Raw genomic sequence first — 72,089 nt, forward strand, 5'->3', positions numbered from 1 at the left:
AGGTAAATTGAAGGCCAGGTCAAGGGTCAATGTCAAAAATGAGAAAAAAGATCAGTGTTAAAACCTAAGAGAAAAATATTGGGAGAGAGCCAAGGTGTAAGTCAAGAGATTTTTGATAAACATCTGAATTGTAATCGTTGGGTGCTATGCCGGCAGCTTCGAGTAAACTCTTACCACTTGTTAGCTAGCTGACCTTGAGTTTATTCCTTAATTTTTCTGATTCTGATCTCAACCTTGTTAGGTTAAAGATTAGAAATAATGCACATTTAGAACCTGGTATATGGTAGAAGATCTATACCTAGAGTTGTCATCTTTCGTTAAAGACGAATTATATATGCCAACTTCTCTGACTTATCTGTACTCCAGTACATTTAATAAGCAATAAATAAACTAAAGACAAACATGACTCCACTGCCCCAAGAAATTAATTTCTCCTGGATATGATGGTTTAATGCAAGCTAAGCTCCCACACCAACATCATTCCTGCGAGGCATGGGGTTTGATGTTTAGCCAGTTATATTCATAATCATAGCTGTATTTGCTACATAATAAGATCCCTCAACAGGACATGTCAACACCAATAAAGTATAACTCAAAAGAATATGAGGCATCTCAGAACTTGTCCTGTCAGTGCCTAGGAGCACACATATGGGTTTATCCAGCCAACAAGTATTGTCTGTTAAAGATGTTGGAGTAAAATGAAAGACTTGCTCTCTTGCACAATGTATACGTAACAATATTTTAAGTGAGGTTATCTACACATTTTCACAGATGAAAAATAATTGCCTGAAGAAATATATATTTGCTCAAGTCCTGCTGACTATGTCCGAGTTTTATTGTCAGCTCCTTTCCCTCTGATTTTCAAGCTTATCTATTCCACTCCACCAGCTCACGGAGAAAACTCCCTGGCTACCTTAAGCCTTAGTTGACATGGCTGGCTCAGTGTATATTCAAGTTCCCTCCACCTCTGGCTTGGAGATCTCAGAACCTCCTGGTCTCTGGATGTCCTACCTGTCCAGTCTACCTCCACTAGGGTGGTGGATGGTACCGAAAAGATCATTTCTACACACTCACTAATCTTCCACTGCTTGGAAACTTCATACTTCAGACATGAAATTTCATACCTCAGGTATGATAGAAGTAATTTATCTTTACTGAGAGAAATTTGGGGTCATTCACATTAATAGGCTAATTTGTACCTTCTTTGTTACCGTGTGTAGTTTTCACATAGCACTTTACTTAGCTGAGGAAAGGACAAGGGTGAATGAAGGAAAAATGATAAGAGGGGAATAGAAGCAGGAGAGGGGAGGGGAAATGAAAAGAAACTGAAGGGTGAAGAGGATCGAAGCACACTGTGTGTGTGTGTGTGTGTGTGTGTGTGTGTGTGTGTGTGTGTGTGAAGGTAGCATAATAAAACTCACCAAACACTGTTTTAAAAAGGAGAGAGGAGAGGGTGTGGTGTGGTAATACAAAGGAAGGAGTGAACTTGTTCCAAGCACATTGTAAACATGTGTGGAATTATCACAATGAAAGCCCTCCATATTACAAATATGTGCTAATTCAAAAACAATATAAAATTTTTAAGAAGGACTTGAAATCATTCCCTATTACAAATCTCAATCCATCTCTTCCTTTGTACTTTGGGAAGATGAAAAAAGAATGAAAAGAATTTTCAAAAGCAAAGAGGAGGTAGGAAGTAGGAACATTTTAGTCTAATATGCAAATCTATTTACTTCAATTTATCAAGTTTTAGTGAGTGATTACTACGACCCTGTTAATCATTCTGAAATGGAGAATGAGTGAACTTCACAGGTTCCCTTCTTTGCATCTTCCTTCCTCTACTGGCCCTTCTATTCATACTCATATCCTTCTTACAATGCTTCTACTACAGAGCCAGTAATTCCATCTGAAAACCAGTAATACCTACTACAAACAAGGACTCAAGAAAGAAAATATCTGTCATTACGTCTTCCTAGATAGCAATTCCCACATCTAGGCCACAGTTATATCTGGAATTCATCTACTTATTCCTGACTTATTTATATTTGAGCTTAAAATATACTCTTCTGAAAGAAAATTATGCTGATCTTAAAATGTCTGAACACTGGACATTTTACCAAGCACTTCAGCGATCTAGTAAATAAACAAACATGAATGATCCAACCAGTTCTTTTTCCACTTTAGAACACAGAAACCACTTCCTGGAGATTAATCATTGTTTCCAGTTTAGTAGGTTGAGGGAAACTACATAAGTAGACTATATTATCTTCAGATTCAATTTTTGTGAATATGCTTGTCGTCATCCAGATTAGAAAAAAACACCTACATGAATCATGCTGGTTGTCTCCCTATAAAAGGGTGGCCAGTAGAAGGTAGGGGCAGAAACTGGTAGGTAGAAAAGGGGTTTTCTTAAAAGGCAGAGAGAATGAAGCACCTAGCCATTGTCCTGCTACTGTGTCTACCACTCTGCTCAGCTTACCCTGTGCATGGGGCAGTGAAGGAAGAGGACCAGACCATGGACCTTGCCCAGGTAATTAGTGATGACATCCATTATAACCCCTGGATAGTCTGCGTGGAAGAACAAGTGTGCCTACTTGGTCTTCCAACAGGAAAATAACTTGGTTAGAGGTTATTGTGTGGGAATAGTTTTGTATCAGAGAATATCAAAGGGCTACAGGTGAAAAGTCTCTTTGTTTTAACAGAGAAGGAAAGAAAGTCACAGGATGCAGAAATAATTATTCAAGGTTGGGATCTAATACTGACAGTAGCTTTGGGGATAAGTAAAAAGAACAAATGAAAAATAGATGAAAACTCTCTAGCTTTAGAACCACTTTAGTTAAACTAATTGAAGATAGAAATCATACTAGCCTTGATCTTCAAAAACAGAAGGAAAAAATATTTATTATTTGTCATGTGTAGACAAAATAATTTATCTCACTTCAGTGTTGATCCAGGTCTATATTAGCAATGGAAAGTAAGATATGACCATCCAAAGAATTTACACAATTATATCAATTTCCTTGCTTGGCAAATTAAATTACAATGAAATGATAAAATAAGGTATCTTAATGAAAAATCAAATTAAGTGTGATACCTACTTTTAGATAATTGGGTAATAATTAAAGTAGATTCTTAAATTTGGGCAAATGATTAAAAATAACTTAAAAAGCATATTTATGATTCCATCAGCAATACCTACAAAACTACTACAATTTTATAGAAGATGTAAAACAAGTTTTTAGAAGAAAGGACAGTAGCCCTGTTGCTAAAAAAATCCAAGAAATGCAGAAGTTCTTTGGGTTGGAGGTGACGGGGAAGCTGGACTCCAACACTTTGGAGGTGATGCAGAAGCCCAGGTGTGGTGTTCCTGACGTTGGTCACTTCAGTACCTTTCCTGGTACACCAAAGTGGACGAAAACTCACCTGACTTACAGGTAATGGATCCAAAGAATTTTTTTTACATGATATTGAAATTTTATAAGCTGTACCACTGTAGAAAGTGTTACCTTCCTCAATTTTTTTCTCATGCAGGATTGTGAATTACACACTGGATTTGCCAAGAGATGTGGTTGATTCTGTCATGGAGAAAGCGCTGAGAGTCTGGGCGGAGGTGACACCACTCACATTCTCCAGGCTGCATGAAGGAGAGGCTGACATCATGATCTCCTTTGCAGTTAGAGGTAATGAAATAAAATATCCGCTTATCTGGTGCTTTCGTCAGTTCAGGCTACTAAAACAAAATTCCTTAGACTGGATAATTTATATACAACAGAAATTTATTGCGCAGAGTTCTACAGGCTGGGAAGTCAAGATGGAGATGCCTGCAGATTTAGTGTTTGGCAAGTCTGTTCTTTAGAAAAGGCACCTCTATGTCCTCACATGGCAAAAACAATCAAGAGGTCACTAATCCCATTCATGAAGCCCTCAGAACCTAATCACCTCCTAAAGGCCCCAGCTTTTAATACTCTCACATTGGAGATTACATTTCAACATGGATTTGGGGAGATACCACCATTGAGACCATAGCACCTCGTGGTGTCTTACTGGAAAGGCATAAGAAGAAATTCTGAATATTCACATTTCCATTCATTTTTTCCATCAGCTCATGGAGACTTTTACCCTTTTGATGGACCAGGAAACAGTTTGGCTCATGCCTATCCACCTGGGCCTGGATTTTATGGAGATGTTCACTTTGATGATGATGAAAAATGGACAGAGGATGCATCAGGTGGGCCTCAGCATGATTTCAGAATGTCTAATTATCCAAGAATAATTTGTTTACCTAGAATAAGCAGTAAATGAAATATCCTAATAGCTAAAATTTCTGATTACTTGTATGGTAAACAGAAGTACTCTTCATTTAATCATTATTGAAAAATCTTATAAAATGTCTGCATTTCTTTCTCCCCCCTCCCAAGTTCAATACAGTGAGATCATTCAATCTGATTTCCACAACTCAAGATCTGTGGAGGTTGAATTTTTATTATAATTAATAGTGATGGTCATTATTTATGAATGATTAGTTCAGAATGAATTCCTTTGAATCAGTTCACACCCTAAAATGTGTCCTTGGGTTTTCTCCTTTGCCCCTTTTTTCTCTTTAAAGTAAAGATCAGGAGAAAACACCAAGCACTAAAAGAAATTGCTAGTTCATCTGTTTAAGCACATTAACATTGCTAGCTTAGGAGTTTTTTTGGTTTTGGTTTTGGTTTTTTCTAAATTAGTTCTGAAAGACTTTACTGAATCAAAACACAATGACTAAAACTTACTGCATGCTATCCTTCTTTTTTCATATGGCTTCTAAACTTTGGAAACAGCCTGCTAAAACAGTCCCAGTTCCTGCCATTGGCTAGGATCTTAACTGAAAATGGGAGGAACATCTTAGAGAGTACGCAGATCTGAAGTTTTGCTGCATGAAATGATCTAGTTTAATTTGAACAACTATTTTCTTCTCAGAATTGTTCGGAGCCTTCATGCAACCCAATGAACCCATGAATAAGGGAAATATGACGTGTGATTTCAAGAATGACCTGTATAGCTGTATAAGTATTTGTAGAATAAATAGCTGTGAGACTCTGAACGTTTATGGGTTTTCAATAGGGACCAATTTGTTCCTGGTTGCTGCTCATGAACTTGGCCACTCCCTGGGTCTCTTTCACTCGGCCAACACTGAAGCTTTGATGTACCCAGTCTATAAATCCTTCAGGGACCTGGCCAGATTCCGCCTTTCTCAAGATGATGTGGATGGCATTCAGTCTCTCTACGGTGAGTGATGATGAAAAGAATGCCTATTGTTTACCAGTGTTCTTTGGAAAAGTACAGTGATGTCTTCAGGAAAGTTTTGAAATAGTACATAAAGTTTCATCTCAAAACATCTCAAGAATATTTGGAAAGTGTAAAAGTTGGCATTTCTCCTAACATTTGCTTCCCCTAATCTGTTCCCTTTAGGACCTCCTCCTTCCTCTGTTGATGACTCTATGGTGCCCAACACATCTCTCTCTCCAGGACCAGGGACACCAGCCAAATGTGATCCTGCTTTGTCTTTCGATGCAGTCAGCACACTGAGGGGAGAACTCTTGTTCTTTAAAGGCAGGTCAGACAAGAAGATTTTATTTTCCTACTTTTCTTTTTGATGTACAATTCTGAAAAGGAAAATAAACAGAAATGATGGAAAATTTGAAATGAAATATTTTCTACATGTTTTGAAATCATTTAGATCTGGTTCTTTTCACATTTTAACACTTACTTAGATTTGTCCAAATTATTTCTTCACCAACTTACAGAGGTTAATTCTTGGTTATTAGAATATAAGCTCCAAAAAGGCAGGGAGTTATATGCTTGGTTGACTTTTTAAATATCCTAAATCACGGAAATTCTTCAAAAACTATTGGTACTTGCCTCCAAGCTTTGGAATTTAACAAAATAATTAAGGGTTACTAAGTGATATGGCCATGTGTCTAGATAAGGGTTCAGGCTGGAATTCCCCCAGCTCAGAAAGTATAAATATACCTGGTACAAGGGCCACCACTTTGAGCCTCTTTGCTCCCACCTCCTGTATGTCAGGTAGGAGATGCTTCTCTTTCTCTTCCTCTTTCTCCCTGCTTTGCTCTGCTTTGATAAATAACTCTTTGCAGATTTTCACAAAAAAAGTACTGGTGAATCTCTAGAAGCCGAGCAGCATCTTAAAATTCTACTATTTTAATTAAAAAATTCTAGAAAAAGTGATACATAAATAGTACAAATACTACCAAAAGATATAGAACTAGAAGAAAAATCCCTCCCACCTCTGACCTATCATTCCCGTTCCTTCTTTTATGTGCAACCACTACTAATAATTTCTTTTTCCTCTTTACCACGACAGTCTGTTCATATACAAGCATTAAGAGGCACATGCTATTTAAAAAATATTAATGAGTGCATAATATACATGATGTTTTACAGACTATTAGGATGGATTTAAGCTGAATGATGGCATTATAACTGGTCAATATTTCCACCAATATCATGTCATTACCTGGAATCACATGCAGGACAGTCAATCCAACGCAGACCTGCAAGCGTCACTGAATGAATTGATTGACAAAGATTATGTTCCTTTTCTTATATATCTGCATCTATATGTTTGTTATTTAAAGGAGAAAGACAATAGTGTAAGTTTTTATGTATTACAGACACTTTTGGCGCAGATCCCAGTGGACTCCCCAGCCTGAATATAATTTGATTTCTGCCTTTTGGCCTTCTCTTCCACCAGACTTGGATGCTGCATATGAAGATAGTAGCAAGGATACTGTTTTTATTTTTAAAGGTAAGTTCTATATGAGAATTTCTAACATGTTGAAATAAATCCTAATGCAAGATTTTCATGAGTTTTCTCCATTGTATTAAATTTTAGGTGACCTATTGCTGCAACACCTACTGTTTCATTTTGTTCAATTGGCAAAATGCCATTTGAGTTACTTCTTTCTCTCTCTTTTTGTTGTTACTTCTTGAGTCAGTTTTTTAATGCATTTTTGTAGGAATTAATCAGTTTTGTCCTTTTTAAAATCAATTGGTATCCAGTTTTCAGAGTGTTATTTTTGTTGTAATTAATTACTACTGAAGTTTTCTTCCCCTTTTCATTCCTCACAGTGAATCTTTTTACTTGTCTTTTTCTTCATCATTCTCAGAAGTTATTTAATAATTTTACTGGTCTTCTTAGAGAGCTAACTTTTGGCTTTGTTGATCCTCTATTATGTTTTTGGTTGTGGTGCTGGGGACCAAACCCAGGGCCTCTCACATGCTAGGCAAGCTCTCTACCCATAAGCTTCATCCCCAACCCTTCTCCGTTGTACTTTGATTTTATTCAATTAGTTTCTGTCTATATACTTATTACTACTTTCATTTTTTGTTTACTTTGAATAATTTATCCTGTTTTTTAACTTCTTAGACACTTATCTTAAACTTGCAACCTTTTTTTCTTTTCTGACATAAGCATTTATGCTTATCAATATCCTCCCTTCTCTTCATCAGAGAAATTTTGATTAAAGTATATTCGTTTTTGTGCACTTTTTTTTTATTTCCAGTTTTTCCCTTTGATTTACAAGTTATTTGAGAATATTTTTAAATGTCATACTGTATGGAGATTTTAAATATATATTTACTTCGGACAATCTCATTTTGGGAAGGCTTAAATGAAATAATGAGAAATTGCCTTAGAAATTGTACAGGATTATTCAATTTTAAAGTATTACTCTCAGTTCGTGGCTGAGGTTCTAGAGCACCTGTCTAGCTAGCACAAGGACCTGAGTTCCAACCCCAGAACCACAAAAAATATTAATCTTATCTATGATTTTACCTAACATTAGGTTGTTACTTGCAATATGTCAGGCACTGTGCCTAATAGTGGAGAAGTAAGGGGCTCACATTCCAGATGGGCGGCAGAGCTAAGGCTGCCAGTGCATAGTGTGACAAGGGCTGGGATTAAGGAAGGGAGGGCAGCCACGAGGAGCACCTGACCCACACCCAGGGTTCCACAAAGATCCCTGAGACAGTGTTACAATGAGACTTAAAGAACTTTGCTGTGTAGAGTTGCGCTGAGTGTGTAGAGGATGGAAAGGTCTTTAATACATACCAAAGTAGGAGCATATGCGGAACTGCTCAAACAAGTACAAGCCACCCCACTCAGATGAATACAAAGGATCAGCATTTTAGGTTTCTTGATTTGGCAGCGGTGTGAAGAAGGGATCTGGGCTTGGGATGGGGGATGGTGTAAGAAATTAAAGGCAGAGAGACTGGAAGGATTCCACTGTTCTAATTCACTTGAATTTGAGTGGATTCCTATAGTATTCAGAAGAAGCACAGACTGGACTTGGTGATTGTGAAACACCTATGAGCCAGTTTCAAAAAACAAAAAGAAACTGACCTCCCAGTGTGGAGCTTGGAAGGGAGGTCTAGGTTAAAAATGTAGATTAACAGGTCATGCCAGCAATTGTAAGAAATACCTAGAACTGGTTAACATAATTTATAAATAAATGCAAAATGCAGAAAAGGACAGTGAGACTCAGTTATCTACTCACGTATTTGTTCATTTATTGTTCATTTTTTCACTCATTCAGGAAATACTTATTAAATACAAGCTAGACTTTGGAGTAGTGGTTGGAGTTAAAACTAAGATTTCTTTTAACACAGCAATGCACATACCAGTTCTAAAACCAGTGGCTTCACTCAAAATTTCTTGGGTTTACTTTTTCAATAGGAAATAAATTCTGGGCAGTCAGAGGAAATGAAATACAAGCAGGTTATCCAAAAGACATCCGCACTCTGGGATTTCCTCCAACCATAAAGAAAATTGATGCAGCTGCTTCTGACAAGGAAAAGAAAAAAACATACTTCTTTGTAAATAGCAAGTACTGGAGGTAAGCTGCAGTAGGCATGGCTTTGTTGGAGCTTAATTAGGGAAATTGTTTTCTTTCTTTAAGAAGACCTGCTACCCCAGTCTCTTCAAACTTTCTAACTATGGGAAGTTGTTCAACTTCCCAGATACAAAGGACTTTCAGAATATGGACCACTGGGCTAGATGTCCAGACTCCAAGAGAGGCCAAATGAGGTGCAAAGGCAGATTTATTTCTCAAACCATTGCTCATTAGTCACCTTTGGCTGCCATGGGAAATACAGGTATAGTGACACGGTCTCAGTGTGATAGGGAACCAGAACTTTCTACTGAGCCAAATGATTTAGCTCATTTTCCATCTCATGTATTTTCATTTTACATCCTCATGTATTTGTGGTGAGTTGGACTTGGCTTCTATATGTCCAGGCTTAGAAAATTGACTTCAGATATAAATACAGAACTGTTTAGAATATAGTATGGTATTCCTGTTTTGGAGAAAATATTGTTTTATGTGAAAAGCTTGTAAGTCCTGAAAAGTCACATATTACTGTAGCATTAAAGATATTCGATGCTTTGTACAACTTGAAAATTTTATCAAAGATTCCACGCTGGAATGTTAACGTCACATTATACTGTTGCATCTGAAGAGACTTCTCTGTAGTATTGAGTTGAATTCCTTTCACTTGCTGCAGGTTTGATGAAAAGAGTCAATCCATGGAGAAAGGCTTCCCCAGACTGATAGCTAATGACTTTCCAGGAGTTCAACCAAAGGTTGATGCTGTGTTACAGGCATTTGGTAAGATTATCTTTAAGTCATAGGCAATGGGGTCCGTTAGAGTGTTTTATGGTATCAAAATTGTGTGAAGGGTATTTTAGGCTGTTTCAGTTCTTTGCCTATTGTAGAAAATGCTGATAAAAACTTTGTGTATAAATCTTTGTAAAACATTCACTAAAATCTATTAAACTGTACACTTAAAATTGGTAGATTTTATGCTATGCAAATAGTACCTCTGTAAAGTTGCTAAAATATCAAGTTATCCAGTCTTATATGCATTTTAATCCAAACTCTTGAAAATTTTAACTTTCCAGTTCATGCAAATTGGGTTCATGTTTTGTTTTTCTTGAGTATCTTCCAAGTCTTTGTTTCGTACCTGCACTCCAAATCAAAGATACATCCTCACAGAAAAGTCATTACCTTTCTGGTCACTATGTTGCTATAAAAATCCAAGTAAGTGTGAGCCAGGTTTACCGATGGCTAGTTTTCATTCACCTCTCATCCTGTTCTGTTGTCCCTTCTCTCCTATCCCATCCAAAGGGCCTTGTGGGGGCTTTTATAGTCTGCAATTTTTAACATTAGCTATTTGTAAGTAAATAGTGGCCTTCCCACATGCTCAAAATAGATAAAGTTTGATTCTTGGTAATGCGTAGGTGGGAAGGCAAAACTTAGGCTTACTTCCTCTAAAGGGATTTTAAACTTGCCCATCCTAATGCTGGTGAGACTGATGACTTACTATGACAACCACCATAAGTATGAAAAACAGGAAATGAATCTCATGTGCTTCTCTTGGACCCAACTGCCTCCCAAACTGTGCATTAGGATGTAGTAGGGGGAAGAGATGCAGGAAGGAAAAAGAGGGGGACCCTAAAGTATTAAAATGCCATACAACTCCACCTGTTTGGTATAATCTAATGTTTTAGATCACTGGCTTTGTAGTCGGACAGTTGAGATGGAATCTTCCCTCCATCTTTCAGTGGAGATGTTACCTTGGGAAAATCATTAAGCCTTCCTAATTTTCAGTTTTGTCCTCACTAATAACACCTCACTTTTTGTTGCAAGGTTCAATGAGCTAAAACAGGTAAAGCTTTCAGCAAGTGCCTAGCACAGAGCACTGCTTAATAAACATCATGCATTATGAGTTCACTCTTGTTCCAAGTTATGCATGTCACAAGATTGATTTATTTTGAGAATAACTCATCATTTTCTTCATCTGCATTTACAGGGTTTTTCTATTTCTTCTGTGGATCTTCACAGTTTGAGTTTGATCTGAATGCCAGGATGGTGACAAATATATTGAAGAGTAACAGCTGGTTACTGTGTTAATTGAAATAAGGAGATGACAGACATGGGTGTTTTAAATTAATCTAATAATTATTCGACTAATTTATTGTGAGTCAGGATGATTAATTATTCCTGCACATGCATTGGACAAAGCTGAGCCTTTCAGACATATTTATGTGTCATGGAGACTTGTCTGAACTCCTTCACTTGCTTTTGAATTACATTGCACAGAAATGAGAAATATTCATTTATAGTTTGTGAGAGGATTATCTCTATGCCTGTCTTATTTATTATTTAATAAAGATATTTTATTTTATTTTTGGCCTGTTCCTTGCTTCCTAGAGCAATTCATGACCACACTGACCACACTAAGTACCAAGCATTTGACAGATGCTCCGCCAGTAGGTGTAAAAGGATCATATGTTCCAGGGATAGGACACACAACTGTCACATATACACTCTTTTTCTGTGCCCCAACAAGATCTTTATTTGCAACTCAAATATTGTAAGTGCTCAATACATATCTAAAGAAGAAGGAGGAAGGTCACCAGTTGTCCTTGGAACTGGGTCTAGGCAAACATGGGAAATAGCATTCTAGAATGTTGAAGCCTGCAAACCTAGCATATTATCTAGTCCACGTCATAATTTTACAGACGGGGAAACAAAACTGGTTTGGAGTCCAGCCCTCTCTTGTTCTAACACAAATATTTCTTCAGTGATATTCCCTATCTACCCTAGAGACCAAATTTCTTGAAACGACTTCACCCTTTCATTAAAGCATTCTTTTATTACCACTTTGTATCTGGAAGGTCCTGGGTGGGAAGAGTTCATGGGTCTATGACAATTGTACAACAGACTTGTGACCACTAAGTTGTATACCTTATATCACACTGAGTACAATATGAAAACTTGTTCATTCTTTTATTGATTCACTTAAATGTCAGACATTGTCGTAGACGTAAGGTACAGAACAATGAAGAAAACACCCAACCTGATTGATTTTTGTCTAGTGGAAAAAATAAATTAAACAAACACAAATCAATATGTAATTATAAGAGATAAATGAGCAATTAAAGAAATGACAGAGTAGTGAGGGAGAACAACATTGGAAGAGGGGTTACTTGCTAAAGTTTGATTGGTTAGAAAAGGTTTCTCTGGAACAACATATTTTTTAAAGCATCTAAATCTAAATATCCAGGTAGATGACTAGGAAGAAACAGAACATTCTAAGAAAAGAAAGCACAAAATTAGCATTGAAGTTCAGTGGTGAAACACTTCTTGGCATGTTCAAGATGAGCAATGAATACCTCCTTAAAGTGTGGGAGGAAAAATGTGGAATAAGATATTACAGGTAGGCAGAATCAAGTCCCATAAGGTCTTTCAGATGTACTCTAGAGCTGTATTTTACTTTTAGTGCATTGTGGATTCACTGAAGGGATCTTAAAGAACGAGTGACACAGTCCTTCATAGATGTGAATGATTACTCTAGCTGGAGGAAATTGGAAGGAAGCAATGATGAAAGCTGGAATGCTGACAGATGACAAAAGAAGGTAGCAAGGACAAAAGTCTCAGGAAAGATCCAGAGAGATGACGGGATTTGACCAAATTTTTATATCATACTTATTTAGTGATGAACTAGATAAAGCATTCGGAGGGAAAGGAAGATATGAAAAGTGATTTCTAGATTTCTGGTTTGAATAACTTCTTGAATGGGAGTAGCTTCAATGATTTGAGGAAGACTGGATGAGAAGCAATTTTATGTGAGAAGATGAAGAGACAGGAGTAATCATCACATTTTTTAGATTTGGAGACTCCTGCGAGATAACCAAGTAAAGGTTATTAACGAATAGGTCACTTGATAAGGTTATCTGGAGCTCAGAGAAGTAGATAAAACTGAGAGGTGGGTGACATCAGTCAAATCGTGAGAATAGATGAAGTTTTATGGGAACACTGCAACGACAAAAGGCTTAGGATTAAACCTTGTAAAATGCAGTGACTCTAGGCCAGATTATGCTATGATAATATACCACCCTCAAATTTCAGGGACTTAACACTAAAATTGCATCATAGTATTCTACTGGGCTCTCTACTCCAAGCAGTCCTCATATCAAGACTCAGCTGTTCGAAGAGCCACCAGTTTTGAGCACTGCCCTTCACCATGGTAGAAGGAAAGCATTTTTGGCAAGTGTCACACTGACTCCTGTGGATATAACAAACATTATTTTGTCCACATTTCATTGTCCCAAGAAAGCTGCATTACCTCATCTAGTGCCAATGATGGGAAAGTCATAGCCTATCATGTGCCTGGGAGAAGAAATTGGAATTTTTAGTAGATAGCACTAGTCATAATCACAAGGAACTTTTTATTGCAAAAAAAAGACAAAAGAAAAAACAAATAACATTTCTGCATGTTAAGTATTTTACACTAGTTTTTTCAAACTAGTATAATCGAAAAGTAAGGAAATATTTATGTAGTAAGGAATTTTCTCCCTTTCAGCCATCTCAGCTGCCCAGTTTTCTTTTCTGGATGTAAGGAGTTACTTATTCCTTGTGAATTCTTCCATCTTCTCGATGCATTAATGAGCATGTACATTAAGTCTTGTTTTTTTTCTACCCAAGGAATAGCATCCTTGATGTCTTATTCCATACTTCATTTTTTCTCATTTCATATGTCTCAGAGACAGAGCTATATCAGTAAGAGAGCTGTCTCATTGGATTAAATATCTAGATATTAACCCAGTATATAAATCCATAATTTATTTAAATGTCTTTTATTAGTAAGCATTTTAGGCTTGTTTTCAATATTTTTCTTTCTCAAAAAATACTATATTTAGCTAGCAGAGTGGCTCAAGTGGTAGAGCGCCTGCCTAGCAAGCATGAGGCCCTGAGCTCAAATCCCAGTACTGCCAAAAAAACCTCACTACAATTAGTATCTTTTTACATATGTCATTTCACAGTTGTGAATGTGTCTGGTTTCCTGGGGTTTTTGTTGTTGTATTTTTTGAGTGTGTCTGTTTAACAGCTCTATCACTTAAGGGCTAGATAAAGGAAGAACTGAAGAGTAATTCATTGATTTGTTAATGTGAATGTCACAGAAAAGCCACAACCACAGCAGCATAAATGCGGAGATGGGGAGGGGAAGAAATCTGATCAAAGTATCCCTTAGGATGATTTTGGTACAGATTAACTTAATAAAGGGAATTCACTGAATTCATTGGCTAACCAATTAACAAGAAAACCCTCAGAGTAGTTTTTAGTTGTAGTTTGATGAGTTTCTTCTGCTGCTCTTTTGGCTCTGCCCTGAGTGAAGGCTTCATCCTTTTGGTAGATTTACTTGTACTGGTCAGATAAGCACAGGCATTACCTTTCCAATCCATTACCTCTATCCTCCAAACAAGCTTCTCCACTTTCCTCCAATTGGGCTATCTCTGGTCCTGAAGCCACACTGAGTAGTCATTACAGAAACAAAAGCAGGACGGCCATGACTGCTGTAGATTCCTGGGGGGTGGGAGTGTGTACTCAGTCACACCCTATCATGAGGCCCCAAGAGAATGGGCAAGGAAAGAATTGATGCTGAGGCAGCAACATCCGTGTTGTCCACCAAGAACAACTGAAAGATGAGAAAGAAGCAACAGTGGACAAAGACAATCTTGGGAAGACATTGGCAAAGAAAGCACTTATAGAATAGGTGTTCTCTTATGTTTCAGGTTTGGTTAGTGGTTCTAATAAGTGCCCTTCTTTGGTTGAAGGTGAGGGGTTAAGAACAAGCTCTGTTCTTTACACATATGATTCATTTAGCCCTCATAATAACCATGGTGAATAGCAATGTTTTTGTATTGTAGAATCTTATCCTCAGAAGGATGAATTTCCAATAATTAGCAACCAGTGAAGAGTAGCATAACTCTTGCTTTGAAGATCTTGGTTTTACTTGAGGTTTGATCAGCAGAACATAAATCAACCTGATCCTTCTTAATTTTGTTGCCATTTTTCTCTAGTTAACACCCTGGCTTTATGGGCACAAAAGTGTGATGATACTCTGAAATAGCAGAGCATTTCCACACTGGCATTTAAGAGTCTACAGCCCTTAATGTGTGAATATGTCTGCGGAGAGTTAACAACAAGACAACATGGATCTGACTCAGAATCCTGCTGACTCAGGATTTGTCTCAAAACTACTGGAGAACTTCTGTGTCCATAGCATTTTCTTGTGTTCAACAGTGTTACACAGAATTCTTCAGTTATTTGAAGTCGGAGACATCTGACTCTATGGTTTACCATTCCTTCCCCAGACTTGTTCCATCTTCAGTGTTCAATGGTTCCCATAACGGTATCATCTTCTTTTTATATCCTCCTCTTGGAAACTCAGTCATCTTTGACTTCTTTATTTTGTTCAAGGCTACGTTCTCTCAATTGCCATAGCCTGTGCATTCATCCTGTGCCACCTCTAGAGAGGGAAGGGATAGCTCACAAGATTAGCAGAGTGGACAAGAGGAGACACACATGAGAGGTGTTACTCAGTCTTTGCAATTGTCTAAGAATAAGTCTGTGCTCAGATCATCTCCACTCTCACCAACTTTCTCCTTTTTTATCTTTGGAAGACCAACCATCCCTCACACTCTGGATCATTTTCTATCTTGTCCATGATACACACATAAAATTACCTTCTGACCCAGACTGAGCAAGCCTGAATCAATTTTGGCATGACCAGTTTCTGAGAGCTGAAAATGTGAAACTAATTTCTGTTCAGAACAGGGATGGATGAAGAACTGGAGTCAAGGCATAGTTCCAGATTCAAGTGTTGACAACAATTGTAGCCCAGTGGGCTAAACCCACATTTCAAAGGGGGAAAGGGCCAGGTGTGGTGTTGCTTGCCTGAAATCCAGCAGGAGGATCCCAAGTTTGAGGACAGCATAAGCTACATAGCAAGACCCTGTCTTTAAAAAAAAAAAAGGTGGGGGAATTAGGGGCAAAGTCAGAGTCCAGTCATAATTAAGTTAAGCAGATGAGGTATGAAGATGAGTCAGTGGAAGTAGAGCCCAGGAAGTGGGAGGAACACTGAGAACAATCTGAGGTGAGCAAGACTGGGAAACCCAGGGAGGACACTTAGGAGGCTGGATGCCACTGATTAGCAGGGTCCCCACTGCTAAAGCATGGAGAAATAGAGTACAAATCCATGATTTATGTGTGACAGGTATAAAAATTTCTGAACAGGTGCTAAAGCAGAAGATAAGTAAGCAAACCTGCTACCTCATACTTCAGGAGTCACCTAAGAACTTTTGAACAGACTTGGAACATATATGAGCAAAGCTCTATCCTCACACAATGCTTCATATAGGGCCACATATAGGACCACCTCCCAACTATTTCTCCAACTATCCCAACACCAACTGGTGTCCTACAATTCAGTTATGACTCTAACTACCACAGGTTAAGGGCTCAGTCCCAAAAGACTGATCCCTTTCTTCAGCCATCATGAGCATGACTGTGCCTCTTGAGATTCTGACAGAGCAGCTATAAATCAGAAGTTCCTACAACCTTCTCCACACAGTTGACAAATTGCTAGGACAAGGCTCAGGGAAGCATTTATTTGTGTTTACTAGTTTATTGTAAAGGATATCACAAAGGATACCTATAAAGAGGCAAATAGTGAAAGGTGTATGGGAAGGAGTGAAGAACTTCCATATCTTCTCTGGGCATGTCACCCTCCCACTACCTCAACATGGTTTTTTCATCAACCAGGAAGCTATCCAAATCCCAGGCTTGAGGAATTTTTGTGGAGCCTCCCTCATAGGCACAATAGATTCTTACATAATATCTAGCCCCTCTCTCCTTCTCAGAAGATGGGGGTTAGATTGAAAGTGCCAAGCTTCTGATCATGGCTTGTTCTTTCTGGTGACCAGCCCCATTTAGGAGCCCACAAAAAGTCACCTTGTTAGAACAAAACACATTCATATCACCCAGGAAATTCCAAGGAATTGGGAACTCTGTCGGGAACCAGGGTCAAAGACCAAACATTGGAACAAAAATTCACTTAGCACCTGTATCTACAAGGGCATTAGGAGCTCTGCGTCAGGAAGCAGGGCAGAGAGCAAACATTAGGGCAAATGATTCTCCTAATACCTCTATCACTCAGGAAATTCCAAGAGATTAGTAGCTCTGTGTCAGGAAATAGGGGCAGAGCCAATGTGTATATTTCTAATTATTTCACAGAAGCTGCATCAGGACAAGCCCAGCATTCTGGCAAATTAATGAGGATTCCCAAAAAGCTGTCAAGTGGATATTTTAAGGCTTTCTACTTCTGCTTAGGTTGGGTTCAGAAAATCAGGAGGAAATGAATGGCTCAAGCTTTGGAGCAGAAAGGGATATTGAGAACAGACTGGAATTTAACCAATAAATAGCCACAGATGATGAATAATGAAACAGAACAGAAAGTAAATAAATACAACCTGAGTGAACTTAGAAGAGGATTTTTTTTTCCCCCAGTGAAACTTCCAAAGAAGAATGAAATCTAGCAGATACCTTGAGATCCTATGCAGTGGTCCCAGCTAAGCTATGCCCAACCCACAACTTGCAGAAAGTGAAATAATAAACGTGTGTCATTGTAATCTGCTGAGTTTCTGGTCATCTCTGCTAGCAATGGATATCCAATGTGACGAGTGGTCTGATGTGGAATAACAGCCACATGACAATTATCCTTATAATCTAAGCCCAAATCCAGTTCTGCTTAACAAAGTCTGGATGCAGCGCATAATCTCACAGTCAAACCCTTGGCATAGATATGACTGTGACTAGGTTAGGCTGTACAACAAAATTTTGAGTGGGAAAAATTGGCCATCGGCACCCTCACTTGCTTTGGAGTATTTTTCTCTTTATCTTTCTGTATTTTACTCACCTGCTTTTCCAGGCACCAAGCAACACCAGAACACAATATTTGCAGTTATGAATAAAATTATGAATGATAATAAGTCAGGGTTTGCTAAAAATGTCCCTTTCCTGCTGTTGATAAGCAAACATGTTAAGTATGCACATAAAGACAAAGAAATAGAATTAGAACAAAACTCTCTCTCTCTCTCTCTCTCTCTCTCTCTGACACACACATGATAGAAAGAAAGACAAAGTCAGAGAGAGAGAGAGAGAGGGGAAAAGGCAGTATAGTGATAAGGATGAGTGTGTGTTAGAACATGTAACCACATTTGAAATGCAGGAAGATGATCCAAGTATGAGCAGGCCTAAGAAGGGGAAGTCTGAATTGGTGGATGGATAGGGGGGAGGCAAAGTGAGTGAGGAAAGAAAGGGTTACTATGATATAACACAGGACTGCATTAGGAAGTTTATACTGGTCCAGGACACCTAGGAAGCAGCCTGGAGATCAGGGAGGAAATTGTAGCTTAGAGAGTGATTCCATCCTAAACCATAGATGAGTCAGAAGATCTGTCTAGGGGATCTTCCATGTTTCATGGACCAGGAGCAGAGAGAGCTCACGCTGTCCCACCTAAGAATCAAACCCTGACTGTTCTCTAAGTGGACAAAGGAGGGCTGACATGAAGCAGCTCTTGGAGGTTTGATGGCAGATCTACTTCCTCCCTTCCACCATTCATTGGCTAATTCACTTATTTGACAGATCTGAGTGTCTACTGCATAGCAGGGACCATGCTAGAGATACAAAATTCTGCAGACGTGGCCCCACTCTTTCAGAGTTTCTGTATTCAGAGGGAGATGGAGAACTCAGCAGTGTGGTACCAAGTGCTACAGCCCTAATGGAGGACGCACACAGACATGTGGGATCACCCAGGAGGGGCTTCATCCTTAATACTGAGAAACTGAGGAGACTTCCAGAGTAGTAGGAATCTACACAGAGAACCAAAGAGCAATAACTCAGGATGCAAGGGGGATGGAGGCGGCGGCAATGCAACATCAGAGGGTATTGAGACCTTATGCCCATCAGTGTTTCCCAACCATCTGCAGTGAAGGGCTAAGTTCCTTAAATTTCCAATAAGCCACAGACCAATGCATTTTAATTACGAAAAAGAAGAATTAGTAAGAAAAAAAGACTGAAAAGACAAATGCCTTTTCTTGCTTATAAATTATTCAATTCAGTAGACATAAATCACTCTGTCAGGGTACTACATGAGCTAAATACTTATTCTCCATTTTTGTACCAATCTCATTATAGAATAATAATGAACCATTCATAGGCCAGCAAAGACCACACTTGGAATAGCATTGGTACATGGTAAAGCTAGGCACTCCACAGAGTGAAAAATCAGGGAACCCTGCTTCCAGAAGCTCTTTCTGCATGTAGCTGGCAGTCAGGATGCTGAAAGCCGATCTAGTTACAGCCGGCTAAGTGTAACAGCAGAGCCCTCATTATCCCTAACTGTTAACACAAAGGTTATTATTCTAATACAGATAGAAGGATCCCAGCAACTGGAATGGGGAGAGGTGCGAGGCCAGAGAGAAGTAGGGAAAAACTGAACCTCCTTCATAGTACTTTATTATTGCAAATCATCTAATGATAATAAACCTCTTTAGTTTCTTGCTTGCTGGCTGGCTTGGTCTTGGATGAAAAGACTCAGCTCAGGAGCTACCTTCTCTGAGATGCCCTCTTTCTCCTCCTGGCTCTGTTAGATATCCTGCCCCAGAGCTCCCAAAATACTTCTCACACTGTATTATAGTATTGCCTTAAAGTTATCTCTCATCAAAACGTAACTTCCTTGAGTAGAAGGAATTTGCCACTCTCAATCAAAGACACAATACTTAGCATCAAGTGTGTGCTCGATGGTTGTTGAGTGAGTGAACAAATTATCCCTACACCAAGGAGGAAGTAATAGTTAACATTAGAAGGAAGAATGAGTAGGAGTTATCAGGCTCAGACTGAAGATAAAGAACATTACAAGTAACTCCATGAGCAATGGTCCAATGATGTGCTGTGTTTGGGAAATTGTGAGGTGGTCAAGGAAAGGGTGAGTGCATTTGATATATATTTCGAGAGAAAATCATGAAACATTCAATTCACTAATGTAATTAGAAGCACGAATTTTTATTCAGCAAGTGAAAGTAATTGAGTGAAATGGCTCCATAAAGTTCATGCCTGACTTTAAGTGTTTAATGGCTGACTTACTATTTCCATTCATTCGTTCATCCATTCTCTAATCATTTCATCACGGCATCAAATCTGATTGTGAAACAGGCAGGATGTGAATTAAAAGTAAATATGTACTCAGTCCATTAACAAATGCACCAAAGACCCCTCTCCTATGTCCCTGCTGCATTTCCTCAGAAAGTCAGCAGACAAACATCATTATACTAAGTGTAGAGGGGAAGGAGTGCCCTGGTCATTCAAAGAATTAAGGGAGATTTTCTGGTTATTTATTACTACATAACAATAATGACAGAAAATAAAACATGTCAAAATTTATTGCCTTAAAACAAGAAGCTATGAGGGCTATGGCATTCAGCAGTGAGCTTCTTGCCCGTTCTCTCTCCTGTGGTTGCAGTTGATGATTAGGGGATGGAGCAATTCCAGGCTTCCTCGCTTGCGTGTCTGGCACCTGGCTGGAACAGCTGCCAGACTCATAAGGTACTACCTCACTTTTGCTTATTCTCATGGTTAAAGTCCTCACAGAATCCACCCAGATTTAAGCAGAAAAGACAGAGAACTAATGCCTCAAGTGAGGGGACATAGAATGCCAGAAATTTGAGACCATTTTAATCTGTCACAGAGATATTTATGGATTCATGCAAACTCTATCCCTGCAAAGTCAATAGGAGCAAAGCTCTTTGGGGGAGATTCTTTCTTTGACCTTGAATGTCAAGTGATAAACCACTGGATAGCTAGAGTCTGATTTACAGCAAGATTAATGGGGTGATTTAACATTATCATAAGCTGAACCGCAAGTTGGGCTACACATGCTATGTGACCTTATATGGCAGTATTTGTCTTGGAAACATGCCATTTCAGCAGTTGTTCTCACAGTAACATTTAGCTCAAGGCAATGATGATCAAGAATACCTGATCACATGGCTGCCTCTTGTACAAGACTCCCACATTCGTGTAGAAGATGATGTAATGTGTGGTTTGTAATGCAGATTCAGCTAAAAATATTTCTCTTTAAATTTATCTCATTACACAGACACTATTTCCTCAGGAAATTTACTTTAAAAAGTTGAAATCCACTTCAAATGATCTTACCCAGTCCCTTGAGTCATTTCTTAGTTTTTTTAAAGAAATAAAACAGCTTAGCATTTTTAGATCTCAGTTTTCCCATCTGTTCTATAAGAGGGTTTAATCGACTTTTAAACATGTGTTCCAACTGCAAGGAGAATCAGTGCTCATAGGGCAATAGTTTTCAATGTGACAAGCACTGAAGTGGATATTCATTATACCCTATTTCATTAACTCTTCCAAAACCGTCTTTTCGAAGAAACAGTTACTATCCCCTATTTTCCAAGCAAGGGAACCAAAACCATAAGAAGGTTAATGGATCCAAGTCTACAAGCCAGATAGAAAGGAAGTCAGGATTTACATTCGTCTCTGCCTCTCACCATGATCTTATTCTTTATTCATTTTAAAGTGCTGCTTTCTGTTCAACATTCCACAAGCTCACGATTATCAAGTTATTCAGTAATTGCAATAGATTGCATAGAATGCCAGTGTCTTGGGGGTGGTGCCATGCTTGTCCTATATTTTTTACTACTTTCCTTCATATCCTTTCTTTTTATGCCAGAAAGACAGTTTGCAAGCTAGGCTTCTTCTTCATATGCCTAATCACATGAAAAATCTTTAATGTCAGAAAAATAATAAGTACAATAAATTTAATATAATTTACAAAGGAGTCATCAATATAATTATGCTTTTAATAACTTGGTAGATGAAGCATTCTCATTTTCTTTTTACAACAGAGCATAATATAAGTTAAAAATGTGTCCATGTTCACAGAATTTGTAAGTGCTGAAACTGGAACTCAGGCAATGACCATCAGATTTGTGATGGTCAGAAGCTGTGAGGCATGATGGGTTTGGGGTTAATGGAATAAGGAACAAGTGGGCTATATCACCCACTGCCACACGGGAAAGGAAGGCCACAGATGAAGGGGTACAGCTGGGTTAGAAACAATATATGTCAAACCTGAAAAATGGATATGCAGGCAACACCCATATTAAACACATTTGTGACACTCTATAATCAGACAACATCTTTGGTTTTATTTTTTTCAGTTAAGCCTCAAAAGAGTGCTCAATGCATGTCTATTTTGCCAGGCTCTGTGATTGGTAATATGACGTTAACAAGCCCACGATACATGCCCCCAGAATGTGGTATTCATAGGATAGAGAATGAATTTACGGGAATTTGTGCTACAAAGGTGGAACATGGCATTGCTGTTACTACACTCAAGAGAAAATTGTCTGGAAAGCACATACTTGTTTTATTCAGTCAGGATCCAAACAGAAAACAGAAACCTTAAATCAAATTGAACGGGAAAAGTATAACATAAAGAATTATTACCCATAAAAGAGGATTTAAGTCATGAAGAATTGGCTAGTAAGAAGTAAAGAGGACTCTAAAGAACACAGAAATAGCAGAAGAGTCTACCTCTAGGCCCGACACCTCCAGAGGACTTTCCCCACAAGACTTAGCTACACATCTCACTCTAGAGGTCAGCTTAGCGGATGGTGGAGACATTGCTGAAGTGATACACCAGGAGCTTTCCAGGGACTTTCTGGAAAGTTGCCCAAGGAGATGCCATGGGAAGCTATTTATAGGGAGGTGCCTCAGGACCACTGGGTGCTGCTGGCTGTCACACGCTGCAGGAGTTGTATGTAGAGAGTCCACACAATACAGAAGCTAGATGATGGAGAACCTGGTGAGAAAAGCACATTGGAACCAGGACAAGAAAGCTATTCTACTTTTAGCATCACCACAGAGCACAGTGCCAGCCAGTTTCAAAGCACACTGTCTCGCAAAAGAGAACTACTTACAGCTCCATCACCATTATTGTACAGCAAGCAATGATAGGTGGAAATGTGTGTAGTAGGCAATGAATCAAGAGCTGACTCAGTTCACCCCATTGGCTAGTCAGGTCCTATATTCATCCATCTACTCTCATATGACACTGGAGCAACTTTGTACTTGCAAGTGAAGAGGTACTTACCCTACTACCACAAATACGATGTACACTCCTGATAGTAACTCTCCCAAAGTCTATCACAGAATATATCTTCTATAAACATTAAATTATAAAGTTGGCTTCCAGGAGCTTAAATATAAATGCAAATGGAAAGGAGAAATAAGAAGATAGTGGTTTGTACATAAAAAACACATATATAGGATAAGCAAAGAGAAAATAAATGAAGCTACTATAGTCATTGTTTTTGTAACTGATCATGAGGTCAATATTATATCTATAGCTTCTTTCTTATACTATTCATTCCACATTAATACCTCCCTTAACAAGTACCCCTGTTAGTCAGTGTTCTTTACCTGGTAGAGTGACTTTTATTCCCAAAGGGCCTGAGTCTCAATTGTCTCCTATTTCTTTGGTTGCCTTAGTTTTTTTTTTTACCAGCCTATTCTATTACACATGAAAGTATTAAGAAGTTCCTCAGGGAATCCCCTGGATCCTAGGCATAGTCCTCCTCTCTATACTATATCCAAAATCCAATTTTGTCTTGTGTAGTCAGGACCAATATTCCATCCCCTAGAGTAATGGACAATGTTTAGAGATTTAACAAACTATAGAAATGATCCCTGAAAGTATAGTCTTTGTATAGTAGTTTAGATATTAGTTGTCAAGTGCTATTTTGAGTAATCTTGAAGTTTCTTATTGTATGAGTCTTTATTAAGATGAGTTCATCTGTGATTTCTTGCTCAATTCCACTGGTCACAACAGTGGTTTCCTCAGTTTTCCAGAAGTCCCCTTTCCTGTGACTGATGAGTGATTTGGTGACCTGTAGCAAGAATAGCAGAAATGGGGAGGTGAGGGGCACCTATTCAGGACTCCCTGGTGGTCAAGGGAGTTCTTGCTTCACCTTGGCTGAGAAAACATGGCCTGTATTCCATATGTCTTAGAAAACAGCTCCTTCCGTGACTTCCCTTGCCTGTGCAGGCATCAGTAAGAGAGGAAATTCGTTCACTTCTCCATTTTTTACTGATACTCATGTAATAGCCCATTTCTGTAGGGAAAGCTGTGGATAAATGTTAAATTTGCAAGAGAGATGTTTTGAGATTGTAAGATAGGTTTTCCAGAACAAGTACAATTACAAAGACCTGTGCCAAGGTCTTCTGTTGATAAGAAAATAGAACTTGCGCACCCTTGGTTTTCTTCCAATTCTAAAACCTTGGTTCCATTTCCATGATTTTCCAGGTGTGTTGGCTATCACATTAGTGATTCAGTGAGCCAGAGAAATCTGTAGGAGAGATCTTTGAAGGTTGGTAAACTGTGCTGAAATATTCAAACCAAATAGTAGAAGAATGTTAACATCTTAAAGTCCCAGCCACATCTTGTGAAAAATAAGGTATAAGACTATTTTGAGAGATGCTGAATAGCATATTTACTTATAATTTGTTCTGTATTCTTGCTGTCTTTTATTTTGCTAGAACTATGATGCCATAGCTTAATTAACAAAAATTTAAAATCCTGGGGCCCAAACTATTGACAATCTTTCCAGACAAACTGAGTTTCAAGTGGATGGCAGTGGTGCTCTGGTTTGTAAACTACTTCTTACCACCCAGGTTATAGTGCAAATGAGTGAATATTTAAGGGGATGATGGCCTGGAAGGTAAAACCTTTGTATAGCATCATAATAATAAAATAATTTATCAAGTAAAAAATAAATAAATGAATTTTCAGGGGAGAACATGTTCTTACCTGTTACACATAGAAAGTCCATTCAGCATCCCTATCATACACAAGATAATATCAAAATCATAGGATGAAAAACAAGACTTTATAAGACCTATGAAATTCTGCTTAATAAAATTGACTTGGTAAGGAAGGGGAGAGAGTGGAAGAACCCAATATGAATGCTCCATCTGTGCTGTTATTAGGTCACACTCTCAAGGAAAGAGATTCATGCAACAGAAAGATCCATGAGGTTAGGGAAGTTTTTTTTCCCAAAGGATGAAACACAAGCCAACCGTGACACAGAGGATAACTCTAGGCCATTCTTCCTTTTAATATTTTCATATTCAAATTCATGTGATCTGAAAACAATGCCCATATTTGTCTGATGTTATTGTTTGAGATGAGACTACCTTTTAAAAGCAAATGTATTCAGAGACAAATATGTAAAGATTTGGGGGTGACATGAGGGGATCATAGACTTGACAAACATCAGGAAAGAGTCACCAAGGTTAATAAAGGTCAGGAAACACAGGGTCAGAATAATTCCACTTTGTCTTCTTGCCCACATCCTTCAGGAAAATTAATGCCTCTGACTTCTGTGTAAGTTCAGCACTTTGTGCAAATCTCTTATAGCACAAACTAAAGGCACCATGAATAATTTATTGGCCCACCTCTCCTCTCCCACTCAAAGAGATGGGGACACCAAAAATACTAAGTAGATTTCCATTAAATGGAGGTGTACATATGTGAATGGAGAAATAAATATTTTCTAGCCTCATGGATCAAATTGTTAAAAGGAATAACAGAAAAACATGGTTGCCTGTAGGAGAGGAGAAAGCTCTGAGTCTTCATGGACACATGTGTGGGTGAGGCTGGAGGCCTGCTGTCCTTGGTGAGCCCAGCCTTCCAGTCTTCTCCAAGGGACCAGAACCATGATGGAGCAGGAGCCTCTTGGACGTTCCAGCCCCAGACACCATCTGACCACTGCCATAGGAGAGACACTAATCAAGACACGCCAAATTGTTCAGCTAAGGTTCCATCAGCCATAGAATCATGACAGATAATAAATCGTTAAGTTTCGCAGGGTTTTGTTGTATAGCAATAAAAGCTAAAACACTCACCCCCAAGAAGCTAAATATTAGGCTGGTGGAGTGGCTCATGTAGTATGGTGCCTGCCTCACAAGTATGAGGCCCTGAGTTTGAACTCCAGTACTGCCAAAAAAAAAAAAAAACCCACAAAGAAGCTAAATATTTATAGGGAAGGCAGTCAAGAAGACAAACAAATAAATATCCCACAAGGACAGCAAAGAAGGATCTACACCACTCCTAGAATCTGTGCCCAGTGTCTTTTCCCCACTTCCAGGAAAATCAAACTCATACCTAAGAGATTCACAGTAGACCCACTGATTATGGTTGAGGTCACCTCAGAAATAGTCTCAAGTTGAACTTTCACAGTCATTACCTCTCATTGAAAAATGATTCAGCAGATGACTGCTTCCTTTCAGTTAGCTTTGCAACACACATTGGCAAAAGCCAAGATTTTCTTGATAAAGAAAAAATGTATTCAGTGTACCTAATCAGTGGGTGGAAGAAACAGCAACCTATGGGAGGGACAGTCCAGATGCTTCCAACCGTGGGCAGCCTCAGGGAAGCACGTTCTACTCCTTCCCCTCTCTCTCACCCTGCAACTGGCCTTTGACTATATGGAGTCTTGAAGGCAGTAGTCATAGCAAGAGACAAGGAGCCAGAATGAAGGCAATAACCATATCACTCAAAGCAAAATCTGAGACCCTACAGCGACTTACCAGCTCTCTCTCATCTTCCTCAATCTTCACAACTACCCACGCCATCCTCTACTACTTGACCCTCTGCTCACCTTGCTCCAGAATATTGACCTCTGCACTCTTTCTTGAACATCTGAGTCATTTTCCCAGTGTTACACCAGCTCCTTCCGCTCCCCAGATATTGTGGATGGCTGACTCAATCACTCAATCAGGCTCTGGAGCTCTGCTCAACTGTGAAGGGTAGGGAATGTTTTCTTGTTGGTGTTCTGTTTGATTATCATAAGATCACAAAGGCAAAAGGTTAATTGCAAGTGAGGAGGATCTTACTAGATGTGAATCAGAAAACCTTTAGTTTTCTGAGAGCACAAGTACCCTACACAAAGAAAGACTCTGCAGCATCAAGCGACAGGAAGCATTGGTTGTCTTAGCCTGAGAAGGAAGGACAAAGGCCAGTATACCCAGCTTTCTTCTGCTGCTGCTGCTGCTCTGGAACATGAGGTGTCATGGCTTCCTCACAATTCCAGAAAGACCAGAACAAGATGCAGACATGGTCCAGGTAATGCTGAGTTACACATGCCAGGAATGCAAGAGCACTATTTCCCATTTTCAAAGGTCAAGCCACAGGGGTTCAAGAAAGTTCGGCATTTATTCTGAAAACAAATATTTTGTCAGAAATGGGTCCCCCTTATAACAAAAACAAAAGTCTATGTATCCATTCATTGACTTTCCCTAGAAGGTAGAGCTAACAGGAGTATGCAGATTGGCTCACTAATTAGAATTCTGACTTTAAAGTAAAACCAGACTCAACCGTGTGGGTTTTTATATTGCCGTGACATTTCTATACCAAGCAAGTTCAACAAAGGCTATGAAATCATTACAAAAGCAGACAGCCTCTTTTCTTCTTTTCACTCAATCATTAAGGGAAAAGGGCTATGCTGTTACCACAATGAAATGCTACGGTTTTTCAGAAAAATGAGAAATACTTCACATCCAATGTGTCAACATTTTTTCTTTATCAGAAATACCTGTAAAACTACTGCAAATTGAGGAGTGAAATGAACCACTCTGGAAGACAGAGAAAGTGGTTCAGTGACTGAAAAGCTGAAACAAATGCAGAAATTCTGAAACACTGAAAATGATGAGGCAGCCCAGATATGAGGTGCCTGATGTGACCCCACTCCTCCAGACTCAGAAGACCTATAGGTGGGGGAGCACAAACCTGACCTAAAGGTAACTGGACTGGGCACCAACATAAGGGTGCCACTTCCTATCTGATAGAGCATTAAGAAATAAGATCCAATGTGTTGCTATTTAACTTCATTCTAAGAACTGAAAATTATCAAAGAGCACATGTGAAACATGCCTTTGAGAAAGCCTTGGAACTCTGGAGTCCAGGTAGACCCGAACTTCACCACCGTCTTTGAGGGTGAAGCAGACAGTGTTACCTTTATCTGAGGAAATACTCTCCTCTCTCTCAAAACCATTGTGAACTTTTGCTTCCTGCTGCCTCGATTTTTCAAGCAGGCATCCTTTTAAGAGGATGATTTCATGGGCTGATAGAGGAAGCTTCACAGATGAAGAATGCCCTTGGGCTGCTTGTCATTGCTGTCTTGTCTCTCCTGAGTAAGGCTGAGTAAACTAGGATATATTTTGTTACGTATATGTGTATATTTTGTTAAGTTCTTTTTCCTACAAATCACCATGTCAGTTCTCCCTTTAATAGGTCTCTAGTAATCAGTTCTAGAAATCATGCATTTCCACCTAGACCAAATATTGGAGGAGATGTCCATTTCCCTGATGGTAAAACATGGACCAAGGATTTCAGAAGTGAGTCAGATAATTCTCCTTCTCCCTCTTTTATTTTCTTTTTTGTAGTTTATTGTGATATTTCTGTTTTATTTAAAAATACATTCAGTCAAAAGAACTAATATTGTAATCATGCTTAAATACTCTTGAATACATGAATTTTAATACTATAGGTTGCTTAAAAATATAATGGGAACTATTTTGTCTCACAGTGAAAATATAAGAGAATAGTATTTCTTTAAGTGTAGTTTATTTATAGGAATATTTCTTTAAGATGTAGCTTTACACACAAAAATGTTACCCTAAAATGTTTTGCTATGGCACTTTAGTATCATGTCATTACATCTACAGTTATATACCAAAACTGAAAAAGTGTAACTTTTGGCAAAGTGATTTTGGAGACATTTTCTGGTCGTTATCCTATAATATCCAAATTTTCAGCAGTGACTGCATGTGATTTATGTGCAGAAAAATATAATAAATATAATAGATAGCTCTTATTCCTATAAAATAGAATGTTTTATGTCTTGTTTAATATTTGTTAATCGCTCCTGGGATTTTTCTTTGCCAGCCTTTTTTAAAATAAGATACTAGCCCAAGCTCAGAAGTTCAGATTTTAATCAGCCTCTCTTGGATTAATGAAGACGTTTCTTTCTTTACACATGCACACACACATAAACCATCACACATACTCACCAAATTCCCACAAAGTCAGTAAGAAAGGTTGCACAGTTGGGAGTCTTCTATTTTCTTTTTTAGTTCCTCAAAAATACAGCATTCCCACTGTGGCAAATGTGATCTGTTGCCCTTTTTAGGTTACAACTTGTATCACATTGGGTCATTCCCTTGGACTACCTCATATTAATGTCATTGGTGTCCCGATGTTCCCCAGCTATATCTACTATGGTGACATCTTGCTGTATCAGAAAGACATCAATGCCATTCAGCCATCTATGGTGATGCAAAGAAGAGCACCCAAGTGAATACTGGTCTGTATATGTGTTTCAAATAAACAACTCTTCTGTCCTTTAAGAAAGCGTCTTCAAGGGGCTGGTGATATGGTCCAACTGACAGAGCACCTGCCTAGCAAGTGCAAGGTCCTGAGTTCAAACCACTGTACCGCTGAAAAATAAGAGCTTTCATTTGAGTATATTTTGTTTGCCATATCAACTATGCTAACCTAACCTAACTTCAGAACCTTTATTTTTTAAGAAACTTTAAAAAAAAAATCTCATCCAGCTGCAAGTCTGACAAATGCCACAAGCCTGTCATATAAGTTAACATTTACACTGTAAGCAAAATTCATAGAGAAATTTTCTTCTTTAGGGACAGGTAAGGAAAAAAAGTCAGCATTACCACTGACTTGTGTTTTTAAGTTGTCTGACACTTCACTACGTGTTCAATTGGTTACTTTTGAACTTGTAGCTTCAACAATAATGCATTTGCATGAAATTATTCTTCAAAGAATTTTATTGCAGGTAGATCATCTGCTCTTTATTAAAATTTTCATGAAGTGAAAGATCTTGTAAGGCTCACTCCAAACGTGACCACACATACAAACATGTAGCTAGGCAGAGAGAATGGATGGGACTTGTTAAGGACGACAGACACGTCAATGGCAGAGTGAGAAATGATACCTGACTTTCTATGGTGGTAAATGGGTTAGAGGGTTATTAGAGCAAACAGGTTCTTCTAAGTACATTGCTTGCTTACATTAGATAGTGACACTGTGCTTAAGGAAACACAGCCTGGAACCCAGATGGAATGAACATTCTTTCTCTCCCCTTCCATCATGGAAAATTGACCCTCCAAAGCCTGTGTTCTTCACCGGTCTCTGCTGTGACTCAAGGCTGAGAGAAGGGAAGGGCCATTTCAGAAATTTCAAGGGTTCCTGAGAAGCCTCCTCTGCTGGTGAGAACAGCCACAACATCACAACTCCCTACTCACAGAAGGGGATCCTGCCCCTTGTGTGTGGACTCAGAAAGGCTGGATATCCCTCCCACACCAGGAACTAGCCTACTTCCCACCAAATTTATTCTATAAAGGATGAAGAAAGTAAATGCTAGCTGTGGTCGCCAAAAAGATGGAAACTGCTGGGAGCTTGGAAGAAGCTGATGTTTTATACTCTTTGTGTGTGTTAATATCTGCATGAGAGAAAAATGCAAGGCAACGATGGATATTGTTACAAACACCTTTATATGTATTAGCTACTGTCTTATAGATATTATATCTCCACAAATAACTACTTGTGGAGGTGTTAAATTTGTTTTTTCTCTCCTTTCTTCCTTCCTCCCTCCCTCCATCCCTTCCTTCATTCCTTCTCTCTTTCTTTCCTTTCTTCTTTCCATCTTCCCTCCCATTTTTCTTTCTTCTCCCCTCCCCCTTCTTTTCTCTCCTCCTCCTCCTGTTTGGTGTCTGTAGCCTTGGAAATTCTCTTGTAAGTACACCTGGAAGCCTGTGCTGTCCTGTTATCTCAATCACTGGGGACTTAAGGTGAACACAGGAAAACTCACAACTGAGAGGTCAGGAAAGGGAAGAGCTTGGTCTGAGCAGCCTTTGACTTTTATCATCAACACCTCCTGTAACTTCTCAGACCTCAATTTCCCATCTACTTCTATATGTGGCTCTCATGAGATAAGTTGTATGTAAGTAAAAGGCCTGGTGTGTTGGAAATAATTACGTTTTGGATGTTAGACTTGTTCTCTGGTGATAAGGAAAGCTAGAAATCAAAGTCAATTCCAGAATGAAGCCGACACTGCTGGCTGTTAGAATCCTTTGCTTTCCTTTGAATCAGATTCTTCATTCATGTAAATGGCCACCAAAAAGTTAATATCTATCTCATTGGTGATTTCTGATCATTTCTGTCAAGTAGAGTTGAAGCTGCTTACAAAGTTGCCAAAAGAGAAATCTTATTTTTTAAAGGTAATGTTTCTTTTTGTCAATTTTTAAAGTATTTTCATATTTAAAAGTAAATTGATTTTAATATATGTTGACTTGATATATAATTATATATATATATATAAATTTTGACTGGAATCTGTATTTGTATATATAATATATGAACAAATAAATTATATATATTAATGTTATTTATAAATGTAAACTTGTTCTAGATCAATGAATGGGTTTGTTATATACAATGTAATATATGTGTGTATATATATGATACGATGTATTTATGTGTATGTATATCTTGACTTCAGCCAGATATACATGTTTATGATAAATGAAACACAAATATTTGTTCTTTGGCTTTCTGAGAGAGAGAGACTGTAAACGTGCATTACCCTATCAAGAAAGCAGGTCCTCCCACTCCTGCTTCTACCCTACTCTCTGGAGAGATAAGCTACTGTGGATCAAAGGGAAAAATGCTTGGGTTTTTTCATCTCCAATCATATTCTAGTAACAAATCTGGCTTCATGCCATTATATCAAACATTCAGCACTTCGATAATATTTTGGCATTTGAATGTACAAAATATAAAAGACCTTGACCCTACCACAGAAGGAACACTAATAATTTAAATTTGTTTAAGCTATGAATCTTGAAACAGACCTGAAAAATGTGTGCATCTTGAAAATAAGGAGAATTCGTGAACATATAAAGTTTTAAACTGACCTTTTATGAGTAGAAACAAGCATATTTGTGCAGTTATACTCTGGCTTCATGATGTTAAAATGAATTAACTTCTGGAGTAACCGAATAAACAAATGCAGAATCCTTTGTCTGCATCCAACCTAGTTGAGAGCTCAGAGATGTCATCCAGTCAGATGACATGATGATACTGCAGGGTCGCCTGCCCCTTCAGTGACCCAATTACAGGAAGGAGGAATGGTGGACTAGGACATACTTTGCTTTGAAATCAAGCTCTCCATCCAGTTGTTAATTGAAACCCTGCCCAGGTGAACATTTCCTCACTGATGTTTGGTGGCAGGCAGGAGGTAACAGGGTCATTAAGGCAGGTGTGCTGCTGTCTGGATGGAACATTTACACCTCCTTTGGCCTCCCTGAGACAGGGAAGAAAGTCAATACTGCCCTTTACAAGGAGCATTCTGGCAAGATGTTAATTTTTTTTTTTTTTTTTGCCAATGAGTATTGGAGGTAAAGACTGAACCTCGGCTCTTGAAGTATCAGATCACTCGGTTGGAAGGAGAGTTGCTTTCTAAAACTATTCCCAAATTGTGAGGGAATTTTGCCTCCTTCTATGAGTGGATGCAGCCAGACCAGACTTGGTTGCTTATCTGTGGTCATTCACTGCGTGTTCTTGAAAGCGAGGGATTTGCAGGATGGAGTTTTTAAAGGAAATAAAAAGGAGAGGCATCCAAAAGGAGCTGGACGCCTCCAGAAAGGAGAAATTGAAGTGTTTCTCCTGGATTGGGCAGAGCATGGATCCCAAGAGAGAATTTAAATCAGATTTTTGTGACTGACATCTTTTTGTCTGATTTTCCCCACTGTCCCGTAACCCCTCTGAACCAATGCCCTTTCCAATTAAAAACTATTTTCATGGCAATGACACCCACGATAATTGTTTTAAGCAGCCATTAAGTTTAAGGAAAATGGAGGTGTAGACAGTATCTACTCTCAGACTTCTTGTGAGGATTAAATGAGTCAGTATACACCAAGCACATAGCAGAGCGATAGCCCAAGGGAAGTTCTACGTGAATGTTAAGTGCTAATTATTGTTATTATGTATCAGTCGCACAGTGTGTTATTTTGATTACTAGGCATGATGACAATATCCAGTCCATGGATACAGGTTATTCCAAACACATAATTCATGACTTCCCTGATGCCCTTTTCCAAAATGCAGATAAAGATGATAGTTTCATCTTGCTGTTATAAAAATTGCAACACAGTGAAAGCAAATTGTGGTCACAAAAAATTTGTAAAAATGTTTGGAAAATTTATGCAGAAAACCATTATATATTTGTCTATTACCATCATTCTCTTTTGTTTTATTCCTAGGTTTTTTCTATTTCTTTCATGGAAAAAGGCAGTGTTAAGTCTTATCCTATTACAAAGCAGATCTTGGCTCTCCTGGAAACTAAAAGCTAGTCTAACTGTTATTAGAAATAACTGATGGAAAATTCTCAGAAAGGTGAAAGAAAACAAATATGTGGAATGGGCTCAAGGAAGAGTTTTTCTGGGGAATCAGACATTTCAGTATTTTTATTTTAGTCTCTTGGCAACATAAGGCAGAGGTGTATAAAGACAATCTTATTTAACCTCAATCTAAATGTAGCCTATTATAACTAGAGCACATTGCTTCATGAATTTATACAACTTAGCTTTAAGCAAGCTCTAGAATCATAGTTTATTCTTAAGTTTTCATAAAGAAAAATCTCTTTACCAGAGTCTGGGACTCTAACTTTAATCTGGACAGATGTCACATATGGGATACCTGTCTTTTTTTTCTTTTGCGGTACCCAGACCTGAGGTTCAAGGTACCTCAAACTCAGGACCTACACCTTGAGCCACTCCACCATCCCTTTTGTGTTAGGTATTTTCGAGATAGGGTGTCACAAACTATTTGTCCAGGCTGGCTCCAAACTTCGATTCTCCTGATCTCTTCCTCCTGAGTAGCTAGGATTACAGGCATGAGCCACCAGCGAACTTCTGCAATACATGTCTTCACTCACCCAAGAATACAAGAGTCCTTGGGCTCACCAAAGGAAAAACAATACAAAAGCATTGTGTTGTCCTAATATGTGTATGACAGCATGTTCATATATCAAAGAAAATACTTTAACTTAATATAAGAAATAGGGTAACTTGTATTAGCATATCATATACATATGGAAAAAGCACATGACTCTTTATAACCCAGCTATGTAGTCAGCCACCATCACCATCATCAGGATAAAAAGAAAACAAGAAGACAGAATTCCTTATGATGACTTCTCCAGCCACTAACCCTCCCCAAGGTAACCACCACCATAACTTCTAATACTGTAAGTTAGCTTTACATCTTTTATTACTTAAAATAAATGGAATTATACACTATATACCTTTATGTCTGACTTCTTTCACTCAATGTTATGCTTATAATATTGATCCATATATTTTAATATGTTTTTCTCATTCATTGTCTTTGTGGTAACACTTCCCATTAGGTATACAATTTACTACAATTTATCCAGCCTAATGTTAAAGGACAAAGAAGCAGTCTCCACTTTGGAGCTATTAAGAGCAGTGCTTTCCTACTGGTGAATGGACTAAGAAAATGTGGTATTTATATACAGTGGAATTTTGTTCAGTCAAAAAGAACAACAAAACTTTGTCATTTACAGGTAAATGGATGGAACGGGAGAACATCATCTTCAGTGAAGTTAGCCAGGCTCAGAAAGACATAGGTCACATGTTTTCTCTCATATGTTGAAAACAGACCCAATACAAATACAAATAGGTCATGCTAAGGGGAGGATGCGAGAGAAGGAGGGTAAAAGATGAAAGTTAAGAAGATTGATATTCATCTTATACAAGAAGGAATATAGAATTTTTAAACCTGTTGAAATAACCATAAGGGGACTAAGTCAGAAAGGAGAAAAATGGCAGAGATGAACCAACTCGGGTTACAACACATATATACATGGAAATGTCACAAAGAAGTCCCTGTGTATCTTACACAAGAAAAAAGTCATTTTTTTTTTTTACAAAATTGGAGAACAGGAGAGCAGAACAGGTCCTGGGGGGTAGGGGTTGGTATCAATGGGAAAGGGGTTGGATGTGGGATAAGGGTATAGGAAGGTGAATATGGTGCAAATTCTGTGTACACATGTGTGTAAATGGAAAAATTAGATCTATTAAAACTGTTCCAGGGATGGGGGAGGGGGATAAAGGTGAATTCAACTATGATATAGTTGATACATTGTAAGAACTTTTGTAAATGCCACAATGTACTCCCACCAATAATAATAATAATAAAGAACAGTGCTTTCATAAACATTCTTGAACATGGTGAATGTGTATCCAGGAGAGAAGTTGTTGGGTCTTCAGATGTGCATATGTTTAGATTTAATACATATGGTCAGATGGGTTTGCCTAAATGACTATACTTATTCTCTGTGATTATTTTTGTTACTAAAAGCATATTTTTAAATATTGCATCTCTAGTTTGCAATGGAATTGTACAAATTTACGAAGCTGTTTTGTGTGTATTTTGTGCACAGAATATGCATCACGTAATATACTGGTTATTGATCTTCCTCACTTAGTTTGATTTCAAACTAAGCTTTAGATCAAATAAGGAGGAGAGTTACTGAGTATTGGCTGGGGAGCACTGGCTCAGGTAGCTTGAGTTAATGTTCCCTTGAGTGTTTCAGACTCATTCAGAGGCACAGTCCAAGGAATCTCCTGGCCACCAGGTCAACATGGTTTGGGAAGTTCTGAGGTGATGGGTGGGTCAACTCAACTCAAGAGGCTGGACAGCGGGGTAAGCCTCCATTGCCAACTTTCCTGGGCTGATACAGGCACACTGCTCACCCACAAAGATTCCCTAAGGGCTCATACTGTGCCCGGTATAACTCCATGAGCATCAACTGTGAGCCAGCCATCCATCTGGCTCCTTCTTTAAGGAGAAAGCCTACTTAACACCCTCAAAAAACTGACTTCATTCGCGTCCCCCTTCCCTTCTGACATGTTCTTCCCTCACTAAGTCCATCCACTTATCAAGTAGTCTCTACATTTCACGCTGTTGCATTGATGAATTTGAACTTATTCACAATCAGTTGTCAATAGATGACTGACAAGGCTTTGTTTTACACTTGCTGTCAAAGAAATTATTGAAATGGTACAAATCCAGGCAGCAACATAGAGGGAAATAAAATGATATTTTCTATAAAAGTGCAGTGGTAGAAAATCTTTCTGTTATCCTTCCTACTATAGCTACACAAGCTGCCCCTTTTATACTGAAGGGTTGAGAGAATGTGGAAGGAATGTCCCTTGTGTGTCCCATGCAAAGCATCCCTCCATCATGGCATAGCACTTTCCTTTCTTTTTAACTTCCTTCATTCTACTCCAGCCATACCGTTCTGGTAGGGTCAGCTCATTACTATACTCATGCTGGCCACTGTTGATTGTGGAGGAGCTCATGAGAAAGGCAGGCCAAATAGACCTGATGCTGGACCTCAAGCGCCTAGAAAAGCAAGAACAAAATAAACAAAAAACTGGCAGAGAGAAATAATAAAAATTAGGGCCAAAATTAATAAAAAAGAGACCAAAACCCATACAAAGAATCAATGAAATGAAAAGTTGGTTCTTCGAAAAGGTAAATAAGATTGATAAACCCTTAACCAACCTGACTAGAAGGAGGAGGGAAAAGATCAAAACTAATGGAGATGAAAAGGAGAATATCAAAACAAATACCAATGAAATCCAGAGGATCATGAGGGAGTACTTTGAAAACCTATATTCAATAAACTGGATAATGAATAAATTTATAGACACATTTGACCAACCAAAATTGAATGAATAGAAACTACCTAAAAAGATCTGTAATAAGCAAAGAGATTGCAGTAATAACAGAGTCTTCCAACAAAGAAGAGCCCAGGCCCTGATGGATTCACTGCTGAACTCTACCAGACCTTTAAAGAACTAACACCAATACTCCTCAAACTTTCCCATGAAATAGAAAGGAAAGGGACACTACCAGACTCACTCTATGAAGCCAGTATTACACTCATTCCAAAATCAGACAAGGGCACAAAAAAAGACAACTATATACCAACCTCTCTAATCAACATAGATGTAAAAATTCTCAATAAAAGACTGGTAAACCCAATTTAGAACATATCAAAAAGATCATACACCATGATCAAATCAGTTTCTTTCAGGAATACAGGGATGGCTCAACATATACAAATTGATAAATATTATATAGCACATAAACAGAAGCAAGGACAAAAATCAGTTGGTATCTCAATAGATTAAAAAAGAAAAGGTCTTTGAAAAAATTCAGCATCCTCTTAGGATAAAAACTCTGAAGAAAATAGGAAAAGAAAGAATATACTTCAACATAATAAAGACTATGTATGAAATACCTATAGCCAACGTAATACTAAATGGGAAAAAATGATGAAATCATTTCTATTAAAGTCAGGAACAGGACAAGAGTGTTCATTCTCCACACCTTTATTCAATATAGTACTGGAATTCCTAGCCAGAGCAATAAGACAGGAGAAAGAAATAAAATAACTCAAGTAGGGAAAGAAGAAGTCAAATTATCTCTATTTGCAGATGACAAGATCTTATACCTAAAAGACCATAAAACTCCACCAAAAACCTCTTAGATATCATAAACACTTTCAGCATAGTCTCAGGATACAAAATCAATATACAAAAATCAATAACTTCTCTATATACTAATATTGAATACACTGAGAAAGAAATCAGGGGAAAAAATAAGATACCCAGGAATAAATTTAACAAAGGAAGTGAAAGACCTGTACAATGAAAACTGTAAATCACTGAAAAAAGAAATCAAAGAAGACATCAGAAGATGGAAAGATCTCCTATGCTCATGGCTCCACAGAATCAATACTTTGAAAATGACTATATTACCAAAAATAACCTGTATGTTCAATGCTGTCCTTGAGATTTCCCAAACTAAACTAAGGGAAGAATGGAAAGAGCTGGTAAAAAGGGGACAGATGTCAAGGTTCCCATCATGTAGCAGACACCTCTCCTCCCTCTGTGGTTGTATGCACAATAGCTCTTTTAGTTTATAAAGCAGACAAGAGATTTGTCTTTGCTAATGCATTGTCCTATGGTCTGTAGCAAAGATTACCCAAATATGTGTTTGCCCGTCATTCTGCTAAATAACACCTACGAAAGAATTTACTATAACCTTGGGGAAACCTTTAATATTTCTCTCTAAATAGTTGCATGCCTTTTCAGCTATTACTAAAAGAAAAGAGTAATGTGTCTATGTACTTTCATCTAGGTCTTCAGAAATGTTATTCTAATTTTATACTAAATTGAGGCTTATAGAGGAGAATTATTAATTCTGAGGATAGAAAAAAGGTGATTTTTATCAGTTCTGGAGGCACATTTGAAGCTATTATATAATGATATAATTTGGGAGGGTTCATTTACAGTTCCTGTCTCATAATTTCCTCCCAAGGCAAGCCATAGAAACTAGAATTTCTCTTCCCTAAAATGGATCACAGAAACACTCATCTTCCTCCCCCTTTCCCTTTGGAGCTGGCCATATAGAAATTGTCTGGTCTACTTGTATCTAATAGCAAGTCCTAAGACCCTCCCCATTCCAGGATGGAATGCAATCCTACCCCATGCCCTGGAGAGAGACATGCTACACAGAGGGCAGGAAGGATCTGAGTAGTCAGGTCTTGCTGGGTGTCCCCACCCAATCTGCTAACAATTGTGCTTATGCAATGAAGTCTCTATAAAAACCCAAAAGAATAGGGTTTGGAGTGTTTCCACATAGCTGAACTCATGGAGGTTCCTGGAGGGAGTGGAAGAAGGTGCACCCAGAGAAGGCATGGAGGCTCCAACACCACTTCTTCCCCCATACTTTGCCCCATGCATTGTTTGTAACATCCTTCAAAATAAACCGGGAAATTTAAAACAGACCAGGGTGGGAGGGAGTGGCAGGGGCATCTCCTTGTAACTAGCATGACTAGCAGGTGTCACCCACTAACTAGAAAACAAATACAGGCTTTGTGAGCTCTCTGTGCAGAAAGAAAAATGGCTGCTGTGAGAGACACCAGCAGGCCCTGTGAAGATGCTCACAGATTCACTCATAATCCTAACTCAAAACCCAAAACAGTGATCACTCCTCTCTCTACCCAGATCTATCTCTCTGATAGAGAGAGAGGCCCTCAGGGACAACTCTGGTGCTGTGCTGTGTGCAGGGGGGTGATGAAGAATGATGGAGTCACTTGGGGGCTGGAATAGAAGAGAGAGGAAGATACCCAACGGGGAGTAACTCCTTTCTTGAGTTCAGATCCTATTGACTTGAATTGAGAGAACACAAGAGCCCAGCCTCCAATCAGGCTGCCTTTGCTGTGTTCAATACAGAAGATCAGAAGTGGTTCTGGCCTTTTATGTTTTAAAGGCTTTTGTAAAATGCAATTTTGAATATTAAAAAGTTCAGATCACTGGGGTTTTGCTTTTGCTTTTTTAAAAAGTGATTCTTCTATTATTCTTACATCAACTGTATGCTTCCTTTCCTCTTCTGTGTCTTCCCTAAAAGTCTGTGCCTCCAATAAACAAGCTATGGAATCAGCCTATGTATCCAACAGATGAATGGGTAAAAAAAGCGTGGTGTATCTATATGATGGAGTATTATTCTGCTATAAAGAATGGAACTGGAGAACGTCCTGGTGAGATAAGCCAGGGTCAAGAAGACAAGCATCACATGTGGAATCTAGAAGGGTGAAAAAGGACGTGAAAATAAAAGTGTAACTTACTCGTAATGTGGAAGGGGACAGGGAAAAGAGGGAGGAGAAATAAGAAATGAGATTTCAAAACAGGTCCAGGGCCATAGCTCTTTGGATCTCAGACAAGAGTAGCCATGAAATGGCTTAAATGTCAGATAAATTGAGAGCAACCAAATGAAACAGAGACCTGTGCACACCTGAAATCCAGAGTACAGGTTCACTCTACTCTAATATGATTTGAGTGTGTTCCCTAAACGCATGCGTTGGAAACTTAATCCCCAATCCAGCACTTTTCCAGTGTTGGAAGGTGGGGCCCAATGGAATAAAATGAGGTCATAAAGACTCATGTCAACTATAAAAGGGCTTCCAGGGCCAAGTGTGGTGATGTATGTCTGTAATCCCAGCTATTCAGGAGATGGATATAAGAAGAATGGTGGTTGGAGGCTAGCCTGAGCACAATGTTAGCAAGATCCCATTTTAACAAATAAGCCAGACATGGTGTGAATGTCCGTAATCCCAGCTACATGGGAGGGATAGGTAAGAAGATCAGAGCACAATGCTGGCCTGGCAAAAAACACAAGACCCTATCTGAAAGATATCTAAAGCAAAAAAAGGGCTGGGGATATGGCACAAGTGGTAAAACACTTGCTTTGCAAGAGCAAGGCTCTGCGTTCAAACTAATACTGCTAAAAATACATAAATAAATAGGCTTGAGACTGTGAGTTTGACCTCTTGCTTTCTGTCACCTCACTTTGCCCTTCTGCCTTGGGAAGGTAGAGATAAGGCCTCACCAGATGACTTTGAACTTCCCAGCTTCCCGAATCATGAGCCAATAAATTTCTGATCATTATAAAATTTTTTAAAATTTAAGCAGGGCTCCAGTGGCTCACGCCTGTAATCCTAACTACTCAGGAGGCAGAGATCAGGAGGATCAAGGTTCGAAGCCAGCTCTGGCAAATAGTTTGAAGGACTCTATCTCAAAAAAAGCCATTACAAAACAGGGCTGGGCTGGTGGAGTAGCTCACGGTATAGGCCCTGACTTCAAACCCTAGTAACACCAAAAAATAACAACAATAAATGGAGATTTAATAACATTACGGGGAGGTGATGGAAATTTTCAGAACTGGGGCTAGGTTGAAGGTCACTAGAGGCATACATATCCTTGGGACCTACCCTTTGTGCCAGGCCCTTCTCTGTCTCGTTTCAAGGCCACCATGAGGTGAGCAGTTGTGCTCTACCATGACCTCTCTGCCATGATGCTCTGCCCCCCTACAGGTGCGCAGCCATGGGTCCAGTGACCACTGAATGAAACCTCTGAAACCCTGAGCCAAAATAACCGTTCCTCCTTTGAGTTGTTTCTTTCAGGTATTTGATCACAGAGATATAAAACTGGCTAACCAGAAAACACAAAATTACACTTTGAATGCTTTAAAAGCCTGATAGAAATATATAGATAAGAATTTATATATACAAGAATATACATATAAGAATATATATATATATATATATATATATATGAATATTTTTGCTCCCTTGAGGTGAGGAAGAAGATCTCGAACAATAGGAAAGGTGTGAGGGGTAAAACTGACAGCCTGACTACATCCAAATTAAAGAATTACATTAAATGAGGGCCATCAGAAGCAAAGACCAAGTGACAGAGAAGATCTGAAACATCTGAAACTAATTAATATGTTGCCCATGCAAGGAATCCTTGCAAATCAACATGAGAAAGGTCAGTAATCCCATAGAAACAGGGGCCAGAAAAGGAGTTGGCAGCTCCCAGAAGGGAAACCTGGGGAGTCAAGAGCACACGAAGAGAGATCCAATCTTACTAGCAATCAAGGAAAAAACAACGTAAAAAAGATACCAGTGTTTACGCATCAGAAATGTCAGAAAGTAGAGCTCTGATTATAGTAAGTGCTGACAGAAATGTGGGGAAACGAACTCTCATTCACAGCCTGCAAGAATGTTGGGATGTGCAGCCAAATCTGGCTGCGTTCTAATCATATCCTCAGTGGTCCACTCCCGGGTATTCACCGTGACCGTGGTCCCTCAGAGACTGGGAAGGGAGACAATTGCAGAACTATGTGTGGAACTGATGAGTACGCTGTGATGGCCTGTGGGGTGATCTTCTAAAACTGCTGCCACCACAGGCACTAAGATGTTCTGTCCAGAAAAGACAAAGTCATGTGCTTAGGGACTTTGTGGCCCCTCTGTGTCATTTCTCCTTCTGAATTCTCACGTAAAGCAAACTACCCAGCTTAAGGAGCCTTGGGGCTGAGTCTCTAATGTCAAGTTCTCCACCAAAAGCTGCCTGGTTCAAACCCTGGGCTCATCCTCACTGATGAAGGTAAATGCCATTGGTCTTTGCGTTTCCGTTTCAAGAGGGCTGTTGGCCTGACCAAAGACCTCATGCGGGCTCTGAGCGCCCTCTTCTGGTCTTGTGTGGACGTGATGGTCACTCACTCTTCCATGGTTGGCTTTTCTTTGTGCCAATCCACTCCCTGAGCATGTGAAATTTAAACTGGGGACACACTAAATCCTGGAAACTTCCACATAACCATCTTTAGCCTCTGACATTAAGAAATGTAATAATATCTGGTCAGAGACATCAAAATGTTTCCATTAGTCACCTGTAAAGAAGGGGAGTGAAGTGGTAGAAAGAAGGGCTAAGAAGCTAGCTTGTGATTATGTGAAATTATTTTTGTAAATCAGCACATACATGCTATAGTACTAGACTACCTAAAATAATGATTTTGAAACTAAAACCAGGTTGAGAACCACAAGTGCAGCATCAGCCTGGAATACATAGTGAAATGAGCCACAGGGGAAAATGAGTAAACAAAGAAAAGAAATATTCAAAAAGAAAAGAAATCCTCTGGGTGGCAAGCCATAAGTTACACATCGGTGTTCACTCACTTCCTCATTAGAGCCTGTGGGATCCTGCAAGGTATTTTGATATCCGACGGTCAGAGAACTGCAATTCTGATCTGTTATTTTGTGCTCTGTGTGAGGTGGGGTGCACGCTATCTGCCACCATATACCTATAAGGTAGGTGCTGTTCTCACCACATGTTACACCTGAGGAAACTGAGGGTTAGGAATGTGAAGTGAGTTGTTTAGGTCCCACAGCAGTAAGTGGCAGCAAGGATGTGAAATTGAGGCACAGAGCAATTAAGGAACTTGTTCAAGTGCAAGTCCCACCATTTGGTGGGTCTCCAGACTCCCACTTCACACACTGAAGTGTCAGGCTTGACATCCTTCAGCTCTTCCCAAGTCCTGCCCTTACATACGAGGCAACCATGTTGGCAAAACTTGGAAGACTGAAGAGTGAGAATATATTATGACCTCAGCATGACATTTAAACTAAAGAAGTCACTCTATAGAAGGTCAACTGCAGCTTAAGGATGTTGAGATTTAATGAAAAGAGCCTTGGAATTGGAGTTACAGAAGAAGACATGGGTCCCAAGATCAAACCAAGTTACATTCCAGCTAGCTGTGTCCTTTCAAGCAACTCACTCAAGCTCTCTGATCCCATTTCTGTATTGTTTTAAAAATACTCACTGCCTAAGAGCCGTACATGAAAGCGACTCTGCAAGGTCACTTTCTGCAGCACCTGACTTATAACAGGTGTTCAGTAAATACTCACACGGTATACTACTCGAGTGGAAAGTTAAAATGGGACCAGGTGGGAGTCAGTCACAGATCCAATAGTGTCCTTTCTCACGCAGTCTCTCCACACACTGACTGCCTCCCTCTCTTCCATTAGTAATTATTGCCTGTTGTAAGCAGAATAATAGCACAAAGATGTCCACGTCCTAATCCCCCAATCTGTAAATGCATTGGCTTACATAGGAAAAATTCTCTAAACTTCACAGGTTTAGATTAGGTTAGGTGGCTTATGATAAATATTTTGAGATGGGAGTTTAGTCCTGTTTAGTGAAGTGGGCCTAATCTGTCAATAGAGTTCTTAAAAATGGAGACTCTTTCCCAGATATGGTCAGAGAGAGCCGTGATGACAGAAGGAGGGTTAGAGAGAAGTGACAGGGGTGACTTTGACAATGGAGGGAGGGAAAAGGAGCCAAGACCTGCAGGCAGCCTCTAGTATATAGAAACAGCAAGGCAACTGCTTCTCCCCTAGAGCCTCCAGAAAGGAAGAGCGCCTGATGACACATGAATTTTAGCCCAGTGAGACCAATACCAGGCCTCTAACCTAAAGAACTGTATGAGTATACATTTATCTTGTTTTAAGCTATTAAGCTTGTGACAATTTGTTACCACAGCTATAGGAAACTAGCACTGACGAGCTCACTGTCACCAAAGGGTATATGTGTTGTCTTCCTGGTATTTAATGTTCAAAAAAAAAAAAAAAGTAAATTGTGAAACACTGATCAAGATAAGCAAAACACCTAGTAGGGAGCCTACAGATGTGAGGCAGGGTTTACACAAACTCCCACAGTTCTGTGCGGAGAGGGATCTACAGTCAGATATGGGGCAGGTGTACCATGTGAGGAAATAGAGGAACTAGGTTAGGTCTCTAAGAAGTTTGACACTAGGGGAAAAGCATGACAGTGACTCAAGGAATTAGCTGGTGGAGAGATGGCTAGTGGTTTGCTTTATTGTATTTTAATTTTAAAAGTCTGTGAACGGAAGGGACAGAGCCAGTGCAGGAAAAGAATGAGTGAGAGAAAGTACAAGGATAGGTTCTGGGGTGGGGGTACAGGGAACCATAGACACACTAGAGATGCTTGTCAGGAGGGTGGGATGACCGAAAAAAGAGGAAGGCGGGAATTCACCTAGAGAAGGAGGTGATACCCTGTCTTGGTATAGCTGGGCATGAGGTTACAAATAGAGTGGAGACCATTTAGAAAAGACACTGGCTTAAGAAAAATGAAAAAAGGTGTGATCCCAGCGCAGATCTGGACTGAGGACAGAAGGGACTTTTGGCAAATCCAGCCAGCAGCTTCCTACCTCCAGAAGCACAAAGCATCCAGGAATGGAAACTGCTCATCCTGTGGCCTGTTCTCGTGGATCTCTGTCAATCTGGTTTGAGGACAGTTATTGACTGTCAGCCTCATTCTGTCCAGTCCTCAACATCCTCCAGCTGGGAGGGAAGCAGAGTTGTTGGGTTAATCAACACCACATGGACTAGATTCTTAGTGCTAACTGCTCAGCACTGATGTGCTGGGGCTGCTCAGCCTGCAATGTACGTAGTCAGTCTCAGCTCCAGCTGAATGCCCTGGCACAGCTTCTGTAAGTCTCCTCCTCCTCAGGCTCCACCTGTCATCCTCAACACACTCCTTGGCTCTCAAGACGGTTTTCTTTATCTACACATTGGTATTATCCTAGTAGATTCTGTGTGTGTCTGTGATGAAGGGCTGCCTCTTGGGGTGATGACCTAGGCTTCTTCCTGCCCTCCTCAGCCTCATTTCTTCACCATCCATCCTTACACCAAGAGGAAGACCTGTGGCCACCCTTAGGCCAGGTCCTCATGACCCCTTACCTGAACTCTCATCCCACCCTTTAACTGTCCTCCTTGCTCACAGACCCCCCCACCCCAGTCTGTCCTAGATACTGTCTTATCAACCTACCTGAGGTTGTGATGTGGCCCAGAAATTAACAATGATTGCTCACTACTGAGCTTTTTGATGTTTAATGCCTGCCTCTCCACCATCTGGCTCTAGTCTGCTGTTCTTACATCTCTTTGGGGGTTACCAAAGCTTACCAAAGCCTCGTGATTCACCACATGTGACTCAAGGCTTCTCATTCCATTAGGACAAATAGAAGGTTCTGAAAGTTGATTTCATAGGCACAGCCCAGATGGTTGGACTCATTCTTTTGTAACTGACGAGAAAATGGGTTTATGAAATCAACTTTATCTTTCAGGTCTAAAGGGCCAACTGAGCTATAAAAATGCAGCTTGCTATTCTGCTTGGAACCACTCACCAGACAAGAAGAACTGTCAGGGGTAGGAGGAAGCCTACCATTGCTTACATGTTCTCTATGTAAAACTAGATTTCTTCCATCTTCTTCACTTACTGTAGAACTGCAATTATAAGGGGGGAAAATCCCCTCATTTCTACAATTTGTTTGCTTATTTTTTCCTATCTAATCCACTTAAAAGGCAAAAGCCCGGAAGTTCACACTGAGGTAATAAAGGACTGATGGTTGATATTTTGGTGAGAGTCCTGGGGGAACGCTGGGTCCCAGGCATTACATACCTTGAAGGCAAGTGGTGGTCAGATGTGGAGAAAAGATTCAGAAAGCCCAAACTTGAGGCCCTGAAAACAAATACAGCACCAGGGCCAGATCTGTGTCAGAAATCCAGACTCAAATTCCATTTTTTTTTTTTTTGACAGTACTAGGGTTTGAACTGAGGGCTTCACTCTTGCTAAACAGGCACTGTACCACCTGGATCACACTTCAACCCTTTTTGCTCTACCATCCTCTTGTTTTACACTTCCTGCTGTTGCTGAGATGACAGGTGGACTCCATCATGCCCAGCTTTTTTTCCATCAAGAGAAAACAGAACTCATGAACTTTGGGATGTGAGCAGGCCTGGAACCACAATCTTCCTGATCTCAGCCTACTACATAGCTTGGGATGACAGGCACATGTCACTGAGCCCAGCTATTGGCCGGGATGGGGGTTTCAGAAACTTTTTGCCTGGGCTGGCCTCAAACTGCGATCCTCCCAATCTCAGCCTCCAAAGGATTACAAGTATGAGTCACTGGTGCCTGGCTTCAGAATTCTATTTTTAAAACACAGTATTTACATGCAAATGCAAAGAACTGAGTTTGCCAGTGTTTTGGGTTTGCATTTAAATCACCTGTCATTAACATTCAGAAGAAAGTATGTCTTTAACTTCGCAAATATGCCAGTATGTTGAAATAAGTCAACATAGGAGTTGAAAAATATTAAGACATTTTAATTCAGTAAAAGGGGTTTTTTCACAAGGACTTAATGTGGAAAAAACAACATTAATTGCACACCCAGGGAGGACTAACATGATCAGGCTCTTAGAACAACTCGTACAACTTTGGGGACAATCACCACATTTGTACAAGGAATTGATCACCACATGTCCACGCGTCCACATTCTTCCTCTGCTTCAAGGTCCAGCTCAAAGCGCCCCTCCCCTCATGAAGCCTTCCTTGTCCCACCTCCCCCACCGCTGCTCTTTCCTCCAGACCCCCACAGCATCTCTTCTGACCCCCACTAACTTCTCTCCAGTCCTCTAGCACCCGTCATGCCACCAGCATGTGGCAGTGAACACAGATACGTTGTAACACAGAACATGCTTCTTTGGACTCTTTACAAAGCTCCCGGGAGACATCAGGAAAGAACTGAAATCCTTATCATAGCATCTCATGCAAAGACACTGTTCACATGTTAGCACACTGTATTTAATACATATCGACATATCAAATGTGGAAGAACGTTCGCAAAAATATGTACACACACTATACGTGTGAGGGAATATGCACAAGGCTGTGTGTGTAACATGCAGGTGGAGTCAGAATAAATGAGACCGTTTTGAGATTGAACGGAAGCCCACGGGCCTCTGACCAAGGCAGGCCCCTGTGTAACCAGGCGTGGCAGACCCTCCTCAGCCGCTTACTCCCTTGGGAACGCATAAGACATCTCACGCTCTCTCCCTTGTTTTCTAGTCCATAAATATGGGACAAAGGGGTTCACGTGGGAGACCGTGAGGCCAAGGCTGACGTCGCTGCCAGCTCAGCCTCTCTCCACATCCCACCCAGGGTGGAGTCCTGGCTCCTCCACAAACGGAGCGTGTGACTTGCACAAGGCATCTAACCCTCCCTGCATCTTCTCTACGATGGAGATGACAATGCGGTATTTCCCTCCCGGGGCTGCGTGGGACGCACGCTGTGGGGGACTCAGAAGTACTTAGCAAGTGTTTGTTACCACCACCATCCGCAGTTTTGCCTTTGCTTTCTCAGTGGAACATCTAGCTTGCAGATTGGAGGTTTTTAGTAGACTGGTGTCAAAGCCACATCGTGCAGATGCCGCAGTAGACCCTCCTCCCTCACAAAGCCTGCGTGGTGACCACACACACTCTCCTCCCAGACAGCACGAGTGGTAAGTACACAGATTCTGCGGTTGGGCTCCACAACCTCCACCACAACCTAAGTTCATACAAGGCCAGAAATGTAAACCAGAGCGTCAGAATTGATGACTTTTCCTTCTCCTTGACCAGAAAGCTTTGCAGAAGTAAATACCTAACTAAAAAACCCCAAAGCCAAGAGCAGCTAATCATGCTTTGTTTTCTATTGAAGAACTCCCCTACTTTGGGTACTAGCTCACATTTAAGAATTGCAAAACTGTCAGGGTGTAATTAACCTGTGTTGCTTCATATTCCTGATGTAGCAAGTGTGTAAGACATGATGGCTTTATAAGGGCCCAAAAGCAAGCGGTGAGTGACATGATCGTGTGAACTTCCAGGTACCCACCAGGAGAAGGGATATACCCAGAGGAACAAGGAGAGAGCCAAGGGAGGGAGTTTGAAGAACAGATCATGCTCTGTCCAAAGGCACTTCCATTGCTGTTGGCACTCCATATGCAGCTGGCCATGGCCCTTCCAGTACCTTCTGAACTCTCAGAAGAAAAAGCTGCAAAAATTGTTAAGGTAAATTAACTATCAATTGGCTGTGTGGTTTATTTGCTGACTATTAGGAAATTGTGAGGGCTGTTTTCTCTTTTTTAACAATTTTATTAGCATATAATAGTTGTACTGGGGGTTTCATTGTGACAGTTCCATAAATACTTGCAACATAACTTGGCTAGGTTCTCTTTTTAATCTAAACAGCTTGAAAGAAATTATCTGGATGAGTTTTTTGAGGTTCAACCTCTCCTTTCAATCATTTGGAGGGTTTCAATCCAGCAAGACTGGCCCTCAAAAACCTAGACATGAAAACAAGCTCAATACTTCAAAGCCAGCTGGGAATCCTTTGAGAAGAAATGGTTTTATAAATAGAAATAAATAAATGAAACATTTTGATTACTTTCTTCCCTAGGATTTTCTCTTCCAATATACCTGCAATCCAGCCACTACATGTTGGGCTGGAGGCATAGCTCAATGGTAGAACATTTGCCCTTGGTTTGATTCTCAATACCAAATTAAAAACAAAACAGTTGGCAGTTACTAGATGTCTGCAACTTCCAACATGGATATTTCTTTGCAGCCAAAAATGCCATGTGCAGAAGAGAGCACAAGGATGGGAGACTCTACTAAGATAAAAATAAAAGCATTGTGCAATCAGGTTCCCCAGCATCAGGCCGCATATTGTTTACAAACTCTTGAAAGCATTATAAAAGCAAAACCAACAGCTTTTCCTCATTGTTTTAGAGTATAAAAGTCAGGCCAAATTTTTAAGAAATACAAGGGAATGCTGTCACAATAGTGTTACAGTTTTAGAAAGGCATTGTTCATAGAATTTTTCATATAATCATAACAGTAAGCTCTGAATTAATAGGTAGAGTCCATTGAGTGTTCACTCTGAAATCTTCTGCTAAGCATTCCATGACAACCCTGTGAAGGGAATTTTAGAGACAAAATTGAATCTAAAATCAGTAAGTAATGTGTCCAAGTGCTCCTAGTTCATCCATGGCAGAGCTAAGATTTGTCAGAACCTATCTGACCCCAAAGTCTGCTGTCATGCCAGGTATTCAGTCTACGTAAGGTGAGATAAAGAAGTCTTACAATTGACTTATAAACGCTTTCATAACTTGACTTCCAAATGAATGCTGGCCCCCTCCAAAGGATTCTCTTGGTAAATAAAATGGTTTATCAATGAAACTGTAGTTCTTCTTTTGAAATTATTGATTCTCATTTGAGATGCACCCTGGTGAGTTGGGACCTAAACTGTTACTTGGTAAGTTCCATCTCTCTGAGCTAGCATTTGCACTAGTGAAAAAGAGGACTGAAAAAGAAAAACTGCATTGATGTAACTAATACCTCAACAGAAGTTTAAATTTGTATGTAGAACACAACAGTGGAAGGACTCTATGGAACTCAGGGAAGGAGGGAAAGGCAGAGAGAATGATAGAGTGTCAACAATATCAAAAGCATGACATCTGTGAAGGTAGAGGATGTAAGGATGTATACTGAAAGCTGTTGAAAAATGGGGGAGGTGGGAGATAAAGGTTGGTAGGGGAGAGTAATAGAAGGGGTTGAACGGACCAAAGTAAAGTAGACTCACAGCAGGGACGCAAATGGAAACTCATTGGAACATCAACTTAAACATTAGTAACGAAAGACAGGACTGTAATATAGGTACAGTTGGGGGGATACTTGTGGGAGAGGAGATGGTAAATGCAGGTGAAGGTGAGGGAATATGGTGGACGGACATCATAGACTTATATGAAGCAGAGCAATAAAACCTCTTGAAGTTGCTTTAAGTGGGGCAGGAGGGGGAGCGAGGGATAGTGGGGGTGATCTAACCAATGTACAATGTAAGCCTATTAGGAATTGTCGCCATGAATCCGCCTGTACAGCAAATATGTCCTTTAAAAAAAAAGTGCGATTCTTATTTTTAATAAGAATAAGCAGGCTGTACAGTAGTTTTCTGTACGTGAGGGGTCCTCGTCAGCTCCTTAGAAAATCACTTTATGCATAAACACGAACCAGAGAGCTGAACAGAGGGCTGTTCTTGCTAACGGGCATCGTTCTCTCCAAGTTGTCATTATTCCAGCATCTGACAGGTTACTAGCTCTGGTTTTGAGCTCTGCAGTAGCTTAGAAGGAATTGCAAAATACCCAGAGAACTGAAAGCAGTCTCACAGCAAGGACCCTTGTATGCTTATCTCATCCAGAACTATCTGGAGAAGTTCTACCACTTACCAAGTGGCCAATACCAATCTGCAAAGAAGAAAGGCGCTAGTATGATTACAGAAAAGCTTAAAGAAATGCAGCGATTTTTTGGGTTGAATGTGACGGGGGAGCCAGATATGGAAACTCTGGAGATGATGGAAAAGCCTCGCTGTGGAGTGCCTGACGGTGCTGGGTTTTTGTTAACCCCTGGAAACCCCAAGTGGAAACACACTGATCTGACTTACAGGTGACATTTCTAGTTTCAGACCTCATTCACTCAGCCTGTAGTGATGATCTTATGACACTGTTCTAGGACTTGGGATATACCAGGGACAAATATATAAATGTCCTTGTCCTTGCAGACTGTGAATACTGAGCAAATACGAGAATGAAGGGGTAGAGCTCCCCTGGGTTCTTTTAACTCTAAACCATACCATTCTTGTCTTCCTTCTCTGACAATCTAAAGAGGACTGTGACAGTATGAGACTGTCTCTCTAAGAACTCACTTTTCGACTAAGAAAAAGCTTAATCATTCCTAGAAAGAATGTAGCCTCTCCTTTTATACGTCTTGGTAATAATAATGACAGTACCCGGTGTCTGTGGAACAAGACAAGTAGTAAATTAAATGTTTTACATGTATTTAATCCCCACAACAACCATACAAGAGGGATCCTACTTAGTTATCCTTATTTTATGAATATGGACACTGAGGCTTAAAAGACATGGAGTAACTTGTCCAGACCCCTGTCTGTCTTCAGTCCTGGGACTTGCCCTCCCTCTTATACCCCCTCCAGTGGGCACACATTGCACGTCTACCTCATTCATGTGCAAAATAGAGCAACTCAGTCTTCTGATGGAAGGCTGTTCTAAACAACAACACGTGCTTGATGCACCTTCTTGTTTTGAAGGATCATAAACTATACCCCACAGCTGTCAGTGGCTGAGGTGGAAGCCGCCATTGAGAAAGCCTTTCAAATCTGGAGTGTGGCATCACGCTTGACCTTCACCAGGATCTCACAGGGAGAAGCAGACATCAACATTGCATTTTACCGAAGAGGTAGGCTCACAGCTGTCATGCTCAGTTTTGCTTTCCCTGGCTAACCTGAGACTCGGCAGGGACTCACCTCAAGTTGCTTCATTGCAGATCATGGTGACAATTCTCCATTTGATGGGCCCAATGGAATCCTTGCACATGCCTTTCAACCAGGACAAGGCATTGGAGGAGATGCTCATTTTGATGCCGATGAAACGTGGACCCAAAGCTCTATGAGTAAGTTCACCCCATTACAATCTGCACACTCGTGCACGCATACTCACCCACTCAAGTTACTGTAATGTTGGAAACAGCCGAGAAGATCATTTAAATGCCTTGTACCTAAAGATAAGCTGTCGGGTTAGGTTTTTTTAAAAATGCCAAAACTAATTACTGACCTTATTTCCTAGGGCAGTAAATCCATTTGTGCTGCTAAAACAGAAAACCTGAAACTAGACAATTGATAAAGAAGAGAAATTTATTTCCTCATGGTCTTAGAGCCTGGGAAGCCCAATCGCAAGGCGCTGGCCTCTGGTGAGGTCCTTCTTGCTCATCCTCATGTGGTAGAAGGAAGAAGAGCGAGAGAGGACAAAAGAGAATGAACTGGTGCCTCGAGCCCTTTTCACAATAGCATTTATCTAACTACTTCCCCTCGGGTCCCACCTCCCAACACTGCTGCACTGTTAAGTTTTTCTCACATGGATTTCTGAGACATTCAAACCATAGCAGGCAGGGATCCAAAAACTCCAAACCCTGGCCAAAGCCTGCCTGACCCCTGCTTATATAAAGTTGTACTAAGGAAGCCACACTCATTTGTTTATGTGTCATCTATAGCTGCTCTCCCTGGCAGTGGCATAGCTGCAACACAAACTATGTAAAGGTCACATCTTTTTTTAATATTCCAAAACTGAATGATGCTTGAAAAGGCCTAGTCTTAAAATTTTTAGAAATCCAAAAATAATCAGATTCATTCATCCTCTAGAAAAGAGCAGCTGCATTCTCTCCTCTTGTTTCATTTTGTGGAACTCTTTTTCAATGAGACATAGCAAACCACTTCTTTTAGGAGAAAGCTAATGATAAGAAGGGCTGGGCTGCCTGGAAGGAAGAAAAGAACTGAGAGTAGGTAAATCCAGACCATGTGGTGGTGTTGACTGACAAGGCTGTGGATGACAATATGCCACAGAACTTTTTAAAAAATAAAGGACAGATACATTTTTCCTTGTTGAGCATCTGTTTTTCCCACCATTTTCTCAGTGTCAGTGTTGTCAGTGTCTGCTCTACCTAAGTCCCTGAGCTAGGAGTTGTATGTAGCCAAAGATAAATGACTTTCCATGACTTTGTATTCCTATAGCCCTGCCCACTAATGTAAGTGGTCATTACCTCTTTCCTATACTTACTGATCAGGATTCCTGTCTATACTCTCTCCCTCCAATCTCTGCTCTAATTTTCCTAACATTGCAGAAAACTTTGTCTTTGGAAAGTCAACCCTGGGTTATATTACTCTCCTGCTTCAAAGTACCAGTGTTAATATAGTTTGCACCAAGTCATGTCCTAATTCTTTCACTTGGCACTGAAGGTCCTGAGTGACTTTCCACCCTCATCTTTCTTGGCTTGTCTTCATATTTCACACACACCAGCCTCATTGTGCAGTGACCGTTTCTAGGTCATCTCCTGCCCTTTCCATCTCCCCTGTCTTTGCTCACATTGCTTCCTCTTCCTGAAATTCCCTTTCCATGCCCTCAAAACCTACTTTTCAAAATCTGTCTTTCATCTACCCTTTCTATGACAAAGGCCACCTTCTAGTTTATCTTCAACAGGAAATGAGACCTTCTCCAAAGATTGGACAGCCTTCGTATGCCATTTCTAACTGTTCTCTCTCATGATTCTGTACATACAAGTTATTTGCACATGTAACTCCCTTTTTTCATTCCTGGAGAGCAGAGAGTGACCACAAATCTCCCACAGCCTCTTGCACAATTATCTGGGCATTCGAGGATTTTTTTAAAATGCATTCCTGAATGCATGAATGGAAGGATATGATGATAAGAAAGCAAGTCTTGGAGCATGGGTAGAATTTGGCTAGAATGATTACCAAAAGGAAATCAAACGTTTTGGGAAGGTCATTGGTCTTTCCATTATACTGGGATTTGTCCCCAGATCTACTTACTCATTTCAAGACCAATAATAAGATATCCAAAATCTTTAGGCTTTAGTAACTTTCTGTAAAAATATTGCTACTAAAACTTCACAAAAATGTTTTCAGGATTAAACATTATTAAGCTGCCTAGCGTGTGGTAGGTACTACATAATGATGTTTTTTTAAGTAGGCTTGTAGGAAAATGCCCGGTGTGTTTATGAAGAAGGATTATACATTGGCTGGACTAAAGGATTCACACCAGAAGTCAAGCCCTCAAATCTGTTCCAGAACCAGATGCAGGAGAGCTTAACAGCCAGGAAAAGGACCAGGGTCTGGATTGAGAGGAAAAGGAATCTTTGGGAGTTTTAAAGTTCCCAGTTGGGAAAAGCACTCTGCTGTTGGAAATTTAAAAGTACAGAAAGGAAGCAATAAGAGGCAGGTTAATCTATCTCCAGTGGAGAATTCCTAGAGCTGCCTGGACAGCATGGAAATAAGGAAGGACCATGCTAGACTATGTGGATTAGGAGGCCTGTGTGAGTCAGCTCTGCATCTGAGGCTATTCCAAGGCTAAGCAGCTTTCCTTTCTAACTATCCATCCCTGAGACTCTACTAAATGAGACTGATGGCCCAGGACACTGGAGAAGATGTGGCAGCACAAAGACAAGGGTCCCTAGAATCATGAGATCCACAGCTCTACAATCGTTTCTCCAAGCTTAGAGTCTACTTCCATAAAATGTGCACAGTGGAATAAAGGCAGCTTTCTTGACTAAGACTTGATAAGAAGGTTATAGTCACCTAATCTCAACTTGTGACCCCTACCTCCATTCCTCCCAATCTCCATTAAGAAATGGAATCTGGAGAGAAAATGGAAAAGATGAGCTTGAGTAGGATGTCCCCATGGGAAGTTCTGGCTTTAAGATTGATCTTTGAGATATTTCTGCCACTCTCAGATCCACTTGGAGCTATTCACCATACATCCTTTTATTTTAGATTACAACTTGTTTCTTGTTGCTGCTCATGAATTCGGTCATTCCTTGGGGCTTTCTCACTCCTCTGACCCTAGTGCTTTGATGTATCCCAACTACGCGTTCAGGGAACCCAGCACCTACACACTCCCTCAAGATGACATCAATGGTATTCAGGCCATCTACGGTAAGGTTACTGGAAGAACACGATGGGACCTGGGAACAGCCCCCAACAGGCCCAGCATCTGAGCATCTCTCCCTTTGAACTTCTCTAGACTCTGTCCACAGGGCAAGCTCAAACTGAACTCTGAAAGTCACCAGTAGTAAATACACTGTTAGCAAAAGAGACCTGTGGGAGCAAGCCTCTTACATGCTTACTTTGCATTCTTGGTTTTTAGTTAGGTATTTACTTTACAGCTTTAAAGAAGAGGGTAGAGGCTAAGTGTGGTGACACAAACCTACAATTCCTAGCAGGAAGCCGAGGTGGGAAGGTTGCAAGTTTGAAGCCAGCCTGGGATACATAAATGAATTTGAGACCATACTGGGCTTATGCTATAGAATAAAAGACTATTATCAGATCCTTTCTTGCATGTGAATTTTGGTGGAGGAGGAGGAAGTTGATAGGGAATGACTAAAAACACAGAAAGAGGAGCCAAGAAGGGGGAGAATACTAGGATTAGAATTTACAAGGGAGGAACATAGAATTCAAATTTCTTTACTTTCCAACTTAACCTGTAACCAAACCTGAAGACCATTATTACTCTTACTAAACGAACTAAAACTTGAAGGAGGTCAAATGCACAGTGACCTTGGTGCCCTGTGGGATAGTCTGATAGCTTTTCTCCTCATGTGAAGACCCTTTGCCTTCCTAAGAAGTATCTGAAGTCCACTGAGTCAAGCTTAGGCTTTTACTTTTCCCTCCAGGACCTTCAAGCAACCCGATCCAACCTACTGGACCAAGCTCACCTACAACCTGCGACCCCCGACTGACATTTGATGCTATCACCACCCTCCGTGGAGAAATACTTTTCTTTAAAGACAAGTATGAAACTGAACTAACTGAACTATTCCTTCCTTTTACTTCTGTAGCCAACACTAGAGCAAAATTCAATTCTATCTAAATCAGTCAAGGAAAATAGACACTGTCACTTAACCAGCTATGGGGTAAATTCTCAAACTGATTGAAATTTTCATTTTTTCTACCAACCATTTTGTGATTGCAGAATCACAGGTTGAATGTGTGTGCATTGCTTTTGTCAGCAATTATACATCCTCATCATTTAGCAGATACGATGATGGTAGATACTAACAAAGTAAGATTTGCCAGTGTGTGAAGTAATCAAATAAAATCACTCCTGTGACCTGCGCCCAAAACTGTAAAGTACTCACCATATGGGCAATGTTACCATAAAACCTGGCCCTGTGCTGATCACTGCACTGGAAACTGCACACATTGTATTGCTATATCCTCCAGCCATCTTATAAGGGCCATGTCTAGTCTAGAACCACAGAAATGTGACTCCTGACACTGGTGTGTGTGCATGTGCATGTGTGTCTCCTTGTATTTCACTAGGTTCTTCTGGAGACGACACCCTCAGCTGCGACAAGTCGAACTCAATTTTATTTCTCTGTTCTGGCCATCCTTGCCAAATGGCATTCAAGCTGCTTATGAGGATTTTGATAGAGACCTAGTTTTCCTATTCAAAGGTAACTTCCTAAATATTTCTTATGTTAGTTCTTCCTGAAGAGTGGGGGCAGGGCTTCCTTGTGGTCCACTGCAGGTTCAGAAGAGGTGAACTAAGGAGAACCTGGCACCAGCCAGGCTCTTGCCAGGAGTCCAGGCTTGGCCCCAGTGTGGCCACTGACCACCATGTGAACTTGAGCAGGCTATACCTTCTTCAGACCCTAATACTCTCATCAACGAAATGAGAAGGTGACATTAGACCATCTTTAGTATTCCTCCACCCTCCTCTCAGACATGACTTTGTAGGATTTCTCAAGGCTATGACTTAGTATCTGTGTAGAAGTCACAGGACATAAAACATTAAGTTGTAGCATAAGGAGTTTGGATGTTTTTGTAGGCACAGGGAGGAGCCATAGGGACGGCTTTCAAAGATGATCTGTTCCATTTTCATTTGTATGATGACTTTATACAAGATCAAGAAATGGTTTTGATTATTTTCTGAAAATGGAAGAATTTTATTTAACATAGAACCTGAATCATTGACAGGAAGCCAATACTGGGCTCTGAGTGGCTATGACATTCAGCAAGGTTATCCAAGGGATATATCAAACTATGGCTTCCCAAGGACTGTCCGAGCTGTTGATGCTGCTGTTTCCTTTGAAAGAAAGACATATTTTTTTGTAAACAACCAATTCTGGAGGTAAGATAATATTGTTTTTCAACTAGAAATTGAAACCTGTGTTTCTCTGTCCTGCCTGCCAAGCGCTAACAGCCAGACACCTGCGGGTCTTAAAAATCTAGTTGGCCTTTGATAGATTTAACGAGAATGTATTCATTTCACAAGATGATTGTGAAATTTGATTTTTTATGTATTGAATAAAAATTTTTAGTTTTAATTTGAATATTTAATGTTTTATAATATTAAATGGCCTGTACAAAATAACTGAGGATTCTGTACCATGAAATAGTGCACATCCTCATAAAGCACTAAGGTGAGATACAAAGAAAGATGTAGGCAGATTCACATTCATGAACAAAATTCTGACACACTCAAGCAAATGTCCAGGCAGCTTGCAGAATTTGGTGCACAAGATGAACCTATTCACATTAATACACACACACACACACACACACACACACATACACATACACAGACATGTTGCATAGCAATTAAGTAAAATCCTTAGAAAATACAAGCTCTTGTTTTGGTAAGTAACCCCACATCAGCAATCAGAACCCTGTTTTAGAATTAATGGAGCCCATATGTTTTACGAATAAGTGTGTACCCTTAAGTAGAGAAATTAATCATTCCTTAGGACATTGTGAAGAATGAATGATAACATGTGTGTAGTACTTTGTAACAAATATGCAATTAAAAGAAAACTGTTATTCTAGTCTATGTTGGTTTTAAATCACGTGACATTTTGTTCTTATTAGGTATGATAACCAAAGGCAATCCATGGAGCCAGGTTATCCCAAAAGCATATCAAGTACCTTTCCAGGAATAGAAAGCAGAGTGGATGCAGTTTTCCTACAAGATTGTAAGTAGGAAAAAAACTGTTAATAAATTTCTTTAAAATTTTTAAATAGCACATTTGCATTTGACTGCTATATTGGAATGGGAGGCAAGGATTTTTAATTCAAGACATCTGAGACCTTCTATAAGCTAATTCAATAAATTATTTCTTTCTTGTAGACTACTTTCTTTTCTTCAGTGGACCAAGATATTATGCATTTAATCTTATTGCTCAAAGAGTTACTAGAGTTGCAAGAAGCACTTTATGGCTGAACTGTAGATAAAACTGAAGCAAAATCAAATATGCTCGTATTCTGAATATGGCGGGGAAACCCAACGTGCATACCACCACTATATGTCCTTGTACACTTCTCTCAATGCTGAACAATGTTGCTTCTCATCACTTTTCCTCATTGAAAAGATGTTTGCAATGTTCCACTGTTGGCAGAAGCTGATTCAGTTTTTCCATAGTTCATCTCAGGCTAGTGAATCCATCACAAGAGAAGGAAGGCAAGTACTCTTGTCACCTCAGTAATCATAATCTCATTACTTGTATATCTGACTTCTAAAATGCACCATTTTATCACTTGCTTCTCTGACTTCAAATATTCTTAAGTCTCTTCAAACATGTCCTACATATATGTGCGTTACTTTTCTCTCTTGGAAAGAAATATGGATAATGTATGCTGTGTTTTGAATCATGTCAACCCAAAAAGGTTTGCTGACGTCTTCACCCCAGGTACTGATGAATGTGTGCTTATTTGGAACCAGGGTGTTTGCAGCTGTAATTACTTAAGTAAAGATAACATCATTACAGATCAGAGTGGACCCTAAAACCATATGGTTTTTGTCTTTATAAGAAGAGGAGAGGGCTCAGTGGTAAAATACTTGCCTACCATGCATTAGACCCTGGGTTCAATCCTCAGCACCAGCAAAACAAGAAGAAAAAGAACAACATGTCCATGCAGGAGAGAAGGCCGTGCAAAGACAGAGGGGCAGAGAATGGAGTGCCACATCTATGATCAAAGCGTGTCAAGGATTGCCAGGGGAATCAGAGGAAGAAACATCTTCAGGGAGAAGATCCTGGACCTGAGATTTTGCTGGTTTGGGACTTCTCCAGGTCTATAAGACAACAAATTTCTGTTGTTTCAAACCCCTGAGATTGTGGTACTTGGTGACAGCAGCCCTAGAAAGCCAACATAGCACATCTGCACTTAAGAAAAGGAATCAGCACTGAACCCCAAAGTACAGCCCTCCCCCCTAAGGATTCCCAGGACAACCTCCAAAAGGAGAGGCTCCACTTTCTCTCCTGCCTCCTTCCAGCTCTCTGCTCCTAGAGGCCAAACAAATGGACTCCTTAGCTCTTTGTTTCATGGGGTTCTCAGGAGGGGCAGATGACAGGGATTGAGCACAAAGTTCAATAAATTTCATTAAATCACATTAAACTGAGCTTCACTGCATAAATTTGCTAATAGCTCTTTTCTGTTAAGAACTTGAGGACTTGTGGTACTACAATGTCTAGTCTAGACATCAAAATCCTATAATGACATGCTTGCAGGTATCAAATGCAATACAGCTTATTATACAATAAATATATGGACTATTAAGTATGTTATTCACTAACACATCCTGTTTCCACTCTCTGCTGATGTTTTCAAATACTACAGATAGTTAATATGTTGTCTTATTCTAATTCAAAATTATCTATGAAATTAGTTCAAAGCAATGGTTTTTATTTTAAATGACTTGTGAACTACTTATAATTTCTTAAAATACCAACACATAATTCACACAAAGTACAAAAAGGGATAAAATTTAGATAGATTTGCATCCATTTATTCTCTTCTCAAAATTATTATAGTATCAATAATAAATTTTAATAACTTTCACAGTTTATGAATATTCTATTAATACTTTGTCCCCCCAAAATTCCCACAAATGTGTCAAGCACATTATTCTCAATTTATTTTATGAGTTGAGAAAACAGAGACTACTATATACTACTCATCTGGTCACTCATTTATTCAGGAGGAATTAACTAATCACCTAAAAGAACCTGGTGCTGTTCCAGGGAAAGTGAAAGAGATGTCCAACCAATTCTTTACATGGACATATCAAGTACAATAGGACCTATAAGAGTGGCAGATGACATTTTTAACTGTAGAGTCACTTTCAGGTTACCATGTTTTCTACAACTTCCTATGATGTCAGTTCTGAAAGGTATAAAATGTGAGATGTATTTTCTCAGAACACCTGCTAGCTGCATAAGCTAGTCATACAGATTCTTGACCCAAACCTCATCTATACATTTTGGAGATGACAACTGAGTCATGTTATTTTGTTAACTATATTTCAGAGTCACAGGAAGTGAACTGCAATATAAAGTGTAGAAAGAGTTCAAAAATTTATTCCTTTTTAAAGTTATCCTCTTGACTGTGTGTGGTATGTCTGTCCATTGAAGTTTTATGTGAGTACAAGACATAAGGCTCTAAGCTTAGGATTTAAATAATGAGATTCATTTTCATTTAGGTTGAGTTTATTCAAAAACCCTAAGTCAAGACTTTGGAACAAATATTTTGGGAAGAAGGACATGGTCCCAGGAAGTAAGAGTGAGGTCACAAGTGGAATAAGACTGGGAAGGAGGAAAAGCCAACAGTACAAGTATGCATGGTCAAGATTTTTACTCTGGGTAGATCAGTTCCACCAGGGCCTCCTGAGAAGCCCACAGAATACCTCTCAGTTGTTCACATCTCCTGTGGACAGGAGGCTAGAACGTTCATCTTCAGTTCCCAGCCCCCATTGGGTATGATCTCTGGGAATGTTTACTCCTTTACACTTCTGGACTGTTGACCTGGCAGCTCAGTGGCACTTCTATGGGAGAAAGCAGAAAGACACACAGCATGTGCTCAAGGTAGGACTTTGTCAGAACAAGGTGAGTTACACAAACCTGCTCACCATTGCTGCAGCTTAATCAGAGGTGCACAGAAGGGATGTAACATAGGCCACAAGAGGCATCCCCCAGGATTGATGTTGGAAGATTGAGATGATGGGAAATTTGGAGGAGTCCTACATCCCTCTCTGGAGAAACTTACCAGCCCAAGATAAAAATGTTTACAGAGACTGATACTGGAGAACTCTAAGTGTGACAGAGATGCTCATTACTTGCCTGACATCCATTTTCCACTTCCTCTTCTGTGATGAGACCCCAGGCTCATTAGTGGTAGCAATACATCCAGATAAAAAGTTGTACTTTTTAGCCTTGTTTACCACTAGATGTGGTCATGTTTTAAATTTCTACCCAAAATGTATAAGCTGAATGTCATGTAGTACTTCTCAAAAGAAATGGATGTACTCCCCAGTACAATAATAATAACAATAATAATAATAGTTTTTTAAAAGAGATTCCTGTGTAGTGAATAATTGTCACAATTGACAGGGATTGTAGAGCCTGCATTCACTTCCAGAGAACACAGCCTTCACTAGAGACCAAGGGCAATATCTTCATGTTGAATGTTCAGCCTCCAGAATTGAGGTGATCTCCATGCAAACTTCAGTAAACAAATGCTGGAAAGGCAGGAGGGCCCTCAGCAGGCAGGGAATAAGATGTACCTGGAATAAGGCAAGTAGTGGTCCAAAAACTCATCTCCTGAGCCAGTGAGCAACATCCAAAGTCAAACGACACCACAAAATTTAAAAACAATCAGCAAGCCATCACAACACACTGACAGCAGGGGGCCAGCTGACAGATCACTGACCCTGCCCCAGTGAAAGGGAGTGAGGCACAGAAACAAGCCCCCAGTAAACAAGCACAGAGAAAACCCAACTCCAAAGCAGGATGGCTGGTGGGCTACAGAGCTGATTCCAGAACCTGAAGACAACATACAAACTTAAACTGCCACACCTCACTGGGGGAGGAGCTGACCAACCAGCTGCCTCTGAAAGACAGAAGAAGAAAAAAACAAACACTACCCAATCACCCGGGGAGACTACAACAGAGCTTCTGCTTAAAAACCAACACCAAAACTGGATGCTGGAGGAGTAAAACCAGAACTTAAACTAAGACTGAGATTCTATTGTTACTCAACCTGGAATTTTTGTTTGTTTGTTTTGTTTCTTGTTTGTTCATCCCTCCCTGTTGATTTCTTTGGGTTTTTTTTTTTTTTTTTTGGTTAGTTTTACTATTGTGAATTAGCTAATACTAAATTACATCCAGACCAGGGACAGAAATAGCACATACACACTTAGCTACAAACCCAATACAGTCACAAAACAAAATTAAACCAAGGGAAAGAAAACAGGTGACTGAAACCACTGAAGCCAATCAAGAACATAATTGCACAGTACCAAGTGGAGCAATGGGAAGACAAAAAAGGGATGGAAACCATTCTCCCCCCAAAATAATTTAATACAGGATTAAGAGGGAAATGAAGAAAACAGATACCCAGCTCAGACTCCAACAAAACAAAGATGAATGACGCCAAGGAACCCAACAATGCCCACAAGAACAACCTCAAAGAAGAAATCCTGCAAGTAATCACTGAGAATTTCATGGAGATGTTACTAGACATGGTTAAACAAAATGTACAAGAGACACTCAAAATATAAAGACACCAAAGAAAAAAAAGAAGAGTATGAGAAGACACAGAAACAAATAAATGAACTCATAGGAGCCCTAAATAAACACCAAAGTGAAACAGAGAACACTATAAATGGGAGATAAATGAATTAAAGACAAAAACAGACAATATTAAAGAGGAAGTGACCCATGATATGGAAAACCTCAGAAAAAAGAATGAAACAGAAATGAAAAACACAATGGAAGACCACTCCAGCAGACTAGAACAAGTGGAAGTCAGAATCTCAGAACCTGAAGATAAAATGGAAATTAAAGGAAAAACTAAAGAGCTTCTAGTCAAACAACTCAAGACCTGCAAAAGGCATATGCAAGAACTCACTGACTCCATCAAAAGACCAAACCTGAGAATCATGGGCATTGAAAAAGGAGAAGTGCAAGTAAAGGGATTCATATTTATATATTCAACAAAATAATAACAGAATATTTCCCAAGCCTAGAGAAAGCTATGCCCATTCAGGTACAGGTACAGGAAGCCTCCAGGACACCAAACAGACTTGACCAAGATAGAACTACCCCATGCCATGTTATCATTAAAACAACAAGTACAGAGAACAGAGAAAGAATATTGAAGACTTAAGAGAGAAAAAAACAAATAACATACAAAGGTAAACCCATCAAAATCACAGCAGATTTCTCAATGGAAACCCTAAAAGCAAGAAGGGCATGGAGTGAGGTGTTCTGGGCACTAAATGAAAACAACTTCAACCCCAGGATAATCTACTCAGCAAAACTATCAGTCAAAATACATGGAGCAATAAAAGTCTTCCATTTTTACACTTATCCCAAAATCAGATAAAGACACCTCTAAAAAGGAGAACTAAAGGCCAATCTCCTTAATGAACATTGATGCAAAAATCCTCAAAAAATAATGGCAAACCGAATTCAACAACACATCAAAAAGATTATTCACCACGACCAAGTAGGCTTCATCCCAGGAATGCAGGGGTGGTTCAACATATGAAAATCAATAAATGTAACAAACCACATTAACAGAAGCAAAGACAAAAACCACTTGATCATCTCAATAGATGCAGAAAAAGCCTTTGATAAGATCCAACACCATTTCATGATAAAAGCTCTAAGAAAACTAGGAACAGAAGGAAAGTACCTCAACATTATAAAAGCTATATATGACAAACCTACAGCCAGCATTATACTTAATGGAGAAAAACTGAAACCATTCCCTCTAAAATCAGGAACCAGACGAGGATGCCCACTATCTCTACTCCTATTCATAGTACTGGAATTCCTATCCAGAGCAATTAGGCAAGAAGAAGGAATAAAAGGAATACAAATAGGGAAAGAAACTGTCAAAATATCCCTATTTACAGATGATATGATCCTATACCTTAAAGACCCAAAAAACTCTACTCAGAGGCTTCTGGACATCATCAATAGCTATAGCAAGGTAGCAGGATATAAAATCAACATAGAAAAATCATTAGCATTTCTGTACACTAACAATGAGCAAACTGAAAAAGAATGTATGAAAACAATTCCATTTACAATAGCCTCAAAAAAAAATCAAATACCTAGGTGTAAACCTAACAAAAGATGTGAATGACTTCTACGAGGAAAACTATAAACCTCTGAAGAAAGAGATTGAGGAAGACTACAGAAAGTAGAGAGATCTCCCATGCTCATGGATTGGTAGAATCAACATAGTAAAAATGTCGATACTCCCAAAAGTAATCTACATGTTTAATGCAATTCCCATCAAAATTCCAATGACATTCATTAAAGAGATTGAAAAATCTACTGTGAAATTTATATGGAAACACAAGAGGCCACGAATAGCCAAGGCAATACTCAGTCAAAAGAACAATGCAGGAGGTATCACGATACCTGACTTCAAACTATATTACAAAGCAATAACGATAAAAACAGCACGGTACTGGCACAAAAACAGACATGAGGACCAGTGGAACAGAATAGAGGACCCAGATATGAAGCCACACAACTATAACCAACTTGTCTTTGACAAAGGAGCTAAAAATATATGATGGAGAAAAAGCAGCCTCTTCAACAAAAACTGCTGGGAAAACTGGTTAGCAGTCTGCAAAAAACTGAAACTAGATCCATGTATATCACCCTATACCAAGATTAACTCAAAATGGATCAAGGATCTTAATAGCAGACCACAAACTCTAAAGTTGGTACATGAAAGAGTAGGAAATACTCTGGAGTTAGTAGGTATAGGTAAGAACTTTCTCAACGGAACCCCAGCAGCACAGCAACTAAGAGATAGCATAGATAAATGGGATCTCATAAAACTAAAAAGCTTCTGCTCAACAAAAGAAATGGTCTCTAAACTGAAGAGACCACCCAAAGAGTGGGAGAAAATATTTACCAGCTACACATCAGACAAAGGACTGATAACCAGAATATATAGGAAACTTTAAAAACTAAATTCTCCCAAAACTAATGAACCAATAAAGAAATGGGCAAGTGAACTAAACAGAACTTTCTCAAAAGAAGAAATTCAAATGGCCAAAACACACATGAAAAAATGCTCACCATCTCTAGCAACAAAGGAAATGCAAATTAAAACCACGCTAAGATTCCACCTCACCCCTGTTAGAATAGCCATCATCAGCAACACCACCAACAACAGGTGTTGGCGAGGATGCGGGGAAAAAGGAACCCTCTTACACTGTTGGTGGGAATGTAAACTAGTACAACCACTCTGGAAAAAAATTTGGAGGCTGCTTAAAAAGCTAGACATTGATCTACCATTTGATCCAGCAATACCACTCTTGGGGATATACCCAAAAGACTATGACACAGGTTACTCCAGAGGCACCTGCACACCCATGCTTATTGCGGCACTATTCACAATAGGCAAGTTATGGAAACAGCCAAGATGCCCCACCACTGACGAATGGATCAAGAAAATGTGCTATCTATACACAATGGAATTTTATGCAGCCACGAAAAAGAATGAAATCTTATCATTCACAAGTAAATGGATGGAACTGGAGAACATCATTCTAAGTGAGGTTAGCCAGGCTCAGAAGACCAAAAATCATATGTTCTCCCTCATATGAGGACTTTAGATCAAGGGCAAATGCAGCAATGTTGTTGGACTTGGGTCACATGACAAGGGGAGAACACATATGGGAGGAATGGGGATAGGTAGGAAACCCAAAACTTGAAAGTGTTTGATGTCCCCACTGCAGAGGATCTAATACAGAAACCTTAAAATGACAGTTGTCAATATGGGAAGGTGACTGGGAAGTAATGAAGAGGTAAGGTAGAGAAGAGCCAATTTGAGTTGTAATACACTTGTGCATGGAAGCAATGCTAGGAATCTCTCTTATAGCTACCCTTAGCTCAACTAGCAAAAATGCTTTGTCTTTCTTATTACTACTTATGTCTTCTCTTCAACAAAATTGGAGAAAAGGGCAGAACAGGTTCTGCCTGGAACCGAGGGGTGGTGCAGGGGGCAGGGGGAGAAATGACCCAAACAATGTATGCACATATGAATTTAAAAAAAAAAAGTACTTAAAAAAAAAAAGAAATGGAGAAATTCCTCTCCTTTTTCCTTTCCCTTCCTCCTTCCTGCTGCCTGTACTGCAGATACAATGGCTAGAGCTTGGGAAGCCACCTGGACCCCAAGGCATTGTACTAAAATAAAAGGTAGATGCTGCCTACATCCCTAAACACGTGGAGTTGCCATAGAAGCCCTGAATTACCCAAGGTTAGCTTTTTTTACATGAGGGAAAAGTAAATTTTGGTTTTCTTAAGTATCTGCCTTTGGACTTTTTTTCTGTTGTGTTCAACCAAATCTCACTGTGACTAATCCATCACATGAAATGGCTGAGACCCACCCACCTCCCTACAGTGAAGGCCAGCAATCCACCAGCCCTGCCCATACACACAGAGCTTCCAGTCAGCTTTCTTTCTCTCATCCTCAAACAGATTGCACAACACAAGGCTGTAAAAAGATTCCAATGTGAAAATCAGAGGCCACAAAAGAAAGTTTTAGGAGGTAGAGATAATCTTGACAGCAAACTATAAAATGAAAATAAACCAAATACTTAACTCAAAAAACAAGGCAATATTTTATAACCAAAAAACACTTAAAATGCAAAAGTTAAGAAATGTAAAGTGTTACTCAGAGAATTGGAAAGAGCTCTTCGAAATTAAAAATATGACAGCTAGACAAAGACAAATATAGCATTTTCTCTCTTATATGCAGAATCTAGACTTAAAAAAAATGAATGACAAAAGTGTAAAACAGGGGGACTGTTTGGGAGTGGATCAGAGGGGAGAGAAAAAGTGGGGAGTGAAAGCAGGGTGACTGTGATAGAAGTAATTCATATGCAGTATGAAATAGAGCAAGGGAAACCATTAAAAGTTGTTTCTAGAAGTGGTAAAGGGAGGAGGTAAGGCAGAATGGTGGTGGGAGTTAACCTAACCAAGGTATATTGGAAGCATATATGGAAATGTCACAACGAGACCCCAGTACTGCTATCATCTACTAATAAAAATGTTTTAAAAAGTGGGAAGAGATTCCAAGATGGCGGCTAGAGGTAGGAAGCAGAAAGCGAGCCTCCTATAGTGAAATCTTGGAGAGACGCTGGAGACACACTTAGCAGGCATAATCACCGAGAAAAGGCATAACTTTGACCCCTCCACACCTCCAGCCGGCGCAGAGAATCTCCACTTCACATTAAACGGAGAACCGAGGCGGGCCCCCGGGCCGCCAGTGGCCGGCGCCCATACGGCTTGGGAAGACGCGAACCAGGTGAGCTTCACGGTACCGCGGTAGCCCCACAGACAAGCCTGGGCCAGAGCAGCATAGCCCCCTGGACAGACTGACCTCCACCTGGGAAAAAAAGAGAAACTGAGTACTAAGCAATAAGAACAGTTAAGACACGCTGGAAAGAGGGTGGGGTGCCCTGAGCGCTGAAGATTGGGGGAAGGGACTCCTTCCCGGGACTGTAAATAAACAAGCCGGGCGGGCCGGAGAGGCTCTGGCGGGAGCGGGGCGCGCCCAGCAACCAGGAGCGGGACGCTTGTGAGAGGAGGGAAGACCCACTTCCCACGTGAACTGTAAATAAACACGCAGGCCTGACAACGCGGGGCAGTGGCACCTTTCCCAGTGCTTGGAAAGGGGAAAGCCTGTGGCAGAGGCCGCCGCACAGGAGAACTCTGAGCAAACAAAGCCTGTGGGACCAGGTGAGCGCTAGCTGACCCCAGAGATCTGCATAAATAACGCCACCAGCTACAGGCGGAGAGCAGGAGGCAGGCAAGCCACAGTTGCAGATACCACTCTCAGAACTGTCTCCAGACGCTTTTTTTTCTTTTTCTCCCTACCTTTGATGAGAGAACAACCGAATTACACCTGCAAGCTGAAAAACTTACTGAAACTGTATTGCATTTGAACTGGGGACACTTGGTGGGGCTTTTTTTTTTTTTTTTTCTTCTGTGTGTGTGTGAGTGTAGTTTTGTTCTACTTTATGCATCCCCTTTAATGAGACAACTACAGAACAACATCTGAGGCACCAACTCCAGGACTGGAGATTGAGACGGACATTCAAATTATTAAGACTGAAATTGCATTGCATATAAACTTGGAAGTTTTTTGGTTTTTGGTTTTTTGTCTTTTTTTAATTTTCTATTTTCCATTTTATTTTAATTCATTTTTATAAATAGATATTACTTTCATATACTTATTTTTTATTTTTTTATCTTTGATTTTCAATCCTCTCTCTGTCACTCTATTGTCTGTTCAGCTTACTGTCGATTAGTACACTAACACTCCCTGTTTATACCTTTGAAACTCTCTTGTCTGATACCTTGTTCTGCTTTCTCCCTCTTGTCTGTATATTTGTTTTCCCCTTTTCTTTAACTTCTTGCTTTCCATCTCAGCTCACTCTTCCATTCTCAATATTACCATTGTTATTATTACAAGCTAGAAAATACTTAATTACACACAGTACAGGGACAGTAACAACACCAAGGACAATGACAGGAAGACAGAAAAAACAAGGAAACCAGTTTCCCCACAGCAAAAAATCAGTACAGGAACCAGAGGGGAATGAAGACAACAGAAACTCAGAGCCAGACTCCAACAAAATGAAGATAAACTATGCCAAAGGACCCAATGAAGCCTACAAGAATAATTTAAAAGAAGACATACTACAAGTACTCAATGAGAATTTTATAGAGATGATACTGGATAGGGTCAACCAAAATATACAGGAGACACTCAAGAAATTCCAAGACAATAAAAATAGAGAATTTGAAAAAGCAAAAGAAGAAATAAAGGAAACCATAGAAGCACTGTATAAACACCAAAGTGAAAGAGAGAACACAATGAATAAATGGATAAATGAACTCAGGACAAAAATAGACAACAATAAAGAAGAAAACAGCCAGGATATGGAAAACCTCAGAAAAAAGAACGAAACAGAACTGCAAAACAAAACGGAAGGCCAATCCAGCAGAATAGAACAAACAGAAGACAGAATCTCAGAACTTGAAGATGAAATGGTAATTAAAGGAAAAACTGAAGAACTATTAATTAAACAACTCAAGACCTGTGAAAAGAAAATGCAAGAACTCACTGACTCCATCAAAAGACCAAACTTGAGAATCATGGGCATCGAAGAAGGAGAAGAGGTGCAAGCGAAGGGAATGCGTAATATATTCAACAAAATAATAACGGAAAATTTCCCAAATCTAGAGAAAGATATTCCCATACAAATGCAAGAGGCCTCCAGGACACCAAACAGACCAGATCAAAATAGAACTACTCCACGACATATCATCATTAAAACAACCAGTTCAGAAACTAAGGAAAGAATATTGAAGGCTGCAAGAGAGAAAAAACAAGTAACATACAAAGGTAAACCCATCAAAATCACAGCAGACTTCTCAACAGAAACATTAAAAGCAAGAAGAGCGTGGGGTGAGATCTTCCGGGCACTGAATGAAAATAACTTCAACCCCAGGATACTCTACCCAGCAAAGCTATCATTCAAAATAGATGGAGCAATAAAAGTCTTCCATGAGAAGCAGAAACTAAAACAATATGTGACCACAAAGCCACCATTACAAAAGATTCTGCAAGGGATCCTGCACACAGAAAGTGACACCCAACTTAACCATGAAAAGGCAGGCAGCACCAAACCACAGGATAAGAAAAAGCAAGACAGTAGAGAGTAACATCAAGTTAGGTACACACAATCAAACCTTCAAACAACTAAGACAACTAAATGACAGGAATCACCACAACCTATCAGTACTAACGCTTAATGTTAATGGACTTAATTCACCCATCAAAAGACACCGTTTGACAAAATGGATTAAAAAAGAAGATCCAACAATTTGTTGCTTACAGAAGACTCATCTCACTGACAGAAATAAGCATATGCTTAGGATGAAAGGCTGGAAGAAGATTTACCAAGCCAATGGCCCCCGAAAACAAGCAGGAATAGCAATACTTATCTCTGACAAAGTAGACTTCAAACCTACATTGATCAAATGAGATAAAGAAGGACATTCCATACTAATAAAAGGGGAAATAGACCAAAAGGAAATAGTAATCATCAATCTGTACGCACCCAATGTCAACGCACCCAATTTCATCAAACATACCCTGAAAGACCTAAAAGCATATATAAACGCCAACACAGTGGTTGTGGGAGACTTTAACACTCCATTATCATCAATAGATAGGTCATCCAAACAAAAACTCAATAAAGAAATCCAAGATCTAAAATATGCAATAGATCAAGTGGACCTAGTAGATGTCTACAGAACATTTCATCCAACCTCTACACAATATACATTGTTTTCAGCAGCCCATGGAACCTTCTCCAAAATAGATCATATCCTAGGGCACAAAGCAAGCCTCAGCAAATATAAGAAAATAGAAATAATACCATGCATACTATCTGACCACAATGCAGTAAAAGTAGAACTCAACAACAAAAGTAAAGACAAAAAACATGCAAACAGCTGGAAACTAAATAACTCATTACTTAATGAAGAATGGATCATCGATGCAATAAAAGAGGAAATTAAAAAGTTCCTAGAAGTCAATGAAAATGAAAACACAACCTACTGGAACCTATGGGACACAGCTAAGGCAGTCTTGAGAGGAAAGTTTATAGCCATGAGTGCATATATTAAAAAGATTGAAAGATCCCAAATCAATGACCTAATGATACATCTCAAACTCCTAGAAAAACAAGAACAAGCAAATCCCAAAACAAATAGAAGGAGAGAAATAATAAAAATAAGAGCTGAAATCAACGAAATAGAAACCAAAAAAACCATACAAAGAATTAATGAAACAAAAAGTTGGTTCTTTGAAAAAATAAACAAGATCGATAGACCCCTGGCAAACCTGACTAAAATGAGGAGAGAAAAAACCCAAATTAGTAGAATCAGGAATGCAAAAGGGGAGATAACAACAAACACCATGGAAGTCCAGGAAATCATCAGAGACTACTTTGAGAACCTATATTCAAATAAATTTGAAAATCTAAAAGAAATGGACAGATTTCTAGATACATATGATCATCCAAAACTGAACCAAGAGGACATTAATCACCTGAATAGACCTATAACACAAAATGAAATTGAAGCAGCAATCAAGAGTCTCCCCCAAAAGAAAAGTCCAGGACCTGATGGATTCTCTGCTGAATTCTATCAGACCTTTAAAGAAGAACTGATACCAACCCTCCTTAAACTGTCCCATGAAATAGAAAGGGAAGGAAAACTGCCAAACACATTTTATGAAGCCAGTATTACACTTATCCCCAAACCAGGCAAAGACACCTCCAAAAAGGAGAACTATAGGCCAATCTCCTTAATGAATATTGATGCAAAAATCCTCAACAAAATAATGGCAAATCGAATTCAGCAACACATCAAAAAGATTATTCACCACGACCAGGTAGGCTTCATCCCAGGGATGCAGGGGTGGTTCAACATACGAAAATCAATAAACGTAATAAACCACATTAACAGAAGCAAAGACAAAAACCACTTGATCATCTCAATAGATGCAGAAAAAGCCTTTGATAAGATCCAACATCATTTCATGATAAAAGCTCTAAGAAAACTAGGAATAGAAGGAAAGTTCCTCAACATTATAAAAGCTATATATGACAAACCTACAGCCAGCATTATACTTAACGGAGAAAAATTAAAACCATTCCCTCTAAAATCAGGAACCAGACAAGGATGCCCACTATCTCCACTCCTATTCAACATAGTACTGGAATTCCTAGCCAGAGCAATTAGGCAAGAAGAAGGAATAAAAGGAATACAAATAGGTAAAGAAACTGTCAAAATATCCCTATTTGCAGACGACATGATCCTATACCTTAAAGACCCAAAAAACTCTACTCAGAAGCTTCTAGACATCATCAATAGCTATAGCAAAGTAGCAGGATATAAAATCAACATAGAAAAATCATTAGCATTTCTATACACTACCAATGAGCAAACGGAAAAAGAATGTATGAAAACAATTCCATTTACAATAGCCTCAAAAAAAATCAA

At 39.6% G+C, this 72,089-nt stretch overlaps 2 protein-coding genes across 3 annotated transcripts; both read left to right on the forward strand.

The window, feature by feature from the left end:
- The first annotated feature begins 2,425 nt into the window (after window positions 1-2,425).
- Window positions 2,426-10,997, forward strand: Mmp10 (matrix metallopeptidase 10). The gene is made up of 10 exons (XM_020168079.2): window positions 2,426-2,530; window positions 3,190-3,434; window positions 3,532-3,680; window positions 4,103-4,228; window positions 5,101-5,265; window positions 5,449-5,593; window positions 6,672-6,805; window positions 8,735-8,894; window positions 9,562-9,665; window positions 10,870-10,997. Exons 1-10 carry the CDS (start codon window positions 2,426-2,428, stop codon window positions 10,968-10,970), a joined length of 1,434 nt encoding a protein of 477 aa, XP_020023668.2. The 3' UTR covers window positions 10,971-10,997.
- A 36,544-nt stretch (window positions 10,998-47,541) lies between these two features.
- On the forward strand, window positions 47,542-59,726 carry Mmp8 (matrix metallopeptidase 8). Of its 2 annotated transcripts, XM_020168080.2 has the most exons (11): window positions 47,543-47,863; window positions 48,227-48,410; window positions 50,596-50,840; window positions 51,502-51,650; window positions 51,738-51,863; window positions 54,754-54,915; window positions 55,653-55,770; window positions 56,302-56,435; window positions 56,959-57,112; window positions 57,850-57,953; window positions 58,109-59,725. In XM_020168080.2, the coding sequence occupies exons 2-11, from the start codon at window positions 48,300-48,302 to the stop codon at window positions 58,210-58,212; spliced, it is 1,407 nt and encodes a 468-aa protein (XP_020023669.1). In that variant the 5' UTR covers window positions 47,543-47,863; window positions 48,227-48,299; the 3' UTR covers window positions 58,213-59,725. The 2 variants fall into 2 exon arrangements, with proteins under 2 accessions (XP_073922924.1, XP_020023669.1); XM_074066823.1 differs by lacking the exon at window positions 50,596-50,840 and having other exon boundaries at window positions 47,542-47,863; window positions 51,524-51,650; window positions 58,109-59,726.
- Window positions 59,727-72,089: the final 12,363 nt, after the last annotated feature.

Source organism: Castor canadensis, chromosome 2 (genome assembly GCF_047511655.1).
Source record: "Castor canadensis chromosome 2, mCasCan1.hap1v2, whole genome shotgun sequence".
Taxonomy (NCBI): Eukaryota; Metazoa; Chordata; class Mammalia; order Rodentia; family Castoridae; genus Castor; species Castor canadensis.

What these genes read in the sequence shown, in the direction of transcription:
- Mmp10 (XM_020168079.2), top strand. Translation starts at nt 2,426, where the DNA reads ATGAAGCACCTAGCCATTGTCCTGCTACTGTGTCTACCACTCTGCTCA. An exon ending in CTCTTGTTCTTTAAAGGCAG is followed by an intron (nt 5,594 to 6,671) that starts GTCAGACAAGAA and finishes TATGTATTACAG; the next exon opens with ACACTTTTGGCGCAGATCCC. An exon ending in TACTGTTTTTATTTTTAAAG is followed by an intron (nt 6,806 to 8,734) that starts GTAAGTTCTATA and finishes CTTTTTCAATAG; the next exon opens with GAAATAAATTCTGGGCAGTC.
- Mmp8 (XM_020168080.2), top strand. Translation starts at nt 48,300, where the DNA reads ATGCTCTGTCCAAAGGCACTTCCATTGCTGTTGGCACTCCATATGCAG. An exon ending in CATTGCATTTTACCGAAGAG is followed by an intron (nt 51,651 to 51,737) that starts GTAGGCTCACAG and finishes GCTTCATTGCAG; the next exon opens with ATCATGGTGACAATTCTCCA. An exon ending in TGGTATTCAGGCCATCTACG is followed by an intron (nt 54,916 to 55,652) that starts GTAAGGTTACTG and finishes TTTTCCCTCCAG; the next exon opens with GACCTTCAAGCAACCCGATC.